Source organism: Haliotis rufescens, unplaced genomic scaffold (genome assembly GCF_023055435.1).
Source record: "Haliotis rufescens isolate VD_foot unplaced genomic scaffold, xgHalRufe1.0.p SCAF_14, whole genome shotgun sequence".
Taxonomy (NCBI): Eukaryota; Metazoa; Mollusca; class Gastropoda; order Lepetellida; family Haliotidae; genus Haliotis; species Haliotis rufescens.
The window spans coordinates 26,804,641-26,876,729 of NW_025963824.1; the positions used below are offsets into that span (position 1 = coordinate 26,804,641).

The 72,089-nt window shown below is 40.9% G+C and overlaps 1 protein-coding gene across 3 annotated transcripts; it reads left to right on the top strand.

Moving 5' to 3' along the window:
• The first annotated feature begins 3,335 nt into the window (after positions 1–3,335).
• On the top strand, positions 3,336–59,593 carry LOC124131270 (probable nuclear hormone receptor HR3). 3 transcript variants are annotated; one of them, XM_048395214.1, is made up of 11 exons: positions 3,336–3,475; positions 13,705–13,827; positions 35,450–35,535; positions 36,479–36,620; positions 38,215–38,383; positions 51,188–51,405; positions 53,175–53,296; positions 55,462–55,594; positions 56,198–56,305; positions 56,962–57,078; positions 58,464–59,593. In XM_048395214.1, exons 1-11 carry the CDS (start codon positions 3,457–3,459, stop codon positions 58,721–58,723), a joined length of 1,497 nt encoding a protein of 498 aa, XP_048251171.1. In that variant the 5' UTR covers positions 3,336–3,456; the 3' UTR covers positions 58,724–59,593. The 3 variants fall into 3 exon arrangements, with proteins under 3 accessions (XP_048251171.1, XP_048251172.1, XP_048251173.1); XM_048395215.1 differs by having other exon boundaries at positions 38,215–38,299; XM_048395216.1 differs by lacking the exon at positions 13,705–13,827.
• The last annotated feature ends 12,496 nt before the right edge of the window (positions 59,594–72,089 follow it).

Consider the following 72,089-nt stretch of genomic DNA (forward strand, 5'->3'; position numbering starts at 1 on the left):
TTTTACGCATCAATGGCTGTGTGATTATCGATCATTTTATTTGAACATACAGGGAAATAGAAGAAATGTGACAAAATAATCTAACACAGTCTCCAGACGAATATTACCATTCATCATTTATTTTTCAGCCATCCCGTAACTTAAGTACGTGTTCGCATGCACTAATTACGATCAATGATTAATGAGCGCAGATTAATTGAGCTGTGAATGTGCAGGGAGTGTTGGGCTGGCTCCGCAGCAGTAATAGATAAAACGACACAACTTCTCGCCAAGATCGAAGATGGCTGCAGCGGGATTCAATATTAACTGCCCAGAGAATGCACTGTAATGGTATTATATTCAGTCAGCTGACCACAGCCGTTTCTATGCGACCATATCATTTCGTCATGTGTGTTTGTTTGTTTATTTGTTGTTTAACGCCGCACTCAGCAATATTCCATCTATATGACGGCGGTCTGTAAATAATCGAGTCTGGACCAGACAATCCAGTGATTGACATCATGAGCATCGATCCAAGAAGTTGGGATCGATGACATGCATCAACCAAGTCAGCGAGCCTGACCACCCGATCCCGTTATATAGTCGCCTTTTACGACAAGCATAGTCACCCTTTTACGGCAAGCATGGGTTGCTGAAGACCTATTCTACCCCGGAATCTTCACGGGTCTCATCTCGTCGTGGGGTAGCCTAGTAGTTAAAGTGTTTGCTCGTCACGTCTAAGGCCCGGGATCGATGCCCAAGTGTGTGAAGCCCAGTGATGTCCCACGCCCTGATATTGCAGGAATATTGCCAAAAGCAATACTCACTTAATACTTCATGAGGTGGGGTTGCCCAGTGGTTAAAGGGCCCGTTCGTCACGCCGAAAGATCGGGATTGATTCCCCATAGGTAAATGTCTAAAGCCAATTTCTGGCGTCCCCGTGGTAATATTTTTGGAATATTGCTGAAAACGGTAAAAAAAAAACATCTCACTCACTCAATACGTGTCTTTCTTGATTAACAGGGTGTCCCTATAGGACAATAATGTTTTATTTGTTTATTTTAATGAATGAATGTATAGGTCATAAAAAATAAAAAATGCTAAACAAACTAGTTGATATTACAGTCTCTGCGATACACTGTACATATGACGGGTAATGTACTGCTACTTTTAAACCTCGTCAATCCGAATAGCACCACTTCAGGCAAAATGTCCAGATTAACAAGTGTCCCGTTTAACAAAACTTGTATGGAGCGTTAACCCTTTGCATATATGTTCCAAAAGTCATTTTCTTCGCCAGGCTGGCGAGTTTCCAGATAAACCGGTGCTCACTGTAGCTACTCAGAAACCGAAAGCAACGAAAGCGTGTCAATACACGATATAGATGATAACACGGCATCTAACTGCGAGTCCAATCGATGCTAGGTACACCAACCCCAAGACGACGAGTCAAGTCCTCAGACTTAAACATCTACACTTCCTTCTGTCCATATATGTACCAATAACACTCAGTAGACAATGACGTAACCACGCCCCCTCCCCCGCACTGCCGGCAAACATCAAAGGCTGTCATTGACATCAATAAACGCGAGGTCAGCTTGAGTCGTGTCTTTGGGTCAGTGGAACAAGCTAGCTCATTTTGGGGTCATCGACGGGGAATTCTCTCTCTAACTATTTTTGGGTCAGTTTGTGTGTTTCCTGGGATACTCAGTCACATGAAATGATTTGTTTACGAGATCGACGCCTATGTGTGATGCGGGACGAGTTGACTGGTTTAGGCACCCTGAGATGCGCAGCGTGCTACATGGGATTTATTTACTGTTGTGTCATTACGTAACCCAGTTAACCGATGAATGAAATCGCCACGCCTGCCAATATTTTCTCAGAGGCAGGGGAATTCCAGTCAAGAACAGGTGAGGGATATTCCGTAGACAAATATGATTCATGGCATGTTGCACGTGGCGTGTATTCATCATTCAGTGATATAAATATTATTAATAACATAAGATGTGATACCATGCATGGCATAAATTGCGTTATTAATATTGCGATATTTGAAGGTGTGATTTACAATATGTAAGGGGACTAGCTTTCAAATGTGAAAATCATTTTAGTCACACGTTTTTTGTACACAGGATATTCATAAATAAACAAGCTATGTCGTAGAAAATATTAAAAAGGCGCAGTGTTAAGCATATACACATTTTCTACCACTCTCTAGTTTTGAAAACCCATTTCGCTTAATTTAGTTAAACATTTATCATGAATCATACCTAGTTGCATTATGTTTACTAGTAGTTATAAACAGTTGTGAATTCATTGACTGTAATGAAAATAGGACACACATTATTAATAAAATATATGAGGTAAACAGTCGCGATCTCTGCTGCGCTTATTTGTAGCAGTTGCGACGACGCAGCCGGCTGTCACAGCTAGTCAAACTGTGCAACTGGGCAACATGGTTAGTTTCGAGAATGTGTGAATATCTTATCTTGTTATTCTTTCTGACAAACCTGCTGGCTATCTTTAATACCGATACTTCGCGGATATGAATACATCCTGTGCACTGCTGGTACAACTTTTCGAACCAAGAAAAAAACCCCTCTTATAGCGTATTGTACGACTCGATGAAAAGTTCGGGTTATGTGAAGACGAGTATTTTAAATATTATCGCTTGAAAATTAAATATTCCCAATACATTACATTCTCAGTGTTTTCTTATGACGAGAGAGAGAGAGAGAGAGAGAGAGAGAGAGAGAGAGAGAGAGAGAGAGAGAGAGCAAATATTTGAAAATGACACTGCGCAGGAAATATCAATAGTCTCAATATCACATCCTATAGATCTAATTTTACAATGCTTGCCACCGTTTTTCGTTTTATATGCATCTTATAATGGCTTCAAAATCCTGTTTGTAAGGTTTACCGTTAGGCCTCAACGCGACATGCATAAGATATGTCCAAATACATAGCACATGCTGATGTCTCAAATATCAATGTCCTAGCTGAAGAAACAAGAATGCAACTGCAGCCGTTGGGAGATCGGGTTTACATATTTTTTTTCAACTTCGTAAAAAATTAAATGCCTCACCATGCTAGGGGAAACCTCGCTGATCGCGCCCCCTAGCGAGTAAGACCTTAAAAGTAGGTCGGGCAACCCTGTGTTCTTACGCATATTTGACCTAATATAGTGCGTGGTATTTTCTTCACGACAACACTTTAATCAGCTACTGTGTATGAAAAGAATATCTCATGTACCACGTATTGATTATGTCCGATGTCGTTTCATGTTTTTAAGCGTTGTCATCCCCGAAACAAAAGATAAGCGTATGTACTTTTCGCTGTTGGAGTGAAGCGGTCTCCCAGCTAACAAGTAGTGCGAGTTATTTTTATCTTCAACCTGATGTTGGTGTTTTGACTCTAAATATTCCTTTAGTACGGGGAGATTCAAGAAAAATTTACGAATGCTGAGTTAAAAGAATGTCAACTAATATGAAAGGTAAGTTCTTTAAGCGATCGCCTAGATATTTGCAACTTTAGAAAGTCAACAAGTTGTCGTTTAGTCTGCCTACGTGTTGGGGAAAATGGCGCTAAAATGCATGCGATATTTCGAGCCACCGGCCAGTTTGCATTGCATTTTGACGACAACAGAGCAGTGCTTTTACGATGACAATATTGCGTATATCTCGAAGAATGACCACTGTTTGCAGATTTCATACATGCTGGTCCATATTGAGAATCAATCGGATTTATTTGCCTCAAAACGAGGAACTTGTGTCTTTAGCTCGGCAGTGGTTGTAGTATTTTTGACACACCCCCAATTCGCAACAAACGGCAAAATGAACGGCTCAAATATGACATTTATTCTGACGCTTATGTATTGAATCAGTCTTCAACATAAACCGCAGTTGTGTCCGTAACTTTCCAGCTCTTCACAGCACCCCTATACAGCTACATAATCTCTCACCTCGCTTTATTTACATAGATAGAAGTGGGGGTTTGAACTTTGATTTCAACCTCACTGGGCGATACCAAATTCATTCAAGGGGGAGGATGGATTGTGTTCATATCGGTTAGGCAGATTTCTTATGACATGTAAGGGTTGCTGTACATTTAGTCATATATTTGTTGCGAGTACAGGTTTCTACTAGGTGATCTGTCTATCTACGTTTGTGGAGATTAAACATGTGGTCGTCAGATAGTGGAGATACCACAAGCAATGAGGCAGCAGTCACGTGACCAGATAAGCCCTATAGTCTGTTTCAACAAATGAGGAATTGTGTTATAGGTCTGGAAACTTGTCACTTCTATAAATATATTGCTTAATACTGCAGATATTTTTGACAAAATTTGAAGTATGTTTCTGTTATTAATGAGTAGGATATGTAATCCAAGCATATGGCACATTGATTCATATTTCATTACAGAAACTGGTATTTAAATTTTGTGATATTATTACAACATTTGAAATAGACAGCTGGGGTTGCAGTTTTTCATCAACAGCTCTTTTTGATGTACCGTGCGAAACATTTAAATTGTTTGAGAATTAAACAATTGTGGATCATAATCATTCAGAATTATAATCGAAGATGATATATCAAATCTACTGGTATTTTTTTTAAAGATAAGTTTGAAAGATGGAAGTAATTCGAAAAATTATTACAATTACTTGCCATGCTTATAAGAAAAAAACCATGGGAAAGTGATGTCCGGTTTAAAGCTGTACTCTTATTTATTGTAAGGTGTAGATCTCTGATAATGGGGTTTTAAATAGCCTGTCATAGTAAACACACCTGCCATGTTTGTGTAGTGTATGTGCCCTTACTAAATCTAGGTGTGCTTGTAATGGAATATTTTGAACACTTGTGACTGCAACAAAGAGATGTAGGAATGCAGTTTCTGAAACCATGGATGATGTACGATTCATATCCTGATAGAGGACTTTTACTTCACAAGTTCTTTTTTTATGCAAGTGAATCATTACCCTTTTTAAATTTCAGACACTGAAGGTGGGATATTATAGGGCAGAAACATGTAGACTAGAGGGCAATATGAATGTGATACTATTTATAACCAACCGGTAAATCCTAGAGACTCTGTGTAAGCTGGTTGTTGAACAGTTACTGTTATTCTTAAAATGTTTACACTTACATGTATATAACCCGTAAGGTAATTTGTCTTATGTGTCTATACTGTATGCAGTATTGTTACGCCACTCAGTGCTGCAGATTGACAGGGGGACATTTAGTATAAAGTAACTGAACCACTTAGGAGACAAGCAATACATACTGGGTACCTGTTAGGCCTGGGAATTTCCATTAAGAGACAAGCATAGGTTACTGGGTACCCGTTGTGCCTGGAAATCCCGATTATGGGACAAGCATAGGGTACTGGAGACCTGTTATGCCTGGGAATCCCCATTGTGCCTGGAAATCCCCATTAATAGACAAGCATAGGGTACTGGGTACCTGTTATGCCTGGGAATCCCCATTAAGAGATAAGCATAGGGTACTGGAGACCTGTTATGCCTGGGAATCCCCATTAAGAGACAAGCATAGGGTACTGGATACCTGTTGTGCCTGGAAATCCCGATTAAGAGACAAGCATAGGGTACTGGAGACCTGTTATGCCTGGGAATCCCCATTAAGAGACAAGCATAGGGTACTGGGTACCTGTTGTGCCTGGAAATCCCCATTAATAGAAAAAGAGAGGGTACTGGAGACCTGTTATGCCTGGGAAACCACATTAAGAGACAAGCATAGGGTGCTGGAGACATGTTATGCCTGGGAATCCCCATTAAGAGACAAGCATAGGGTACTGGGGACCTGTTATGCCTCGGAATACCCATTAAGAGACAAGCATAGGGTACTGGAGACCTGTTATGCCTCGGAATACCCATTGGAATATCGTGGGTTCAAATCCTGGTTCGCTCCAATTATGTTTCTAGGTTTGTCAGCACCATACTCATGCCCGTGGGTTTCACCAAAGTGGTAAACACCTGAGACCTGCAACACTTCGGGCTTTCCTACCACATCAAGCTGACACGCCGTGATATAACTGGATGAACGTTCAAAGCGACGTTCAACCCAACTCACTCGTGTGGTACACATATGTCAGTGACATTCTCACTACTGGGGCTACAGAAAAGTCGGCCAATGTGCGCTGTAGGATTTACAGCACACTTCTACATCTCTGATTGGCTGCAAATCATGAAATATTTTGAAAATGTACAATCCAATCTCTTCCTTAATCGATTACGTGACAATATGTATTCTTTTTTTCATCATGATCAAATGTTAAATAAGGATTCCAGATTAAATAAAAAAACAGTTGTTAGTTTCCCACAAGTGTTTTAGTGCTGGGTACCCACACCCATATTACCCGACCCTACCCGCTGCTGGTGTCAAGAGATAGGTACACAATATCCGATTGGGAATAGTTTGACAGTAGCCCTGGCAAAATGCATTTAGATACACGTATACAACAATGTGGTCATGCATATGAAGTTGACTGAAGTTTTATCTTTGTTCAGACATTTAAGTCAGAAGGAATGCATTCATAGTCATGAAGAAATGTGAACATTATTGTCCCATCTCGTGTGTCGTCCCATCTCGTGTGTCGTCCCACTGCTAATATACGGGACGTCTAGTGGTAGAGTGTCTGCCCATAGAGCGGAAAGTTAGTGGTTCATGTCATGGTGCTTGTTGTTGCCCTGACCGGCACTCTACATTAAGGGACACAAGGTACTTGTTGTTGCCCTGACTGGCACTCTACATTAAGGGGCACAAGGTACTTGTTGTTGCCCTGACTGGCACTCTACATTAAGGGACACAAGGTACTTGTTGTTGCCCTGACTGGCACTCTACATTAAGGGACACAAGGTACTTGTTGTTGCCCTGACTGGCACTCTACATTAGGGGCACAAGGTACTTGTTGTTGCCCTGACTGGCACTCTACATTAAGGGGCACAAGGTACTTGGAGTCAGTATACTGAGTGGGGTATTTATGTTAAACTGTGGCATGGTATCACTGTGTGAAAGCCCTATAAAATTGGTATTAGTTCAGACTAGTACAAGCAAGCTCTCACCCAATACGGCAGCATATATATTAATACGCTGAATGGCGCCTCCGTGGTCTAGTGGTAGAGCGTCCGCCTGGAGAGCGGAAGGTCCACAGATGCGTCATAGCAAAAGACTTTAGAAGATGGCACTTGTTGTTACCCTGCCTGGCACTTGGCATTAAGGGGCTAAAACAAGGACTGTTCGGCTCAGCGTATGGTGTGTCTAAGTGGGGAATTCATGTTAAACTGTGGCATGGTATCTCAGTGGGCTAGGAATATGAAACCAGCTTTAGTCCGGACTAAACACACTCACTCACACTCTGTCTCGCTGTGAGTACAAGGTTAAATCCCAGTTTAAAGTTAATGATTATTTCCACGTGAGCAGCATCATGTGTCATGAAGTAGCATTAATGTATATCATATGTCATGAAGTAGCATTAATGTATATCATATGTCATGAAGTAGCATAACTGTATATCATATGTCATGAAGTAGCATTAGTGTATATCATATGTCATGAAGTAGCATTAATGTATATCATATGTCATGAAGTAGCATTAATGTATATCATATGTCATGAAGTAGCATAAATGTATATCATATGTCATGAAGTAGCATTAGTGTATATCATATGTCATGAAGTAGCATAAATGTATATCATATGTCATGAAGTAGCATAAATGTATATCATGTCATGAAGTAGCATTAATGTATATCATATGTCATGAAGTAGCATTAATATATATCATATGTCATGAAGTAGCATTAATGTATATCATATGTCATGAAGTAGCATTAATGTATATCATATGTCATGAAGTAGCATTAATGTATATCATATGTCATGAAGTAGCATTAATATATATCATATGTCATGAAGTAGCATTAATGTATATCATGTCATGAAGTAGCATTAATATATATCATATGTCATGAAGTAGCATTCTGTATGTCATATTTCATGATAGCAACAGAGAAAAATGGTGTAAAAACAAGATCATATTGAAAAATTCTTTTTAGTTCTTTATTCAAATTGAGACTATGGCTTGAATTTAATTTGTTTTTTTAAATGACAAGTTACCATGGTTACTTGTTTTTATATTTCTCTTGATGATAATGTTCCAACAGTCGATGCATAGGAAAGGAAGACCCTCTGTGATTCCGGGTTAGAATTGGTCTCTATCAACCTCTGCTGGTAGAGGCGACTTAATGGATTGGGTCTGTGATTTGTCATGATATCAATCACTGGATTGTTTGGGCCAGACTCCATTATTTACAGGCTTCCTTCACATAGCAGGAATATTGCTGAGTGCAGAATTAAACAAGAAACAAACACAGAGGCAAGAAGATCTCAAATCTGTAGCCCATAACAATGGAAACCCGGAGTGGATTCCTGGTAAGAACAGAGATCCCCAGCAACCTATGCTTCTTGTAAGCAGCAGCGATAGAAATTGTCACTAGTCCTTGCCAAGCTGCTTAATAGTTAAGGTATGATAAGGACTTGTAGAAATTTGCCTTTTTGAGGGTTTTGCTGTATGGTATCATTGTGAGGACTAGTGGACTAAAAATGTTAGTTTCTATCGCTGAAGAGATGACCAAATTGATTCGATAGTCAGGCCCACCCCACCCGATCCATTAAAAATCCTCATGCGACAAGCTGGGGACCACTTCTGGAATCTCCATCAGGGAAATTCACAGAAAAACGTGAAGATGCGGGGGAGAATAGGTCAGGAGTCCGAAGTCTTTGACCCAAGTGTGCTTAGACCTTTGTCATGCCCAGTTCATTCCTCAGGATGTTCTCAGCTCCCTCTAAGAGATGTCTTCTGTATTCTCTATGTGACTTGTGAGTCGTCAATAATCCATAATTATCGGATTATGACATACTCGGGCTGCGATGGGTAACTCGGGTCGGGTGGGTCCTGAGTAGGACTCGCATACCCACAGGACTATTCAGACCCATGGTTAGTCACGTGATCTTTGTGTAATGACACAATTAAAACTCTTTGGTTACACTATAAGTCACTAATGGTCCCATTTCTTTCTGACAATGCACCCATTCCTTCTGACTTTTATATGTTTGAATAAAGATAAAACTTCATGCAGTAAACTTCAGTGTATGCATGACCAGATCGTTTTACATGTGTATCTTATTACATTTTGCCAGGGCTACGGTCAAACTTTTCCAAATCGGACAGATTGTACCTATCTCTAAATATCTACACCGGGTACCCGGGTTGGGTCTGGTAATAGGGTGGTGGGTTCCTGGACTCGTCCCAGCCCTATAACATTCATGTATTTTATCATGTTGGTTGGTTTGTTGTTTTACGTCGCACTCAGCAATATTTCAGCTATATGACGACATTCTGTAAATAATCGAGTCTGCACCAGAAAATCCAGTGATTGATATCATGAGCATTGATCCAGGCAATTGGGATCGAAGACATGTTTCAACCAAGTCTGTGATCCGTCAAGCATGGTCGGCTTTTCGACAAGCATGGGTTGCTGAAGACCTATTCTACCCCGGATCTTCACGGGTCTGTATTTTATAAAAAAAAAAAATGTCTTTAGTGACAATAGCTGAAGGTCTTCCTTGTCTTGGCATATGTTTGAGGCCCTCTCTTCCCCTTTTTGAACTCTTCTGTCAACTTTTAGCAACAGGAAGGAGCACCATGCCCTAAAGTTGACACCACGACTGTCTTGTTGGGTTTTAGATTATCTCGAACTCTAGACTAGTAGGGCTATTTTCACTATTGCGATTGTTTGGCAATAGTAGCCAGCACTATTGAAATAGTGTTGCGATTGTTGTCAACTACCGTGGTAGTTTTGTGAAGGTAGTAACCCAGCTTACAGGCTTGAGTAATTAAGTCATCAATGTTATAGAAATCAATAAAGTATTGTCGACAATGTCAAGTTTGACCATTGTCCTCCCTGGCGCTTCTCAATGTAACTAAGGTGTCATCCTTGCTGATCAAGAAACTGCAGGTTTGAAATTAGACTGTCAAAAAACTTTCTTACCATTGTTTGTTATATTTATAACTAATTGCGAATATAGAAAATGTCAATTATTATGCATACTATCAAAAATACTATTAGCGGTTTTACATTCCTATCGATATAGTGCAGTCGATAGTTCGATATATCGTTACACTCCTAAAAAGTAACTTCCTCTGGTGCGCGTCACAAAGTCGCGTAACCATAGGTAACAAATATCATCAGCGTAAGAAATTGGCACTAGTCCTATAGTCCTGCCAAGCTGCCCAATAGTTAAGGCAGTGTTAGAAATTGGCACTGGTCCTGTAGTCTTTGCCAAACTGCCCAATAGTTGAGGTATCATAAGGACTAGTAGAAATCTGTCCTTTTTAAGGGTTTTGCGATATGTTATTATAAGGACCAGTGGGCTAAAACTGTTAGTTTCTATCATGTTTTTACCAAGAAACCTGTTCTATTATTTCTTAATATGGACAGAAAATTGATTGAAGCTAGGTGTGTCTGATAGTCCTCAAGCGGTAGAAATCACTTCCTGAATTCTCATCCGTATGAAATCAAAGTGAGGATGTTTTATCCACTGCGTGCAAACGAGCGTCACTGGTTACATCGAGTGTGTTGCACGGTGTTGTAGAACTCAGTTTAAGTTGAAGGTATTGATTTATTATCATGGTTAATTAATCCTGCAGAGAAAAAAAAATTAATTAGTTTCAATGGGATCAATTAGAGAGACAAGACACCTTATAATGAAGGTGTGTTGCCTTATAGCGAGGTTGTATTGATATGGAATTAACAAGAAAGAGACAAAAGTCTTTTGGATATTTTAATGAGATTTATCATCTTTGGCGTCATAAGGGATGTCATTGTTAATTGAGATATTGTTGTATTGGTATATTTATAATGTTGGTGCTGTATTGATACAAATTTATGACTATTGATACTAATTTGAAAATTCACTGCCTCAGAAATGTTTAGTTAATTACATCTATTAAGTTTACCTTGTGTGACGGGAATAACGAGGACGCAGAAAATTCAATTTAAAACATTTAATTGATCAGCTGAGTTAAAATTTAGAATTGAATTAATTAAATTCAGGGCTACATAGGTCTAAGTATTTGATACCATACACATGAAAAGGAATAATTATACTTTTTGGAGTTGTTATTGCAATGCTAAAAAATTCAATTCATGGCTACATGATATCCTTTTGTCTCTTTACCAAATTTTGAAAGAAATATCTAGGATGTCTTTGATGGCAGTCAGACCTAGAATTTAACAGATCTTGATATTCAGTCACCGATACAACTGTCCATGCCAAAACCTTATGAGGCTTCGACTGAATTTGGTTGTTCTAACACCACACTGAGCAATATTCCAGCTGTATGTCTGTAAATAATCCAGTCTGGACCAGACAATCCAGTGATTGATATCACACACACACCCCTCAATTGGGGTACAGACACAAGCAGTCTACCAAGTCTTGACCTCGGTCCACAAGATCCATTTAGTCGCTGCTTGTGGTTGATTAATTAATACCTTGGGCCACGGGTGGCCCAGTCATCTGAGGCGCCGTGTTTCGCTGTGCAGAGTTGCGTCCCTTGGGCACACCAGAAACCTATGATTGTGGGTTCAAATCCCAGTTCACCCTGATTATGTTTCTAGGTTTTTCAGAACCGTACCCGTGCTCGTGGGTTTCATTGAAGTGGTAAACGTCTGAGACCTGCATCACTTCGGGCTTTCCTCCCACATTAAGCTGACACACCATGATATAACTGGAATAATGTTACAAACTGTTACTCACTAAATTAATACCTCTGAAATAAAGAAAAATGGATCTGTATAACAAATCTTAATTTTGAACACAATAAGCCTATCACCTATTTTTCCCCATTGTGTACTAAGAGCACCTAGTTTGGATGTCTAAATGATCCCAGGTTGGTTGTCCAACACATACTGCACGGCCTTGTCATCAGTGAAATATCAGTCACTGTGCCCTGGGCTGAGTGATTAGGACACACACTGACTTAGTATCAGAGTTCTCCCATTTTGTTTTGCCTGGAACCTTTTCATCGGAAATGAGTTTTTTGTATAACATGATATATTCATTGTACTACATTTTCTCCAATACATCCCCCCAACCCACCTCAATCTTTACTTTAATTGGGATTTTCTTCTTCTTTTTGAACTGGGATTTTTTGATGTCGTTATCGCTGGTTCTTTACATGCAATTTTTGTCTCTAAAAGGAGAAGCATAAATGTTTTTAGGCACCTCGACACATTTTTTTCAGAACATCAAGCATATCCTGTGGACAGTCATTGTTGTAAATTTACCTCAAGGCCCAATCAGTGTTTGAATGAGTGAGTGAGTTGGGTTAAATGCCGCTTTTAACAGTATATCCAGTTATATCACGGCGTGTCAGCCTCCTAGTGTTTGAAATAAAAGAATATCCAGGCTGCTGTGAGGTCCCACAGCTTCTTGTGACAGATAACTCAAGGCCGTGAGGAATATGCAAATTTGAAACTTGTGTCCGATACGAAATCTACCTGCTACAAGCAGGCACTCACTTTGAACACTGGCCCAATTTTTTACATACATGTATACCGTCAGCAGTAGCAACTTCTTTGTTTTTGTTTTGTTTGTTGTTTTACACCACATTCAGCAATATTCCAGCTATAAGACGGCGGTCTGTAAATAATCGTGTCTGGACCAGATGATCCAGTGATTGACATCATGAGCATCAATCCACACAATTGGGATCGATGACATGCATCAACCAAGTCTACAAGTCTGACCACCCGATCAGATTTAGCAGGTCCCTTAAAAATGGCAAATTTTTACTATTCCTCATGATATCTTAACTATTTGACAGTTTGGCGAGGACTACATGACTAGTGCCAATTTCTAATGCTGTCTATCTGACACAAAACTACTATCAAAGACTTCTTTTGCCCAGATTAAAAAACTTAGGTTCCTGCGAATGTCAACATTGGTTAACTATTGTACTATGAGTGTTTAACAGTTCCAGTGTGCCTTTCTTTTGTCCGCAGGTATGACGACACTGCTGAGATCATCAGTACCATGATACTGTTTGGCACAAAACTGCTTTTAATGTTTTTCTGTTGCCCAGATTAAAAAGTAGTTAGATAAGACTTCTGTTTACCAAGTCCAGTATGACTTTTTGTCCCCAGATATTGAGACGATACTGACATTATCAATACCATTACTCGGTTCCAAGGTGAAATTTCATGAAAATGTGAAGCTTTTGGTGTTGATATGCCAAATACCTCCATTAGCAATACACGGATACTGTGTCACTGTGACATAAAACTGCTTTTAAGACCTTTATATATTGCCCAGATTAATAGTTAGCTTACTGTGCTCGTTAAAATTGATTACCCATTGTAAAACTAGTGTTTAACAATTCAAATGTGACCTTTTTGTGCTCTGATATTGAGACGATAGTGACACTATCAATACCGTTACTCTATTCCAAGTTAAATTTCATGAAAACATGAAGCTTTTGGTGTTGATATGCCAAATACCTCCATTAGCAATACACAATACTGTGTGCCATTACTGCTTTTAAAGACTTATATTGCCCAGATTAAAAGCGTTTTCTGTGAATGTTCACATTGGTTAATGCTTGTGTTTACCCATTCCAATGTTCCTTTTTTGCCCCCAGATATCGAGACAATACCGACTACAGTCCCAGAAGGCACCCCATTACCCATTGAAGCACAGTCAGTCGAAAACTTTGGTTCCTGGGTTCCCACTCCAAGTAAATCATCATCGTCAGGCCGATTTGGTAAGGGATGTTTATCAACTCTTATTGTAGGGAAGAGAATTAAAATCATATTACTTATTCTAGGTCCGTTTTTGTAAGTCCAACAATCGCTTAACGTTTCATTTGACCTTGAGATTCCTGGTACTTTGACCTTGACCTTGACACTTGACCTTGCCCCTTCTGTTGTTGGAAAAAGGGGTCCTTATGTTTTGCTGCTGTAGTATTTTAAAGTAGGGTCCCTATCAATCTGTAACTTTCATATATAGTCTTAACATTGAGATCATGACAAGGCCAGCTTGTGTTCCAACAATCGCTTAACTGAAGATCTGACCTTGAGATTCCTGGTACATTGACCTTGACATGCCTGTCACCCTGACCTTGACCTTGTCCCTTTGTTTTTGGAAAAAGAGGTCCTTGAAGTATTTTAAAGTAGGGACGCTCTGAATCTTTAGCTTTTTACATTGAGACCATGACAAGGACATCTAGTCTTCCATTCTTAGGGGGCACGGGTGGCCCAGTCGTCTAAGGCGCCGTGATTAGCTGTGCAGAGTTGCGTCCCTTGGGCACGCCAGAAACCCATGATCGTGGGTTCGAATCTCGGTTTGCCCCAATTATGTTTCTAGGTTTGTCAGCATCACTTCAGGCTTTCCTCCCACATTAAGCTGACACGCCGTGATATAACTGGAATACTGTTAAAAGCGGCGTTTAACCCAACTCACTCACTCACTCACATTCCATTCTTCAATTTGTATGATTTTGGAAATGTTAGGGAAGATATGTCCATTCCTTCACCAGTCCCCAGTGGGGTTTTCTTGGAAGAATATACCTAAAACTTGTCGTGAGGGTCGAGTAAGAGGATTGGGCAGTCATTGTTGTGACTTGGCTTGAGTGTGACCCATTTCCCCTGACAGTGTGGATCGTATGTCTTGTTTATCACTGGTTTGTCCTAGCTCTGACAGGATTGCTTATGTTGTGATGGTAGAGCTGGACTCGCTAACCGGGGTTAAAACAACATTCAGTCTCCGTTCGACTCGAAACCGTTTGATTGATCTCTGAAATGTCGTTGTATTTGACAGATACTTGAATTGTTTTGGGGAGGAACTCCCTCTTTATCTCCAAAGGCGTCATTTTGGTAAACTTACACAAACCCCTGGATCCATTCCTGTGGTTCTCGCAATCTCAAATTACCTGCTCTTCATTTCCATTAACATTTTACTGACCAATCAAACATTGAGATAGGGAAAAGGCAATGGGTAAGGGAGGTAACTCGTATTGCCTAGAAACCGAAGCCACAGCCAGTTTAATGGACATGAAGACATCCTTTTCATGAAAAATAAAGATTTTTGAAGGCTTTATTTGGTGAGTCAGGCAGTTCTTTAATGATGAATTTCTCACAATCAGCTGGCCGCCAACATTGAGGCATTGAGGCTGGTGTGTAGCTGGAGGCTGATTGGTCCTGAGTAGCCTAACAAATCAAACTGGCCAATGAAAATCAAGGACAGGTAATTTGGGATCGCAGGAACCATGGAACTAGTTTTTTTTGTAGGTTTACCAAAATGCAAACCCTTGAGATATAGAGGAAGTGTTGAAAATTTGAGTTGAAGAGGCTGGAAAGATGACCTCTTGTTTCAGAAGGCATAACATATAAACAAATCACATGGTTTGACAGATTGGATCCACTTGGCAAATGTTGGTAAATTACTAAATAGCGCTAATCAGGACAAGGATCAAATCGAAATGTCTTACTGACCAGCGGATAAAATGAAAAGTCGGTCTCCTAATTTTGTTTACCAGGCCTCCTTGGGGATTCCGGGTTAGAATAAGTTCCACGCAATCTATGCTTTGTGGCATATGACCTGTTTTAATTGATAAGGTGGTCAGACATGGGGCCGAGATCTATTGCGTCGTTAAACAACTAACAAAACGTGTCATGCAGAATGCTCCGTTGATATCATTAAAAGTCCGCAAATTTTGACAATTATTTGCACCTACGTGATTATAGAAATTATTTGTTTCGCAGTTTCGTTTTTGCGAGTTGATTTTTACTGTTCCTTATGAATGTCTTCCTAAAATTCATTTGTTCAAAGATGAAGGTTTTCCTTCTGGAAGGTTTGTTGTGTCAAGGATCATTTTTGTGATACTGTATTCGACGTAATAAGCGCCCACGGCGATATTTGTTAATATATTGGCTAGTGAACAAACCCAATTAGCACCCCTTCCGATTGATCAATGTACACAAGACTTATTTATTTGCGTATAATACGCACTCATGTGTTATAAGCACCCTTAATCATGGGCAATTAAATTCTGGAAAAATATATCATCGGATATAAACATTTCAGGCTGTCAGCATAAACCACGAAATTGATCTTTTAACTCTGTTTTTTTTTCACCAAAATAATTGTTAATAAGAGCCCCCTATTTCTAATTTTGAGAGTGCCCTGGGCGCTTATTACGTCGAATATGGTATATGCTATTACAATGTACACATATAGATCATAAAGTCCAACTGAACCAAGGCTGTCTCGCAGTGCTTTTTTAAACAAAAACATTGTCATCCCCGTTTCTTGAACCAAAAGTCTGCGGTGGGGTAGCCTAGTGGTTAAAGTGTTCGCTTGTCACGCCACTGACCCAGGTTCAATTCCCCACATGGGTACAATATGTGAAGCCCATTTCTGGTGTTCCTCTCCATGCTATCCCTTGAATATTGCTAATAGCAGCGTAAATCCATACTCACTCACTCTTGAACCCAAAGTGCATTCTGCAAAACTTTTAGCAAAACTTACATCTGAACAAATAGGTTTCCTTCTTAGGTATTAGGTGGAACATTTATAATTATTTATTGAGGGTATGTATGATTTCTCTCAATGTTTCCCTAGCCATTTAATACACTCCAAAGCAAGTCCAGTGAGAAATATTTTCTCAATCAGACACATTTACCCTGTCTTTTCATAGAAGTATGGAAAATGTCCAAATAATATGTTCCACAAATCTCTCCCATCATTGTGCCATTGGTGTTAAAAACACTAGGGGCAAAGGGAATTTAAATTCTGGGCTGTTTGTAGATAAAGAGCCAATTACAGCCCTTAAATAGGTGCATGAGCAAAAATGTGCATAATTGTTTTTAAAGGATGTTAATTGTGGAGGCTAAGAATACTGAAGTCCAATAGGCTGCTGTGCTGTGCGTTATTGTCAGAGCTCCCATTGCACACAGGACTGGCCGGCCCGTAAAACAATGGTTGCCGATTCCTCGGGTCTGCACAGTGACCATTCACCATTGGCATTGATTACTCATCAGCGTTGTCAGTCACACGAAATTACTACATTGATTCCAGTCCCGGGGAGAAGGAAGCATGCTGGCGTGGCGTTAGGCAGGAGGCACGCTATGACTGTACTCATCATTCACGTTCTGGCACTACTGTTTGGACCTCTGTAGGGAGGAGCTGTTGGGGTTCTCGGGGCCGCTTTTGGGGTCTCGGAGCCGCCGTTGGGGTCTAGGGTCTGCTGTTGGGGTGTCAGGGCCGCTGTTGGGGTGTCAGGGCATCTGCTTGGTTCCCTGTGAACTTGTTTGGGTCCCTGTAGACTGTTGTGTTGGTCCCTGTAGACTGTTGTTTTGGTCCCTGTAGACTGTTGTTTTGGTCTCTGTAGACTGTTGTTTTGGCCTCTGTAGTTTTGGTCTCTGTAGACTGTTGTTTTGGTCTCTGTAGACTGTTTAGACTAATTAATGAGTGATTTTGGTAATTTGTTGCAAATTAGGTGTGCCTGAGTCGGAGTGCAAGACCGTCGGATTAACAGGTCTAAACAGCAGAAACAGGAGAAAGCCGATTGTCAGATTAATGAGACTTGACTGTATATTTGTCATTAATGTACCACTTTCTCTAGTCACGATATGGTTGAAATATGTGACGTTAAGTTTTAACTCACTCACCCAGTCTAGATCAAACTAGACAGCATGAGCAATGATCCATCAGGGTCCAGTGCCACCCAGGTCACACAAGAGACAACACTGGACCTGGATCTCCCCTGCAGGTCCCAGGACCAAATGTTGATCAGGGATAGAAATGCCCACAGGATCCATCTTCAACATTGGTGAAGGACATGCCATCATGAACTAGTTTTCTGTCTTTCATTAAAATTAAGGGGCGGTCGGGTAGCCTAGTGGTTAAAGCGTTCGCTCGTCATCCGAACACCCAGGTTCGAATCCCGATATGGGTACAATGTGTGAAGCCCATTTCTGGTGTCCCCTGCCATGATATTGCTGGAATATTGCTAAAAGCGGCGTAAAACCATACTCACTCATTAAAATTTGAAAATATCGTTTTCAGTTTTGGAATCCAAGGATTATTTTGTGAAAATACTACGGCTGGCTAAAAAAGATTGATAAATGAAATTATCGTCAATGAGAAGAAATATTAACGATTATCAATATGAAATAGTTGTAATCAATAATAACTTACATAAACTAACGTGATGAAATAAAGTTAAGATTTACTGAAATAGACTTCATGTTGTCATAATGTAAATTGTTGAAGACGGAAAACAGCTGCTTTTGCTGTATCTCGAATGTCCACAAAGTAATCTACGCACAATGTGTCACTACTCACCAGTGGCATGAAATAGGTTGATTTTTTTACGGGACTTTCTTCCATATTTGCTTTAAAGTTTCTTCTCCAATATTTATGAAAAATTGATCAATATTTAATTAGCGATTATCAATATATATGATCTATATTGATAGCCAGCCCTAGAAAATACTGTCCATTAAGTATGTCCATATGTTTATTGTCCATGTCTCTGTCCAATTTCCGTTTTTGTGAATTGCCTACAAATATATTTTCTGTGACCTTCAAACACGATAATCTTATTATGTCTTAACGTCATCAGAGCGCGAGTAGTAGCTCCCTTGGCTAATTATCAGACTGCCACGAGAAGTTATTTTGTAGTGGTATACTGTCACACTGGGACATTATCAGTTGTTTTTCTTCGGTTGTGAGTTATTGTCGTTCATATTGGGACAGACTGGCACATGATGTTGTAGAATGACTGATCAATACGACAGCTCATGATAAAACAAGTACCTATGTTCATCAGGTACTGATTTCAAGGTGGCCTGAGTCTTATCTGGAGACAAATGGCTCTAGGACATTTTTCATGATTTTATTAACTTTTGATAGTACATTCTTCTATATCATTACCCAATTTGAGAAATACCTTAAGTTCATTTTAGATGACAATTCGTTAATGTCCTTAGAGAATGAACCGATCGGAGGGGCTGGAATTTGATGTGCAGAGTTGCGTCCCTTGGAAGTGTTAGGATCTGCTGGTAATGAGTTCATCCCAAACTATACAGGGTTCTACATCATTGATCAAATTTAGCTTGTCTGCCACTTAGATCGGACTAGTGGTGTATGTAAAATAACTTAAATGTTTGGAGATAAAGATCTAGTCCCTCACGATTTTAACTCATCTTGCCCTACTGGACTAGTGGCCGTGTCTGTCCTGCTAGCATCCTATGATCCTTACTCGTAGGTTGTTGAATAGTCAATGACGACTACATGCAGTAAGATGCTCTTGTTTGGCGATCAAGCTGACATTAAAGATGCCGCTGACCCCTTTTTGGTATGTGGGGATTTGTGAGTCCATAATAGAGGGTTTCACACCAAAAATGATACAAACTGGGTGATGCCTTATGTTTCTATTAGAATGGGTTTTCTTGTTTGAATCGAAACTTAATGAAGTCGGCCATGTTCGGGCTAGTCGACCAAGTTCGGGCTAGTTGATCAAGTTCGGGCTAGTCGGTCAGGTTTGGGTTAGTAGACCAAGTTCGGGCTATTCGGTCAGGTTCGAGCTAGTTGGTCAAGGTCGGGCTAGTCGACAATTTCGGGCTAGTTGGTCAAGTTCAGGCTAGCCGACCAAGTTCAGTGTGTTGAACCAAAGCAACATTAAGCCCCACTCCACTGACTCCGTACATAATTTTCCTTTTAAAGTCCTTCATCAAGGATTAAGCATGTTAAGACTTCTTATTGTTTGTTGGTTGATTGATCTATCTGTTTAATTGTTAATGCAAGTCCCAATGATTATCGGCAGTTCACTAGATGCATTGAAAAGCAAGGCCATTGAACATGATAAAAACTGTAGAAGGACATTGTGTCAGAATTTCCTGACGATCTTTTGAACTTACAATATGGTAATATATCCTGTTAGTGCCAATTCACCCTTTACACCTGCACAAACTACAACTGATGAATCTGTTCATGCATCCCTTTTTACACAGGCGTCCTCATTATAACGCAACCTGCTCAGCGAGGCATTAAAAACCTGTAGTTGTATGCCCATTCAGACCAGAATACATACCTCATTATAAAGCAAGAGTGGTTATAGGAGGGTTGACAATGAATGTTCTTTAGAGTTAAGACATGAGTACCTTCACTATTTATCGTAGCTGTGCAGGCTTACATTGTTCGAAACGTTGGTATGCTGTGTAGTTATTACCGCAAGTCCTCATTATACCACTAAGATGGTATACAGTCGATTCAGGCCTGCACAGTCACTTATCTTGTGTCCGGGTTTCTGAAACAACCCTCAATGTAAGAGGGAAGTTCTCATATGTAATGCGTGATGGTGTCCTTATAACATGTATTCTCATTAATATGCGCGTGTATTGTTTATTGTCATGTCAGTGGTAAACAGTCAGTTCTGAAATAAATATCGGCAGTGCTCGAAACTAAAGAGGGGCTCGGGGTAATTGACATCTTCTATAATATTTCAAGGAGAGGTCATTTGTCGTGTCAAACTAGTCGACAGTCGACTAGTGGCTGAAGTACTGATTTCAGGATGAAACAATTGGTCCTAGATTTTTACTAGTTCTTGAATAATGGACTAGTCTCGGAATAATGGACTAGTCTAACTCTGTATTTTAATGTGGGACCCCTAAATCGCTGACGTTTAACATAAGGGTTATGACAAGCATGCCTTTAGTCTGCTGCCTCGTTTTGAACACTGCAAGACAGGGGACTGTTTATGGCAGGACATTTCTATTTGCCCGATGGATACCTACATCATGGGCATATTGCTTCAACAGGACATATTGCCTCAGTAGGACATATTGCTTCAGTGGGACATATTGCTTCAACAGGACATATTGCTTCAGTGGGACATATTGCCTCAGTAGGACATATTGCTTCAGTGGGACATATTGCTTCAGTGGGACATATTGCTTCAACAGGACATATTGCCTCAGTAGGACATATTGCTTCAGTGGGACACATTGCTTCAGTGGGACATTGCTTCAGTGGGACATATTGCTTCAGTGGGACATTGCTTCAGTGGGACATGTTGCTTCAATGTGGCATATTGCTTCAGTGGGACATATTGCTTCAGTAGGACATATTGCTTCATTGGGATATATTGCTTCAGTGGGACATGTTGCTTCAATGTGGCATATTGCTTCAGTGGGACATATTGCTTCCACGTGTGCCTAATGTTCCTTTCAGTGTTACAGGCTCAGAAATTTGTCCTTTGTAAACCTTTCTTCACTAGTCCTCCAAATTTGTATCTGGTCCTACTTTAACTAGATGAAGCTGTTTACTAATACTATATGTTCATTTTCTGTCAGGGGCGGTCGGGTAGCCTAGTGGTTAAAGCGTTCGCTCGTCACGCCGAAGACCCGGGTTCCATTCCCGACATGGGTACAATGTGTGAAGCCTATTTCTGGTGTCCCCCGCCGTGATATTGCTGGAATATTGCTAAAAGCGGCGTAAAACCTCACTCACTCACTCATTTTCTGTCAGTATTTCAGTTCCAATTTGCAGCAAAATTGAAGTTCAAAACTAGTTCAGAATTATGGACTCAAATGCTACTGGTCACTGACGACTACAATCATTTGTCTTCTGCTTTCTTCAATCTAGTAGCTTTGGGATAGTTGCCTTTTTGAAGTCTGGTGTTAATAATTAAGGGATCCTATGGCCCTTGAGGTTTGATCCTATTTGATTTGAATCTAGGGACCCCTCTAATCTGAGGTCTTAACATAAGGGCTATGACAAGGACACCTTCACTTCAATACTGAATTTCAAACACTAAAAAATAGGCATTCTGGTTGAAAAAAGTAACTTGTTCAAAGGACAATTTTTAATGGGCAAAGTTTTGAGGAAATGCTTATAAGTGATCAACGTTATGAATTAAAGCCTAGGGAACCATCAGTGTTTAAAGGTCAAGATTTTGAGTTCTCCAGGTTCATATGCAATAAAGAAGGACCTCCCTTATTTCAAACACTGCTTAATGCATGTGATGTTTACTGCAGTGTTTTATATTGAAAGGGGTTTCGGTGTCCTTGAGAGTTTCTGCGGTATAGTTATCTATGCACTCACTAGATCATGTGGGATAACATGAGCATAAGGACATGGAACTATTGACTTGGCTCGCCATGTACAATCTCACAACATATTTGTATCACTGTACCCGATGACTTAACGAACTACCCACTACCTGTCCACCGCAGGTAGTAAGTCTACCTGTCAGCACCAGGGACGACCCAGGCGTGATGATGTTGACACTCTACCTGTTTTCTTTACTTAGTAACACAATCAGCCAGCGAGTCGTGGGGACATGGCCACTGGCGGTCCCCTCTTGTCAAACCTGGCTGACTCTATTCATGCCAGCAACCAAGTACAGTGTCTTGCTATAGTGAACAGGGGTGTAGATATAGTTGACAACTATTTTTTAATGAGTTTTTGAGTGTGCACAAGAGGTGTTGAGCATAACATCCAAACAAATATTTACAGTTTCAAAAAGTGTACTGGTATCTTACGACTAAGGCATTGATCATTCGATATTCATTTTCTTGGAGAAGATATTATTTCGGCTACAGCTGCAAAACCAGATATATATTTTTTATAAAAACTATGAGTCTGAATATTTTTTTAAGAAAAATATTGCAACAATGTCATTTTTTTATGTCAGACAGCTTCTTGTATTTTTCAACAGTCCGAGGCATTTCTTTGTCAAGTTTTTTCTTGGACGATTTTTTTTTTTTTAATAAAATCCCCGGCCTGTCCAGAATATCAGTGGATAGTCCCTCATATCTGTTTCAGCGTGTACAAAAGGTGTTGGACTTTGTGATGCAGGTGTTTGTATCATATTACAAGGTTTAAGGGTTCAGCTGTAAATATATGCAGGGATTTTTGCAGTGTTGGAGAAAAAGTTGGGTAATAAACCTTTGCTTCCATGTGTTTTGATCCAGGTTAGAATTCTTCGCCTGTAAACATTGCTAGTCGTACAAGACTACTAAATGGATTCAATTATCAGGTTTGATAAACCCGCGAAGATCCGGAGTAGAATAGGTCTTCAGCAACCCATGCTTGCCATAAAAGGTGACTATGCTTGTCGTAAGAGGCAACTAACAGGATCGGGTGGTCAGGCTCTCTGACTTGGTTGATGCATGTCATCTTATCCCAATTGCGTGGATCGATGCTCATGATGTCAATCACTGGATTATCTGGTCCAGACTTGATTATTTACGGCGAGTGTGGCGTTAAACAACAAACAAACAAAGCAACAAATCAGGTTGGTAACTTTCATGTCATGTTACCTGGGCACTTGGGTGGTTGCTCTTATCAATCACTGGTTTAATCTGGTTCAAACTCTATTATTTACAGGCCATGCTGTGTTATAGCTGGAATATTGCAGTTGAACAAATTAAATGAGCTTTAAGTTTTCTTGATAACAAATATTTCAGAAATGATGGTTCAGTTTCATTACTTACCAGTATGTATCAGTGCTCCTGATAATGTGGGGGTAAGGGGTGGCCCAGTCGTCTAAGGCTCCGGAATTCACTGCGCAGAGTTGCGTCCCTTAGGCACGCCAGAAACCTATGATTATGGGTTCAAATCCCGGTTCGCCCCGATTATGTTTCCAGTTTTGTCAGCACCATACCCGTGCTCGTGGGTTTAATTGAAGTGGTAAACGTCTGAGACCTGCATCACTTCTGGCTTTCCTCCCACATTAAGCTGACATGCTGTGATATAACTGGAATAATGTCAAAAGCGGGGTTAAACCAAACTCACTCACTCACTCCTGATAATGTGTTGAGTCATTGAATATTTTGGACCAAACAATCCAGTGACTGACTTCATGAGCATCAATGAACGCCATTGGGATATGATGACATGCATCAACCAAGTCAGCGAGCCTGACCACCCGATCCTGTTAGTCGCCATTAGTGGCAAGCATGGCTTTCTGAAGACCTATTCTACTCTGAATCTTCACGGTTGGAGTATCTGCTCACATGTTGTCATTCACTTTGGGTATTGATGACTGTCTGTGAAGCCCATTTCTGGTGTCTCCTGCCATGATATTGCTGGAATATGGCTGAAAGATGTGCAAAACCACACTCACTCACTAGGGCTGGGACGATACCAACTGTCCGATCCAATACGTATCACGATACCTTGCTCATGATCCGATATGTGTCACGATACTTGCATGGGCTCTTATCTGTGGTATGAAAGCCATCTTTTTCATAGATAGGAAAAACTGACGATTTACAGTTGGCAGTGTCAAGTATGGAGCAATGGATGAAAATATTTACGTTTTCCCCACTCATTTTCCCCAGTAATAAGGGTTTGGTGTAACATTTATGAAAGAATACATTTAAGGTAAGAATCGATCCTTTTTACTTGGTGTGAAATTGTGATAAACACTTGGATCGAGTAGTAAAACATCGCGATCCACAGATGCATCAGTGTATCGTCCCACTATCACTTTGGGTATTGAATGTATTTTTACTCCATAGGACTCAATCTACTGGTATTTTTTAACCAAGACCTTTCAGGGGTATATATATAGTTATACCAAGTTTCCGTCTGTCCGTCCGTCCGTCCGAAAACTTTGTCCGCGCGATTTCTCTTAAACTATTCAGTGGATTCATCTCAAACTTAGTACATATAATCTTTGTCATATGGAGGGGTGCACCGGTGCAGTCAAAAGAATAGTTTTTAAATAGTTTTTATTAATTTTCCATTTTTTTAATGAATTTTTCAAACCCTAACCCTATCCATTATTTAATTTGAAACTACTGACACACTCGGCGGGTCGGGGTTATTAGTGAGCCATGCTCACTTTTGCCCTTGTTTAATAATAGTATTGTGTTCCATCTGTTCATGTGCTGCGCCAAGTGTGCCACATATCGACATGACTTAGTTGCACGAAGCGAGACTATGCACTTTTGTGCATTATTCACTGCAGTAGAGTTCATGTTTGTGATATCTGCTTTCGATCAGAAAAGCAAGAAAAGTACATGAGTTGTAATGGCTACACTGGGTAGCTACTGACGGTGTTTTTATGATTTGGGAATTTTATATTGCTTGTGAAGAGGCGACTAACAGGATTGGTTGGTCAGACTCGCTGACTTGGTTGATGCATGTCATCGATCCAAATTGCGTCAAATGATGCTCATGATGTCAATCACTGGATTGTCTGGTCCAGACTCCATTATTTACAGACCGCCGCCATATAGCTGGAATATTGCTGTGTGCGGCGTTAAACAACAAACAAATGTTATTTTGCCTGTTTATATATATAGCAAGCAACTCAAAATTAATTGTGTAACAGTGATTTATTATGCATATTTTACACAAATTGGCTGCTTCTTTACAGCAGCTAAACAAAACATGTACAGCTGAGTTGTATCTCCATGCGATCGACATAACTATAACTGTACTTTTAACTGTACCAATGACGCCTGCACCCCTTTGTTAGAATGGACTGGTCCATAATTCTGCCAGGTGGTCTGTGTATGCCAAGCCCCCTCATAAATAACTTGTAACTTTATATAAGATTCTCCGTTTTTTCAAAACACAACCTATTATGATTGTTTCACCTGTGTTCTTAATGTGAGGAAATATAGAAAATGTTATATTATATTTTGTATATTTATTTTTTTCAACCTACCAACCTAACTCCTTTGGATTTTTCAGGGTTTTTTTGGTAGTTTTTCGTTTAAAGAATTTTGGCACTTTAAACACTTTTAGACCTATGTTTCAAACACTGTCAAGGCTATGTTTCAAACACTGTTAGACCTATGTTTCAAACACTGTTAGACCTATGTTTCAAACACTGTTAGACCTATGTTTCAAACACTGTTAGACCTATGTTTCAAACACTTTTAGACCTATGTTTCAAACACTGTTAGAGCTATGTTTCAAACACTTTTTGACCTTTGTTTCAAACACTGTTAGACCTTTGTTTCTCCTTCAGGATTATCCACTATTATCCTGATTTGTTAAAAGGAATTCCTGTGTTATTCCTGTCCAGATCTGTGACAGCTGTTTGGACTGACCGCTGCGTACTTACGCCAGATTTAATCATTGCTGAGAATAACATCCACTACATATTGGTAGACAAGGAGGCCATCTTGTGTCTTTTCATTACTAATCTTCACTGCACTGCAGAGAACTAGTTTTGTGAATGTGGTTGGTTTTGGTTTTTGACATACCGTATTCGACGTAATAAGCGCTCCGCTCTAATAAGCACCCACGGCGATATTTGCTAATATATTGGCTAGTGAACAATCCAAATTAGCACCCCTTCCGATTGATCAATGTACACAAGACTTATTTATTCGTGTATAATACGCACTCGTGTGTAGTATGCACCCTTTATTATGGGAAATTAAATTCTGGAAAATATATCTGTCGTGTATGATACGCACATACTTTTCTTTTGTATCATTTCAGGCTGTCAGCATAAACTACGAAATTTACAATCTTTTAACTCTTTTTTTATTTTCTCACCAAAATTATATTCAAATAAGAGCCCCCTATTTCAAATTTTTAGAGCGCCCCGGGTGCTTATTACGTCGACTACGGTAATCATCATCCGAGAACTATTCTCTGAAACAAGCATGGATGGCCCACTACTCCAAGTTGCTGCAATTTTCTGTGCAGTTGTGTTTGTTTGCTAGGTGGGTTTGAATCTCGATTCACCCCTGATTATGTTTCTAGGTTTGTCAGCAGTTTATTGTGAAGATCCGGGGTAGAATAGGTCTTCAGCAATCCATGCTTGCCGTAACAGACAAGAGGCAACTAAAGGGATCGGGTGGTCAGGCTCACTGACTTGGTTTCATTGTATCCCAATTGCATAGATCAATGCTCAGTCGATTAAGACTCGGATTAATTACAGACATCTGAATATTGCTGTGTGCAGCGTTAAACAACAAACATTTGTTTCGCCAAAGTGATAAATGTCTGAGACCTGCATCACTTTCATGCCAACACACTATGACTTACCTCAAATACTGTTCAAAGCAGCGTCAAACCAAATCCTACCACAAATTTTGAAAGAACATGATTTTGATCTAACTGCGCTAAATCTAACATTTGAAACCTCACCCTAGTGACGCTACGAGTTAGGTTCCAAATTCAATTTAGCATGCTTAAATCTACTGGTGACCCCACTCTCTATTTAAAAGACGGTTTGTTCATCTCCGAGGAAACCTGTTATGTAACTATGAAAACATCCACAAAAATTAGATTCTTATAGACAAATTCACCGGCAAAGCATCTCCATACGCATATCTGCTCATGCTGACCATTTATCCTTCCTCCCAACACTAATGGACAAAGCTGACCGCACGATGACCCATCGTTGCTATTATTGGCTAGTTTGTATAGCTGCCTCGACCACTTGCTGCCAGGCAGTATAGCTCAATATTACGCTGTCATGCAGCGTGATAAATTTGTTATCGCAATAGTGCCAGTATTGAATGCTTCCTCTTTCGCTTTAATGGTTCTCTGGGTTCTAATAATGAAATAACCATAATCACCATTATCATCAGTTACATGGAATATTCTGTGGACGTGATTGTTTCTGTTGTTTCAACATCGTGTGCTTGTTCGTGACAGGATTTATTGAATGCGAGTAAGAACAGCACTTGGCTAGTCATCTGGGGGTTCGGTCACAAGTCAGAACCTTGTTTCTGGTAAAATTATTTGTTGTTTAGTATGCTTAGAAATGAACATGTTTACTCCACTAGTCCTTATAATGAAAACATTTAACAAAACCCTAAAAATGGCAAATTTCTACTTGTCCTTATGATACCTTTACTACTGGGCAGTTTGGCAAGGACTACAGGACTAGTGCCAATTTCTGACGCTGACCCCCTTCACCACACCACACCACACCACACCACACCACACCACACCCCCTTCACCACACCACATCACACCACCACACCCCCTTCACCACACCACACCACACCACACCACACCACACCACACCCCCTTCACCACACCACACCACACCACACCACACCACACCACACCCCCTTCACCCCACCACACCACACCACACCACACACCCTTCACCACACCACACCACACCACACCCCCTTCACCACACCACACCACACCACACCACACCACACCACACCACACCCCCTTCACCACACCACACCACACCTCACCACATCACCGCCACATAACATCACACCCCCTTCACCCCACCTCATCACACCACCGCCACATTTCACCTCACCACACCCCACCTCACCACACCCCCTTCACCCCACCCCACCACACCACACCACACCACACCACACCACACCACACTACCACCCCACCCCACCCCACCCCACCCCACCACACCACACCACACCACACCCCCTTCACCACACCACATCACACCACCACACCCCCTTCACCACACCACACCACACCACACCCCCTTCACCACACCACACCACACCTCACCACACCGCCGCCACATTTCATCACAACCCCTTCACCCCACCTCATCACACCACCACCACATTTCACCACACCACACCCCCTTCACCACACCCCCTTCACCCCACCACACCACACCACACCACACACCGCACCACACCACACCACACCACACCACACCACACCACACCACACCACACCACACCACACCACACCTACAGTATACAGGAGGATGTTTTTCGTGGTGGTCACTGCGTGGCCTTCACTACTGATTGGAATTGACTGATGGGGAAGGTTGTTTGTCGGGGATGTTGGCAAGGATGTAGCCTATGCTGTTACTGTCGAAGCTGGCTTGATGTATGTGCTGTAATTAGATCATGTTACAAACACCACGTGGTACGACTGCCGCACAAAGTGTGTTCTGAAAAACAGGCTGGATGTATGGTTACTTGTGTCAGAGTTCGGATTGTAGTTGGCGAAACAAGTTGTCATCAACATTTTTGTACAGAATGATCATAATAGCTACAATACAGCGTTAGACATTGGCACTTGTCCTGTAGTCCTTGCCGATCTGCCCAATAGTTAAGGTATCATAAGGACTAGTAGACATTTGCCATTTTTAAGGGTTTTGTTATATGTTACGATTATAAGGACTAGCAGCGTTTGATATTGGCACCAGTCCTGTAGACCTTGCCAACTGCCATGTTATCATTATGAGGACTAGTGGACTAAAAATCTTAGTTGCTACCGATACAATAGAGGAAATTTCTTTTTGACCCAGAACTCATCATGTGCCAAACATCATGTGCCAACAAATCCTGTCTGGTAGCCTGAGCTTGTTACTTGACATCACAGTGGTAGAAACTAACATTTTTAGTCCACTAGTCCTATAACATATAGCAAAACCCATATAAATGGCAAATTTCTACTAGCACCCGTGAAGATTCCGGGGTAGAATAGGTCTTCAGCAACCCATGCTTGCCGTAAAAGGCGACTATGCTTGTCGTAAAAGGCGACTAACGGGATCGGGTGGTCAGGCTCGCTGACTTGGTTGATGCATGTCATCGATCCCAATTGCGTTGAACGATGCTCATGATGTCAATCACTGGATTGTCTGGTCCAGACTCAATTATTTTACAGACCGCCGTCATATAGCTGGAATATTGCTGAGTGCAGCGTTAAACAACAAACAAACAAACAAACAAACAATACTAGGCCTTATGGTACCTTAACTATTTGGCAGTTTGGCGAGGACTACAGGACTAGTGCCAGTTTCTATCGCTGCATCATTACAGTTGATTGTTACTGATGATGTGTGGATAAGCTGACTTTTAGTGGACCGGCTTCTGGCCAATGGCTGCATATGTAAAGGGGAAATATACGAAGAAATTTCTCTTTACCAGACAGATTAAGTTAATTCTTTTTGGTGGCGAGTGGCAACTATTTTCCCCGGGGCAGATCAGGTTGGTGATGTGTCAGTTGATTTTGTTAAGATGGATAATACATGCCAATAATTATTGAAATGACCCATTAGGGTTCAATTAAACTGGTGCCCCTCTCGAGCTCACCTGGCTCTGTGAGCTGTTGGGACTCGGTAATCTGTGGGGGTGCCAGGCATGAAGATGGCAGTGCCGTAGAGACCACAGTAGAGACCTCCACGTAAGCTAAGTACAGTGGACTATGTTTAAAACGAACATGCTTTTAACGAACTGACAGGTGTAAGATATTTTTCATCCTTGCCATTTGTTGTATACATGCTGCAGGGATAATTCTAGGTGGGGCCTTGTGCTTTTAGCCCCTAAACTCTCTCTCTCTCTCTCTCTCTCTCTCTCTCTCTCTCTCTCTCTCTCTCTCTCTCTCTCTCTTTTTGATACTTTGGGTCAATGAATATAAATTTGCAAACAACACCTTTCATGGAAGGTATTTAATAATCTATTTCTACTACTTCTAGTCCACAAAAGTGATCTGAGTTGCCATCTACCTTGGCTTCAGCCACTACTCCGAAGCCTGAGTCTAGTAAGATTTGTTCTGGTCCAGAAAGACAATCACAATACTAGTTCATAAACTAAAACTGAAATAATCTGAAAATAATGCCAAAATACTTTTTTGGGCACAGACTGTAGTCCACAAGGAAATACCACTGGTCACTATCTTCAGACCAGCGGACAGTTTTCAACCTGTGGGTCGCGGGGTCAGGCTGATTGTCTACAGGTGGCCATGGTATTGATGAAATATTGCTGATTAGCGTGTATAACAGTTGCTCCATTGATTCAATTTCATATTTAATAATCAGAACTATGCAATTATGATTTATATTTCGGTTAGGCTATACACATAGAATTATATGCTGTGTTTGTCGGATTTGCTGTTTTTGTCAGTGAACTCTAATGGCATGGACGCTGTGATATAACTGGAATACTGTTAAAAGCGGCGTAAAACCCAACTCACTCACTCTAATGGCATGGCATGTGCAGCTTGGAATAACATGCATCTCAGACATGGAATTGGAATTCATTATCAACAAGAAATGCATTTTTTTTCAAAACACAACATTGCTTTTTAAGGGAGGGAATATACATCAGCTACAATATTTGTGGGGGAACATATTTCTCTGTGTAGAGTTGTATCCCTTAGTCTGGGCAGGATCAGATGATTGTGGTGATGATCAGATGATGATTGTCACGGATTCCCGCTGGTTTGTCAGGACTATTAGCGATAGAAACTTAACAGTTTTAGACCACTAGTCCTTATAATTATAACATATAGCAAAACCCTTGAAAAGGGCAAATTTCTATAAGTCCTCGGACACCTTAACTATTGGGCAGTTTGGCAAGGACATTAGGATTAGTGTCAAGTTCTAACACTGACTATACCTGTATTCAGTTGTGTCATCAAAGTGGTAAATGTCTTAACATCTTCATCCCTCCACGGGAGGCTGACAAGCCATGCTATAAATGTAGCACTATCCAGTCAGCCAATGTATACGACTAAGGGACACAGCTCTCTCACTGACTGATTAGGGATAATTAAAATGTCGAATGAAAAATGTGTGTTGGCGATAACTGGACCAGGTCCCTCTGACACAAAATAATATGTGAAGATCGTGACTCCCATACTTCAATAGTTATTTCCTTGGACAAAGGGAAAATGTTGCATGTAATTTAGGAAATGTTATGTGTATGTGTGTGCAAAATATGATACAGTCCTGAGGCCAATCTCACGTATAATAAATCACCAGTGCGTTGTAACACAGGGTTAGAAACTAACAGTTTTTGTCCACCACTCCTTATAATGGTCACATATAGCAAAACCCTTAAAATTGACCAATTCTAGTCCTTAGGATACCTTTACTATTGGGCAGTTTGGTAAGGACGACAGGACTAGTGCCAATTTTCTAACACTGTAACATCACTGGAAAAAAGTGATTCAGTAAAGCAACTTATCAACTTATCATGGCCTTAATTTTCTGTCCGTGTTTATCACAAACCAGGATCTCGTACCTTGCGAGGAAATTAAATAATGCCGGACTGACACATGTGGCTGGTTGTCTGTCATCGGCCATATGTGACCACACTGTGGTGTTGTGACAGTTTGTACATTTCCTGGGTTCGTACATACACTGTTGGTTGCAGGCTGTAACAATGGGGGTCAGGGTATACGTACATTCCTCACAGATGGTCCTCCTGGGCGTTTGGTTATAGATTGATATATATTATATAACAAATTCTTTATTAAATATCCCAGTTCAGCAATAGAAATAATAATTTTAGTCCACTAGTTCTTACATAGATAACAGCAAGCAAAACATTTAATAATGGCAAATTTGTACTACCGTATTCGACGTAATAAGCGCCCCGCTCTAATAAGCGCCCACGGCGATATTTGCTAATATATTGGCTAGTAAACAATCCCAATCAGCACCCCTTCCGATTGATCAATGTACACAAGACTTATTTATTCGTGTATAATACGCACTCATGTGTTATATCACCCTTAATTATGGGCAATCAAATTCTTGAAAAATATATCTGTCGTATGTAAACATTTCAGGCTGTTTGCATAAACCACGAAATTTACGATCTTTCAACTCAAAATAATATTCTAATAAGCGCCCCCTATTTCTAATTTTGAGAGCGCCCTGGGCGCTTATTACGTTGAATACGGTAGCTCTTATTTTACAGTCAGTGTTATTAGAGGTGAGGTGAGATAAAATGGGGTTTAACATTGTGTCCAAGATTATTGCACTTATATAGCAATGAGTGTGTCTGTCTGTCTGTCTGTCTGTCTGTGTGTACTAGTCCGGACTGATGCCGATTTATAGAGCTAGCTCACTGAGATACCGTGCTTCAGTTTAACATAAATACCCCACTCAGACACAGTATACTGACTCCGAGCTGACCAGTCCTTGTTTTTAGGCCCTTAATGCCGAGTGCCAGACAGGGTAACAGCAAGTACTACCTTTTAACATCTTTTGGTATGACGCGGCCGGGGATCAAACCCCAGAACTTTCGCTCTCCGGGCGGACACTCAACAACTAGACCACGGAGGGTTGTCATACAGAAATTGGCACTAGCCCTATTGTCCTTCCAAACTGCCCAATAGTTAAGGTATCATAGGGACACCTTTGTCCACAACAAAAGGTGTCACAATCATCTATTTGAGGCTAAGAACTTACCAATAAACCCTCCTATGTCGCTATGTCGCTATGTCGCTAGTCAAGCAGTCCTCTAACTCGCAATAACCCTTGTGGCAAGTGCAACTAGATTCTACTTTGGGCGTTGAGGGTTTATAATACAGTTTCTGGAAGTTGCCTGGTATCAAAACGCTTGATGTTTTCAAGTACCTTTCCTATTTCTATATCTTTGGATTTTGGTTCTCAAAATCTGCTTACAAGATACTATGCTTTGATGTCATAATTTAATAGTGGTACTTAGTTTGTCAACAATTTAAGTTTAGTTATGTAAACCACTGGTTGGAAATTATCAGATGACCATTTGATTTTAACTCCTTCAATCCTTGTTGTGGTTAGTTGTCTATTGTCTTCAATACAGATATGTCATTCTCATCCATCTCAGTGTCTTATGCTACCGATGCATGTCATCGTATCCCAATTGCGTGGATCGATGCTCATAACGTCAATCACTGGATTGTCTGTTCGAGACTTCCTATTTACAGACCGCGGTCATATAGCTGGAATATTGCTGAGTAAGGCATTAAACAACAACAAACAAACAAACAAACCAAACAAACAAACAAACAACCCTCAATGAGCCTCCTGTTTCTTTCAGGACATTTAACTTGAAAATTCATTTGATTTTGAAAAGAGGAATTTAAAAAAAATGTTTTATGAGAAAGCTGAAATTTGTGTACATGATAATCGCTATGAGTGAGTGAGTGAGTGAGTTTGGTTTTACGTCGCTTTTAGCAATATTCCAGCAATTTCACGGCGGGGGACACCAGAAATGGGCTTCACACATTGTACCCATGTCGGGATTCGAACCAGGGTCTTCGGCGTGACAAGCAAACGCTTAACCACTAGGCTACCCGACCGCCCCAATCGCTATGAGCAGTTGGAGGTTTGATTGATGTGTCATGAACGGCACAACACTCTGGCAGTTGTAGATGTTGCTCTCGAAAACACATTTTTCCTTGAAGTTCCTTTTAATATGAAGATAAATGTGTCATACTTGCTCAGTATAATTGACGCTAGTCATGTGGTCCTTGCCAAACTGCCCAATAGTTAAGGTATCATAAAGACTAGTACTAGGCCTGACGTGACCCGTAATGGGCCGTCCTCAGATCTTTGTTTACCCGTAATGGGCTGTCCTCAGATCTTTGTTTAGCCGTAATGGTATGTCCTCAGATCTTTGTTTACCCGTAATGGTATGTCCTCAGATCTCTGTTTACCCGCAATTGGATGTCCTCAGATCTCTGTTTACCCGTAATGGTATGTCCTCAGATCTTTGTTTACCCGTAATGGTATGTCCTCAGATCTTTGTTTACCCGTAATGGTATGTCCTCAGATCTCTGTTTACCCGTAATGGTATGTCCTCAGATCTTTGTTTACCCGTAATGGTATGTCCTCAGATCTGTTTACCCGCAATTGGATGTCCTCAGATCTCTGTTTACCCGTAATGGTATGTCCTCAGATCTTTGTTTACCCGTAATGGTATGTCCTCAGATCTCTGTTTACCCGTAATTGGATGTCCTCAGATCTCTGTTTACCCGTAATGGGCTGTCCTCAGATCTCTGTTTCCCCGAAATGGTATGTCCTCAGATCTTTGTTTACCCATAATGGGATGTCCTCAGATCTCTGTTTACCCGCTATGGTATGTCCCCAAATCTTTGTTTACCCGTAATGGGCTATCCTCAGATCTCTGTTTACCCGTAATGGTATGTCCTCAGATATTTGTTTACCCGTAATGGTATGTCCTCAGATCTCTGTTTACCCGTAATGGTATGTCCTCAGATCTTTGTTTACCCGTAATGGTATGTCCTCAGATCTCTGTTTACCCGTAATGGTATGTCCTCAGATCTTTGTTTACCCGTAATGGTATGTCCTCAGATCTTTGTTTACCCGTAATGGTCTGTCCTCAGATCTTTGTTTACCCGTAATGGGATGTCCTCAGATCTTTGTTTGGCGATAGCGAGAACTAGGATCTGAATTATATGAGATTGCAGCAGATGTAGACGGACACATCAGGCATAGACCAACATGGCAGATGTAGACGGACACATCAGGCATAGACCGACACGGCAGACGTAGACGGACACGGCAGACATAGATGGACACAGCAGACATAGACGGACATGGCAGACAGAAAAAATACAAAGGGAGGATTTTTATATCTGTGCTTTGTGTTCCAGTTCCATTTCACAATTACAAAGTCTTGCCGAACTAATTATTTTATTTTATTTTGCAGCCCAGATTGAAGTCATCCCGTGCAAAGTGTGCGGGGACAAGTCATCGGGCGTTCATTATGGCGTTATCACATGTGAAGGCTGCAAGGTAAGTCCAAACAGACCCATTGCAAAAACTGGGGTTCCCCAACCGTATATTACTGACCTCCAGAGCCCTTCATTGTTACAGGTGATGGATCAATTATCCCTTTGGGAAGAAATCATATAAAAGATGTCAATTGTTTCATCACCCATGAGGATCTAATAAATTGTATTGATTAGTCACCTGAGACAACCAGAAATTGATTTCCGCTTTTGGGAAGATAAAGATTACTGTGTAAGTGAACACATTTCTTGATATCCAGATTAATTCTTAAGTCTTCCTCCCAAGGCAAGGGAGATAACTGACTATAAAAGTCCAGTTTCCACCCTTGCTGAACTAGGCTGGAAATTCTTGGCTCAATTGTAGCGCCACAAGTGTTTATTAGGAGTTATGTCCCTTCTGTGCCCCTCCTACTGACCAATCAGAATCCACCTCTGATATCACTTGCATTTGCTTCAAACAAAATGGCGGCGCCCAGTCAAGACGATCTGATCGATGATCAAAATATATGTTGTAATGAAACAGGTCTTACCTTGTGAAGTGCATCAAATCATGTGAGCACCTTGATTGAAAACGTGAATAGATTAGTGAAATCCATGTTGTTTACGAACAGGATGTCAATTTCGGTACGCGATTTTGAATGGACTATGCATAGACTCATTAGTCCAGCCAAAATATGACTCCATAATTGCAGCCTAGTTTGGCAAGGGTGGAAACTGCGCTTTTAGAGTTAGTTAGCTCCCTTTGCCACGGGAAGATGTTCTTAAGTTGGATTCAGAGATTGGATCCTGAGTCTTGAGTTTGGACCTTGAGTGTAGACCGAGAGATTTGATTCAAAAATTGCATCTTGATTAGATCTTGAGTGTCAGATGGGGTCCTGCCATGAACACATCAAACAGGTTATAATGAATGATTTAGTATGTGTCAGTTTCTTTAATATATTTTCCAGGGTTTCTTCCGGAGGAGTCAGTCCGGCCCAGTTAACTACCAATGTCCTCGAAACAAGAACTGTGTAATAGACAGAGTCAACAGGAATCGGTGTCAGTACTGTCGACTACAAAAGTGTATAGCACTTGGCATGTCCAGAGATGGTGAGTTGCTATAGCAATGAAGATGCTGCAAAGGCAATAACTTGGCAACAACTTTGGGCACAATAATACATAACCAATACTATTGGGCACTGATAGACAACCAACTAACATGCTGCAATTCTGAAGAGTTGTCTCCCTTAGGAGTGCCAGGATCCTAAGGTCTTGTGTTCGAATCCCAAGTCTCATTGATCATGATTAGGAGTGTTACAATATATTAAACTACGGATCCATTGCAATTGTTTGCTTTACAATCGTACTATTTTGATAGGAATTTGAAAATGCCAATAGTAATGTCGATAGTGTGCATAACAATAGATAGTTTCAATAGTTGCAATTAGTTATAAATAAAACCTAAATTATGCAAATTCAAAACCTGCCTGTGTCCACACAGTTGGTTACCAAGAATTAGGACAACTTGATATTTAGAGTTACTTCCCTTTGGTTTGAGTAGCAATGGGGGCAAGTGGCCATCTTTGAGATTACATTACATTGATTAATAGTTAAAAGTTTACCACTATTGCAATACTATTGCAGTAGTGTGGCTACTATTGCCGTACAATCTTAGTTGTAAAAGTAGCCCCAATAGTCACCCCCAATTATCATTGTAGGTTTGCCACCGCCATACCAATGCTTGTGAGTTTACCAATAGTCAGCCCCAATTATCATCGTAGGTTTGCCACCGCCATACCAATGCTTGTGAGTTTACCAATAGTCACCCCCAATTATCATCGTAGGTTTGCCACCACCATACCAATGCTTGTGAGTTTACCAAGTGTTCAGATCTGCATCACTTTGGCAGCGATAGAAATTGGCACTAGTCCTTTAGTCCTTACCAAACTGTCCAATAGTTAAGGTGTCATATGGACTAGTAGAAATTTGCCCATGTTTAAGGGTTTTGGTATATACAGTAAACTACGGTTATAACGAACACGATTATAACGAACTAATGGATATAACGAACTAACTTTTTAGTCCCGACTATATGCTGTAGTTAAGCTGTACATATGCTTATAACGAATTACGGTTATAACAAACTAAAATTAGTAGTCCCTTTGAGTTCGTTTACTGTATTATAAGGACCAGTGGACTGAGAATGTTAGTTTCTATCGCTGGCTTTTGGTGTCCCCCCACATTAAGCTGATACACTGTATTGCAACAGAAACACTATGTGGCCATTTAGGAGAGTAATATTTTATTATTTCTTTATTTTAATAAAATAAATATTACTCAAGGATGTTTATGTTAATTTGTCATTTTCAAATGAATATACTGATCAATTATAAATGTTTTCTTTAATCATGTTAATAATTCAAAAACGCATGAAGATTTGGGGTAAGATTATAGGTTCCCAGGAACTTTAAGCCTGTCACTAAAGGTCACTAAATGGATTGAGAGATGAGGCTTTCTGTCTTGATTGATGCATGTCATTGTATCCCAAGTGCATGGATCGATGCTCATGATGTCAATCATTGGATTGTCTGGTACAGACTCAAATATGTGTCATTTAGGTGAAATATTCCTGAGTACAGCATTAAACAACAAACAAACATCAAATGAATCACGACAATATTCAAGCTGACCGTATCAATTCCAGCTGTGAAGTTTGGTCGAATGTCCAAGAAACAAAGAGAGAAAGTTGAAGACGAAGCCAACATGGTGAAACAAGGGCGCCTCAACGGGTATGATGGTCTTCAAACCCCATTTCCAACAAACAACAACATTAACAACATCAACAACAACAACAACAATCATCAGTTTGTAACGTAAGCTTCTTGAGTTCGTTTGCCGCAGTTAACAATTGGTCAAAAAAAGAATTCTGCATTTTCTGTCAGCTGTGAATTTAAAGAGGCTCTCTTGGCAGGGAATAATGCTTGTGTAGGCAGTGTATAAACATCTGTATCACGCTAGCTGAGACACTTGGTTGAAAGAATGCACGGATCCTTCATGTTAGTCTTGTTAAGTACAGCACAGGAGACCTCTTTATTTCATAGTAGACCTATGATAAGCTGGGTATTTTATTATATATGGATGTTAGAAAAATAAGACGGTGAAAAGAGACAGTGCATTTAGTGCTGCTTAAAGTGGACGACTTGTTTTTGCAAAATCATTGTAGCAGGTGCAAAGTTCCTATTTTTGGTCATTTAACAAAATTTCTCATCTTACTGAGACTAATTTCCCTCTTGTCTAAGGAAACTATTTACCTTACAAGACATTAGAAAAAGACAAAAATGAGAATCCAGACATAAAAACATACCTAGTTTATTATTGGTATTGTCTCAAGGTACCGTATTCGACGTAATATGCGCCCGGGGGGCTCTCAAAATTAGAAATATTAAAATATAATTTTGGTTGAAAGATCGTAAATTTTGTAGTTTATGCTGACAGCCTGAAATGATACAAAAGAAAAGTATGTGCATATCATACACGACAGATATATTTTCCAGAATTTATTGGCCATAATTAAGGGTGCATGTAACATGAATGCGTGTTATACACGAAAATATAAGTATTGTGTACATTGATCACTTGAAAGGGGTGCTAATTTGGATTGTTCACTAGCCGTGGGTGCTTATTAGAGCTGGGCACTTATTACGTCGAATACAGTATTAATATCTTGATAAACCCAGCATAAATATATTTTATTTTGAACATGAAAATGCAGAACTCTTATGAATGCCAATGAGTCAGCCACTGTTGACAAGACATGTTGTGTTGCTAATAGTATCAGATATTGTTCCGGACAGGAGTAAATCGGCTGTAATCTCTCATGTGCTAAAGGAATGGCCATTGACAGGGCTACCATTGGGATGGTTGCCTTTAACCTCTTGCACAGCGCAGTGAGTCGGGGCTTATTGAGAGATTACAGTGTCTTTTACGACCTCTTGTCTGACAATCAGTGGCAGATCTCATTGATGCTTGTGAGGTAGATCGTAATGCATATCGACAAAAGTACCTGTATAGTCAGACTTGATGTCATGTTGTTTGGAACATTTCTTACTTTGATTTTTGTGGAAATTCTTTTGCATACTCTAGATAGATGGAAAATGGACCCAAATGACAAACGTCATTATTTGACTTTTTTTATATTTAATGTAATGGAAAAAAACCTTGAACAGACCGACGAAAAATGATAGTTGGTTCTGAGGCAATGATCCAGAGAGCCTAGTGTGAGGGGACTTTTGAAGCGAAAAAATTAGCACCAGATGTCAGAAGTTGTATTTTATTATGTTTGAGCCTGATGTTCATCTGTTGTATTTTACTGAGGATTTGGGCTGGGACGAGTCCAAGTTTACTATACGGGTACCAACCCCGTATTACCCGACCCTACCCGGGGACCCACCCCCCTATTACCCGACCCTACCTGGGGACCCAACCCCCTATTACCTGACCCTACCCGGAGACCCACCCCCTATTACCCGACCCTACCCGGGTACCCACCCCCCTATTACCCGACCCTACCCAGGTACCCACCCTGTATTACCCGACCCTACCCGGGGACCCACCTCCCTATTACCCGACCCTACCTTGGGACCCAGCCCCCTATTACCTGCCCTACCCGGGGACCCACCCCCTATTACCCGACCCTACCCGGGGACCCACCCCTATTACCCGACCCTACCCGGGTACTCACTGTAGGTCTCAGGAGATGTCTCAACATGTCCGATTGGGAACATTTTTATCATAGTCCTGGCAAAACATATTTAGATACATGTATTAAACAATCTGGTCATTCATACACTGAAGTTGAATTAAGTTATATCTTTATTCAACCATATGAAAAATCAGAAGGAATGGGTTCATAGTCAGAAAGAAATGTGAACAGTAGTGACTTGTAGTGTAACCCTAGAGTTCTAGATAATTTTTGTCATTAAACAATAAATCACATGACTAACCATGGGTCCGGGTAGTCCTGTAGGTACCCGGGTCCTACTCAGTACCCACCCGACCTGGGTACCCGAGTTACCCGTCCCAGCCCTGTGTGTGATCAGGCTATGATCCTCGGTAGGGCTGGGACGGGTAACTCGGGTACCCAGGTCGGGTGGGTACTGAGTAGGACCTCGGCACACAGGGCACCTGCCTGGTGGCCCAAGACATGTTGTCAGATTCCCTGTGGGACTCTGGGTTACAATAGGTCCCCAACCCCCCCCCCCCCCCCCCCCCCTTGAAAACCCAATGTGGTATGTTGTAGACAATTCCTCCCCCTCCCCCTCCCCCTCCCCCCACCCCCCACCCCCCACTGAGGGAGGATTTTGATATTTTGGACCCCTGTTTTGAAAATGCTGGATCTGCCCTTGTTTATAGTATGTCCTCGTACTCTGATGTTGGGATCCAGGGATAATACAAGGGTGGGGCCTTGTGCTTTTAGCCCCTAAATTTGAAAAAAGGCCCACATTTTCAAATACAATGGGGCATTTTAACATTGTGCTGTATGGGCGTACCTCTGGAATATTTAAAATTTTCACAAAAAGGGCCCATGTCTGAAAATTCCTAGTGTGAACCAGGGGGATCGTTGCTCATTATATGTATACTGTCACTGGATTGTCTGGTCCAGATTCGATTATATACAGGCTGCTGTCATATAGCTGGAATATTGCTGAGTGTTAAACAAAATCAACAGACATTAGGCTGAGAGACAGGTTGGAAGTCATCTGGTCTGAAGTTATTATTTCCTGTGATATAACTGTTAGGGCAGTGCCTCAAGCACACAACACAGTCATTGTTTAGTATTTGGATGACAACGAAAGGTATGCATTATGGTGTGCTTCATGCTTCTTATATCTTAGTTTGCTGGTTCCACTGATTCCTTGATGTGTGTTTCATGTAGAATATAGACGCTGAGCTCTCCAGGCACTGGTGCTGTGTCCAAAACAGAATTCACAATAGTTAGATATCCATGATGCTACAAGAAACTCTCTGGTGATTCCGGGGTAGAATCGGTCCATAGTATGCCATGATTATCATACGACCCAACTAGAATGAGGATCATGTGTCACAATAATGGCACTGGTCAGTTCCCAAACTGAATTACAATAGTTAGGTATCCATGATGCTACAAGAAACTCTGTGGTGATTCCGGGGTAGAATCGTTCCTTAGCATGCCATGATTGTCATACGACCCAACTAGAATGAGGATCATGTGTCACAATAATGGCACTGGACGTGTGCACCAAAGTAAATTACAAAGCTCCATCTGTGATTCCAGTGCAGAATCTGTCCTTAGTATGCCATGATTTTCATACATCCTGACCAAAATGAGGATCAGGTGTCACAATAATGGCACTGACAGTTCCCAAACTGAATTACAATGATAAGATATCCATGTTGCTTGGAGGAATGCCCTGGGTGATTCTGGGGCAGAATCGGTCCTCGGTACGCCATTATTGTCCTACTAAAGTTAGGATCAAGTGTCACAGTGCAGGTGTTAGTTCCGTGTTCCCCATCGTCAATACTTCACTGGTTCTGTACGCCATTATTGTCCTACTAAAGTTAGGATCAAGTGTCACAGTGCAGGTGCTAGTTCCGTGTTCCCCATCGTCAATACTTCACTGGTTCTGTACGCCATTATTGTCCTTCTAAAGTTAGGATCAAGTGTCACACTGCAGGTGCTAGTTCCGTGTTCCCCATCGTCAATACTTCACTGGTTCTGTACGCCATTATTGTCCTACTAAAGTTAGGATCAAGTGTCACAGTGCAGGTGCTAGTTCCGTGTTCCCCATCGTCAATACTTCACTGGTTCTGTACGCCATTATTGTCCTTCTAAAGTTAGGATCAAGTGTCACACTGCAGGTGCTAGTTCCGTGTTCCCCATCATCAATACTTGACTGGTTCTGTACGCCATTATTGTCCTACTAAAGTTAGGATCAAGTGTCACAGTGCAGGTGCTAGTTCCGTGTTCCCCATCGTCAATACTTCACTGGTTCTTTACGCCATTATTGTCCTACTAAAGTTAGGATCAAGTGTCACACTGCAGGTGCTAGTTCCGTGTTCCCCATCGTCAATACTTCACTGGTTCTGTACGCCATTATTGTCCTACTAAAGTTAGGATCAAGTGTGACACTGCAGGTGCTAGTTCCGTGTTCCCATCATCAATACTTGACTGGTTCTGTACGCCATTATTGTCCTACTAAAGTTAGGATCAAGTGTCACACTGCAGGTGCTAGTTCCGTGTTCCCCATCGTCAATACTTCACTGGTTCTGTACGCCATTATTGTCCTACTAAAGTTAGGATCAAGTGTCACAGTACAGGTGCTAGTTCCGTGTTCCCCATCGTCAATACTTCACTGGTTCTTTACGCCATTATTGTCCTACTAAAGTTAGGATCAAGTGTCACAGTACAGGTGCTAGTTCCGTGTTCCCCATCATCAATACTTCACTGGTTCTGTACTCCCTGTATCCCACCATCACTGAATAGGTCTTCATTTGATGTCATTTAATAATTTATTTTGACCTGTGAAGATCCGGGGTAGAATAGGTCTTCAGCAACCACTCTCGCCGTAATAGGTGACTATGCTTGTCGTAAAAGGCGACTAACGGGATTGGGTGGTCAGGCTCGCTGACTTGGTTGATACATGTCATCGATCCCAATTGCGTGGATCGATGCTCATGATGTCAATCACTGGATTGTCTGGTCCAGACTTGATTATTTACAGACTGCCGTCATATACCTGGAATATTGCAAAGTGCGGCGTTAAAAAACAGACAAACAAACAAAAGAATACATCAGGGTTTTACGCAATGCACTAATGTAGAGAATGGACGCAGAAAAAAATTAAACTGCATCCTGAGGTTCGCACAATAATATCCACTGTACCTACAGCACATCAAGAGCAGTTACAGGTGTCTGTCATTTCATGCATCAGTCACGACCACTGTCCACATGATCACTGATTCATCCAGGCTCTAAAGTAATTATCAAACTGTACAGCACACTACACCATTTCATTACTTTCAGGACCCTCATACTGCCTGCTAGACCCTTAAAACTAATCATTGGGGTCCCTTGAACCCCCACTTTTGTAAGTCAAGGTAAAACCCTGATACATGCTGCGGCTTTGCAGTGTAGTCGTGAAGTGTGTCTATTCTTAGTCATCTAATAAGATGAAGCCATTTATAACTCTCGGCAGTCAAATGAGCCCTACTCCATACAGTGACTATCCAAAGCCTACCACTACCTGATATTGAGGCAATGTGTGGAGCTGAGGGCTGAAAGGCTGTTACCATGTTGCAATAGAAATATTTGTGCGATGTCATCTGACCACTCACATTTATTCATGGGTGATGGAGGAACATGTATAACTCAACCGGGAAGTATTAACGGTGTATATTCCCAAACTAAATTCACAATGTTATAATACACATGACACTTGAAGAAATGACCAAGGGTTTGGGGGCAGAATAGGTCCACAGTATGCCATGGTATTTAGGACTGCACAGAATTCATTATTATTTGTATTGATAAATCTATAGACTTGACAGAAATCCATTCACAAATGATTTTTCCTTTAAAATTGATTAACAAAACAGCAGAAACATGGAAGTGATTTTTCTTTTGCATTGTTATCTCCCCTGTATCCATGGCTACAACATGGTGGCGACTGACCATGCTGAGTAATGTTTAATTTGCCATTACTTGAGGGGGGATTTTGAGTAAAGCAAGTAGTTTTGACTGAATAAAAAAAGATTATCCAGGTCATCGTATCCTGAATCTCTGCTGAATCTGTTGTCCCTCATGGAGTTTTGATTAACTACCGGGTAAATCTTGATGTTTGTATGATTCAATATCCTTTCCATAGCCAAAACATATTGAAAATTAATGATGTTTTGGTTTCAAATCGTCAGTGTTAGTTGGGGAGAACAACCAATCCGGGATTAAACGTAACGAAATATGATCTTTTAAGATGCCGAACTTTTCCTCCTCTGGGCACAGTCATTTAGTCATGTTTATAGATAAACATCTTCAAAAGTTACATATGTAACTAAGACAGAATTGGGTGTAATTAAACCATGGAAAGTTGTACCTTATAAATTGCAGCCTTTCCTTGTGTTGGCCGAAACGTATGAGAGATGTTTATAAAGCATGATAGGGAACTCATCACGAAAAATAGGAACCAGCAAAAAACATACAGTAAATCAAGGTTATAACGAACTCAAAGGGACCACTAATTTTAGTTTGTTATAACCGATGTTCATTATGAGCATATATACAGCATATACTGTATTCAACACAATAAGCACCCAGGGCGCTCTCAAAATTAAAAATAGTGTTCTCTTATTAGAATATTATTTTGGTGAAAAAAACAACGTCGAAAGATAAGTTTCATGTTTTATGCTGACAGCCTGAAATGTTTATATATGACAGATATATTTTTCCAGAATTTAATTACCCATAATTAAGGGTGCATATAACACACGAGTGTGTATTATATGTGATTAAATAAGTCTTTTGTACATTGATCCATCAGATGGGGTGATATTTGGAATTTTTCACCAGCCTTATTAGAGCGGGGCACTTATTACATCGAATACGGTATGCAGCATATATACAAATAGTGGACAGGACCAGAAAAACAGTTCATTTTATCCGTCAATTTGTGTTCATTATAAACATAGTTTACTGTAATGTAAATTTGTTATAATGTTTATGATTGGTTGCTCTCTTGAAAATACATACGAGCATGTTGCAAGCAAAATTTTCATTACGTTTAAGTACAATCTGTTTAGGATGTGCTAAGCATATGACTCCTCATCTTGTATGTACCTCCGCACACAGACACAAACACCATCAAAGTCAGCTGAACTGAACATCCCTTCTCTGTTTGTTTTGCCATGAAGGGGTAACTTGGAACACCATCATCCTGGAATTTTTATTTTTTTTTGAAATTGTGAGTGATGTACTAACTTGATATTCGGTAACTTGCAGCTCTTGGGGAATTTTACGATTTTTTTATTACAATTGATTTGATTGTATGTTCTTGCTGTTTTGCTAATCACCTCAGTGCCAGGCATTGGTGAGCCATCATGGTTAGAATAACTTGGTACTAGAGTGGTGGCACAGGGAAGTTGCAATGGCTCCAGAAGACATGAAATTTGACAAACATGGTTTGACAAAATGAAATACCTGGTAATGTGAGATGATATTATGTAGCATAAAACTGATACCTATTTTGATTGATGAATTGTGCAGACTTGAATATTTTATGAGTGTATTTGGGTGTGCAAATGGAATTATCCTGACAATAGAATGAGGTAAAATAGAAACTAATGTATTATAAATGTGTTTGAAAGCACACTGGGGTTTTACTGTAAAATGTATAATCATTGCCGTGTCCCTTAAGAGGCCTTAAATTTGGTGGTTCAAGATTTGTAGCATCGCCTCAATACTTCACAGATTTGTAGCATCGCCTCAATACTTCACAGATTTGTAGCATCGCCTCAATACTTCACAGAATTGTAGCATCGCCTCAATATTTAACCGATTTGTAGCATCGTCCCAATACTTCACAGATTTGTAGCTTCGCCTCAATACTTCACAGATTTGTAGCATCGTCCCAATACTTCACAGATTTGTAGCATCGCCTCAATACTTCACGGATTTGTAGTATCTCCACAATACTTCACAGATTTGTAGCATCGTCTCAATACATCACAGATTTGTAGCATCGCCTCAATACTTCACGGATATGTAGCATCGCCTCAATACTTCACAAATTTGTAGCATCGCCTCAATACTTCACCGATTTGTAGCATCGCCTCAATACTTCACCGATTTGTAGCATCGCCTCAATACTTCACCGATTTGTAGCATCGCCTCAATACTTCACCGATTTGTAGCATCACCTCAATACTTCACAGATGTTTAACATCGCCTCAATACTTCACAAATTTGTAGCATCGCCTCAATACTTCACAAATTTGTAGCATCGCCTCAATACTTCACAGATGTTTAGCATCGCCTCAATACTTCACAGATTTGTAGCATCGCCTCAATACTTCACAGATGTTTAGCATCGCCTCAATACTTCACAAATTTGTAGCATCGCCTCAATACTTCACAGATGTTTAGCATCGCCTCAATACTTCACAGATTTGTAGCATCGCCTCAATACTTCACCGATTTGTAGCATCGCCTCAATACTTCACAGATTTGTAGCATTGCCTCAATACTTCACAGATGTTTAGCATCGCCTCAATACTTCACAAATTTGTAGCATCGCCTCAATACTTCACAGATTTGTAGCATTGTCCCAATCCTTGTCAGATGTTTAGCATCGTCTCAATACTTCATGGATTTTGAGCATTGTCTCAATACTTTTCACATTTGTAAACACTACCATCCTCCATCTCCTGTGAATACGTACAGTGAAATCCCTATTTTTTACCAAAGGTAAGCGGTTTACAAGTGAGTTGTCAGACCAATGAATGCTCAGATTTGGTTGAGCGTCTGCCCGGAGAGTGGAAGGTCGCTGGTTAGATCCCACCTGTGTCATACAAGAAGACATTAAAGACATTAATAGATGGTACTTCTGGTAACCCTGCCTGGTACTTGGCTTTAAGGGGCCCAAGCAAGGACTGGTCGGCTCGGTGTCAGTATACTGTGCCTGAGTTAAACTGCGGCATTGTATCTCAGTGGGCTATCACTATAAAATCGGCATTAGTCCGGCCTGGTACAACCACACACGCATGCACGTCGCTACATAAATGCTATGATCTTGAACATGACGTTAAACCCTATTTCACCTCACCTTAGATTAAATCCACAATATTTGTTGTGCAATATGTATCACAGCCTTGCAGCCATCCAATCTACACTTTGCTTCAATATCAGGCAATGGTAGTTTTCTACAAAGTCCATGCATCTATGGACTTGTGTGAGTTTTACTCAACATCATTTCATTAATTACCTAACCCCCTTTGAAGATCTGGGTTAGAATTTGCCTTTAGCAACCCATGCTTGTTGTAAGAGGCGACTAACTGCATTGGGTTGTCAGACTCACTAACTTGGTCATCGTATCCAAATTCTGTAGACCCAGCAACCCATGCTTGCCGTAAAAGGCGACTATGCTTGTCGTAAAAGGCGACTAATGGGATCGGGTGGTCAGGCTCGCTGACTTGGTTGATGCATGTCATCGATCCCAATTAGGTGGATCGATGCTCATGATATCAATCACTGGATTGTCTGGTCCAGACTCGATTATTTACAGACTGCCGTCATATAGCTTGAATATTGCAAAGTGCGGCGTTAAACAACAAACCAACCAATGCGCAAATCTTGAAGACCCCAAGATCCCAAGACCCCTTTAATTTCGAACACCTGCGTAACATCCATATATATGTATATATATTCATGTGGATGGTTTTAGTATACGAATCCGTGAAGTATTGACGTTGGTTTTGTTTGAGCCTCGATCATACGCTATGTGTGTACGTCAGCCACTAACAGTGTACAACGCAAAGCTTTGTAGTTAGTTATATGGCTTGATATCATGTGATCGCTGGTAGCATGGGAGGTTGGTTGTAACCTGCTTTGTCATCACCATTAACACCTCATCTGCAACATCCTTCATCAGAGTGCAGGTCATGTCGTTGTTGACTCTTGTATTTATGGATTCTTTGATCAGGCACATCATCCCCAAAGATCTGGGGTAGAATAGGTCTTCTGCAACCCATGCTTGCCTTAAGAGGCGACTAACAGATTCGGGTGGGCAGGTTCACTAACTAGGTTGATGCATGTAATTGTATCCCAATTGCGTGGATTGATGCTCATGATGTCAATCACTGGATTGTCTAGTCCAGACTCGATTATTTACAGACTGCCGTCATATGGCTGGAATATTGCTGTTTGCAGCGTTAAACAACAAACAAACAAACAAAACAGTTACAAAAATATTTTTAAAATTCTCTTATGAATATGCCTCATGGGACCACGGTTAGCATAGGCCCTAAGAACATAGTGAGTGAGTGAGTGAGTTTAGTTTAACGCCGCTTTTAGCAATATTCCAGCAATATCACGGCGGTTAAGAACATAGTACTTGGTGTAAGAGACTGCTGTTAGGATTCTGGGCAAGAATGGATCCCCCCTGCATATGCTCTGTGTATGTGGCAGGATGGGTGACTTCATTGATTCTGTGGGGGGCACGGGTGGCCCAGTCGTCGAAGGCGCCGTGATTCGCTGTGCAGAGTTGCATCCCTTGGGCACGCCAGAAACCTATGATTGTGGGTTCGAATCCCGGTTTGCCCCGATTATGTTTCTAGGTTTGTCAGCACCATACCCGTGCTCGTGGGTTTCACCGAAGTGGTAAACGTCTGAGACCTGCATCACTTCGGGCTTTCCTCCCACATTAAGCTGACACACCGTGATGTAACTGGAATACTGTTAAAAGCGGCGTTAAACCCAACTCACTCACACTCACTCATTGATACTGTGTCAATGTACCTGATGATGTGGGATGCTGCTCATGATATCAATCGCGGGATCGTCTGACCCGTCGAATTGAATGGGATGCTGTGATGTAGCTGGAATGTTGCTGAGAACAGCGTTACCGAGAACAGCGTTACCGACATTCATTCACTCCCACTAATGGTTGGTGTTCCTCCCTTCAGTAGTGCCAACTGGCCTGTCCAGATTGTGGAACCACAGCATTTATTTTGAGTTCAATTGAAATTCATTTGAGCTTATGTCATATTTCTGCTGAATATACTTGTACTTTTTTTTCACTTTTCTTATCATGATGTCAGTGTCTTGTCCATCACAGTTGACCTACACTGTTGGCATAAAAGGCAACCATGCTTGCCTTAAGAGGCGGCTCTGCTTGTTGTAAGAGGCGACCATGCTTGCCTTAAGAGGCGACTCTGCTTGTTGTAAAAGACGACCATGCTTGCCTTAAGAGGCGACTCTGCTTGTTGTAAAAGGCGACCATGCTTGCCTTAAGAGGCGACTCTGCTTGTTGTAAAAGGCGACCATACTTGCCTTAAGAGGCGACTCTGCTTGTTGTAAAAGGCCACCATGCTTGCCTTAAGAGGCGACTCTGCTTGTTGTAAAAGGCCACCATGCTTGGGTTAAGAGGCGACTCTGCTTGTTGTAAGAGGCGACAAACTGAATTGGGTGGTCAGGCTCGCTGACTTGGTTTATGCATGTCATCGTATACTAATTGCGTGGATTGATGCTCATGATATCAATCACTGGATTGTCTGGTCCAGACTCGATTATTTACAGACCGCCGTCATATAGTTGGAATATTGCTGAGTGCGGTGTGGTTAGAGTGATATGTTACAGTTATATCACCAGGTAGAGACAGTTAATCGTTGCAGAATTATCACCTGGTAGAGACAGTTACATCGTTACAGCTATATCACCAGGTAGAGACAGTTACATCGTTACAGCATTATCACCAGGTAGAGACAGTTACATCGTTACAGCTATATCACCAGGTAGAGACAGTTACATCGTTACAGCATTATCACCAGGTAGAGAAAGTTACATCGTTACAGCTATATCGCCAGGTAGAGACAGTTACATCGTTGCAGAATTATCACCAGGAAGAGACAGTTACATCGTTACAGCATTATAACCAGGTAGAGACAGTTACATCGTTACAGCTATATCACCAGGTAGAGACAGTTACATCGTTACAGCTATATCACCAGGTAGAGACAGTTACATCGTTACAGCCTTATCACCAGGAAGAGACAGTTAGTTACATCGTTACAGCATTATAACCAGGTAGACAGGTGGTTAGTGTAATATGTTTCGTCATTACAGCCTTATCACCAGGTAGACAGGTGGTTCGTTACAGCCTTATCACCAGGTAGACAGGTGGTTCGTTACAGCATTATCACCAGGTAGAGACAGGTGGTTTGTTACAGCTTTATCACCAGGCAGACAGGTGGTTTGTTACAGCCTTATAACCAGGTAGAGACAGGTGGTTCGTTACAGCTTTATCACCAGGTAGACAGGTGGTTTGTTACAGCCTTATCACCAGGTAGACAGGTGGTTTGTTACAGCCTTATCACCAGGCAGACAGGTGGTTTGTTACAGCATTATCACCAGGTAGAGACAGGTGGTTCGTTACAGCCTTATCACCAGGTAGACAGGTGGTTCGTTACAGCTTTATCACCAGGTAGACAGGTGGTTTATAACAGCCTAATCACCAGGTAGACAGGTGGTTCGCTACAGCCTTATCACAGGTAGAGACAGGTGGTTCGTTACATCCTTATCACCAGGTAGACAGGTGGTTCGTTACAGCTTTATCACAGTTAGAGACAGGTGGTTCGTTTCAGCCTTATCACCAGGTAGACAGGTGGTTCGTTACAGCCTTATCACCAGGTAGACAGGTGGTTCGTTACATCCTTATCACCAGGTAGACAGGTGGTTCGTTACAGCCTTATCACCAGGTAGACAGGTGGTTCGTTACAGCCTTATCACCAGGTAGACAGGTGGTTTGTTACCGCCTCGTCACCAGGTAGACAGGTGGTTCGTTACAGCCTCGTCACCAGGTAGACAGGTGGTTTGTTACAGCCTTATCACCACGGAGACAGGTGGTTAGTGTGACATGTTGGTTGTGTTGCAGGTTATCGAGTCCCCAGTACGGGTATCAGAGCAACGGCTACACATACACAATATCCAACACACAGCCCGCACAGCCCGCACAGCCCGCACAGCAGGAGTTCCCCACATCAACAGACAACGGCAGCTTTACTCCCACAACCACTACCACCACCACTACCACCACGCCACCACACCCACATCCAGTCACTCTGCTCCGAGCCATCGACCTCATGGACCCCGGTGAGTACCCGGTATTGTTTGTAACTCAGCTTAAATTCATGGACCCTGGCGGGTACCCAGTCTAGTCATGGACCCTGGCGGGTACCCAGTCTGGGACCCTGGCAAGTACCCAGTCTAGTCATGGACCCTGGCAAGTACCCAGTCTAGTCATGGACCCTGGCAAGTACCCAGTCTAGTCATGGACCCTGGCAAGTACCCAGTCTAGTCATGGACCCTGGCGGATACCCAGTCTTGTCATGGACCCTGGCAGTACCCAGTCTAGTCATGGACCCTGGCAAGTACCAAGTCTAGTCATGGACCCTGGCAAGTACCCAGTCTAGTCATGGACCCTGGTGAGTACCCGGTATTGTTTGTAACTCAGCTTAAATTCATGGACCCTGGTGGGTACCCAGTCTTGTCATGGACCCTGGCGAGTACCCAGTCTTGTCATGGACCCTGGCAGTACCCAGTCTAGTCATGGACCCTGGCAAGTACCCAGTCTAGTCATGGACCCTGGCAAGTACCCAGTCTAGTCATGGACTCTGCAAGTACCCAGTCTAGTCATGGACCCTGGCAAGTACCCAGTCTAGTCATGGACCCTGGCGGGTACCCAGTCTGGGACCCTGGCAAGTACCCAGTCTAGTCATGGACCCTGGCGAGTACCCAGTCTTGTCATGGACCCTGGCAGTACCCAGTCTAGTCATGGACCCTGGCAAGTACCCAGTCTAGTCATGGACCCTGGCGGATACCCAGTCTGGTCATGGACCCTGGCAAGTACCCAGTCTAGTCATGGACCCTGGCAAGTACCCAGTCTAGTCATGGACCCTGGCAAGTACCCAGTCTAGTCATGGACCCTGGCGGATACCCAGTCTGGTCATGGACCCTGGCAAGAACCCAGTTTAGTCATGGACCCTGGCAAGTCCCCAGTCAAGTCATGAACCCTGGCAAGTACCCAGTCTAGTCATGGACCCTGGCAAGTACCCAATGTAGTCATGGGCCCTGGCAAGTACCCAGTCTAGTCATGGACCCTGGCAAGTACCCAGTGTAGTCATGGACCCTGGCAAGTACCCAGACTAGTCATGGACCCTGGCAAGTACCCAGTCTAGTCATGGACCCTGGCAAGTACCCAGTCTGGTCATGGACCCTGGCAAGTACCCAGTCTAGTCATGGACCCTGGCAAGTACCCAGTCTAGTCATGGACCCTGGCGGGTACCCAGTCTAGTCATGGACCCTGGTAAGTACCCAGTCTAGTCAGGGACCCTGGCAAGTACCCAGTCTAGTCATGGACCCTTGCGGGTACCCAGTCTAGTCATGGACCCTGGCAAGTACCCAGTCTAGTCATGGACCCTGGCAAGTACCCAGTTTAGTCATGGACCCTGGCAAGTACCCAGTCTGGTCATGGACCCTGGCAAGTACCCAGTCTAGTCATGGACCCTGGCAAGTACCCAGTCTAGTCATGGACCCTGGCAAGTACCCAGTCTGGTCATGGACCCTGGCAAGTACCCAGTCTAGTCATGGACCCAGAATTGAATTGAAATAAAAATATTAAAAAAACAAACAAAAAGCCCCTTCTTTATTTACTCATATATCGCCATGAAATGAGGCAAATGGAAGCTGAAATGTAATCTATGAGTGAAGGCAGCCTCCACCATTTAGTTTTGGAAAAGGGCCAGTAACTTTTAAAAGGCGAAAGACCTGCTGGCTACATACAAAGTTGTTGTTAATTCTACCCCTGTTAGCATCAATATCCTAGGCCTTGTGTGTAATATGTGTATGTGTGTGTGTTACAGTATCATTCGGCAAGGCAGTGATGGAGGCCCACATGAGGACGTGTTTATACAACAATGACCAAATAGAGACCCTTAAACAGAGACCAGCTACAGCAGAGCAGGTGATCACCTACCAGAGTATGGTGAGTAGATGCAGTGATCTGCCAAGGCAGCGGCCTTGCGGGATTCCCGAAATACTTTGTTGATTGGCAGTTTATAGTGAGACGTGTGAAGCCCATTTCTGGTGTCCCCCGCCGTGATATTGCTGGAATATTGCTAAAAGCGGTGTAAAACCAAACTCACTCACCTACTTACAATGGACGTGTTCATTTAGCTTCGTTTATATGATATAATTATTGGGGCCACTGACTCACTCCAAAAATATTTTACATCTCGCTCAGCTGTTTCAATTATTGAATGTAAACTTCCCCTTTTTCGTGTCTCATATTGCTATCTGCACCTTTCATTGTCTGAAAGTCCCAAATGGTCCAATCACAATCACGCCTACACATTTGTACAAATATAGTAGTCATATAGACGATTTTCATTGGTTCTTTACCGTAACTAATAAACAATGACCGAACAGCAAAATCCGAGAGCAGACTGTCGGAAAAATGTTCAGAGATAGATCTATTTTTAATTTCTTTACGTCGTCGAGACAGTCAAATCCATCTTCTAATAATGGCAAAGTTGTTTCTGCTTTGAGTGACAATAGTATCTCAGAATCGCCAACCACATGTAACGTTAGCAAAAAACAGAAAGTTTTGCATGGCACCTGACAGATTGGTTGGTTGGTTGGTTTGATGTTTTCCGCCGCACTCAGCAATATTCCAGCTATATGAAGGCGGTCTGTAAATAATCGAGTCTGGACCAGACAATCCAGTGATTGACATCATGTACATCGATCCACGCAACTGGGATCGATGACATGTATCAACCACGTCAGCGAGTCTGACCACCCAATCCCGTTAGTCGCCTTTTATGACAAGCATACTCATCTTTTATGGCAAGCATGGGTTGCTGAAGACCTATTCTACCCCGGATCTTCATGGTTCACCTGACAGAAAGGTAGACAATTTTAATGAACCTGACTTCGCGACTACATGTGGTTACAACTTAACTCAGCAAGAAATTCTATGACATGGCAGCTTTGCATAAATCATGTGAAATCTAATTCAATGACAACGCTGAATGATTAATTTGGAAGGAGAATCTTGAAGAGACATGCTAAAGGTGACACAAACAAGCTGTTGAGACTAAATATATATCATTGGACGCTGTTAGCAGCAAAACATAACGTATCTGAGAAAGAAGCCATGGAAAACATTCTATGTATTGCTACTTTTACCTGTGGATGGGGAGTCTGCATCAATAACATGCATATCTTATTTTTATGGGGTATTTTTATGATCGTTCAGAGTGTGGCCCCATACATTTTGAAAATGACCACTGACTAGCCACTGATCCTTCTGTTCTACAGACAGAAGGATCAGTGGCTAGTCAGGGTAGACGAGACCCTGTCTGTAGAACAGAAGGATCAGTGGCTAGTCAGTGTAGACGAGACCCTGCCCGTAGAACAGAAGGATCACTGGCTAGTCAGGGTAGACGAGACCCTGTCTGTAGAACAGAAGGATCAGTTGCTAGTCAGGGTAGACGAGACCCTGTCTGTAGAACAGAAGGATCAGTTGCTAGTCAGGGTAGACGAGACCCTGTCTGTAGAACAGAAGGATCAGTGGCTAGTCAGGGTAGACGAGTCCCTGTCTGTAGAACAGAAGGATCAGTGGCTAGTCAGTGTAGACGAGTCCCTGTCTGTAGAACAGAAGGATCAGTGGCTAGTCAGGGTAGACGAGACCCTGTCTGTAGAACAGAAGGATCAGTGGCTAGTCAGGGTAGACGAGACCCTGTCTGTAGAACAGAAGGATCAGTGGCTAGTCAGGGTAGACGAGACCCTGTCTGTAGAACAGAAGGATCAGTGGCTAGTCAGGGTAGACGAGACCCTGTCTGTAGAACAGAAGGATCAGTGGCTAGTCAGGGTAGATGAGACTCTGTAGAACAGAAGGATCAGTGGCTAGTCAGGGTAGACGAGACCCTGTCTGTAGAACAGAAGGATCAGTGGCTAGTCAGGGTAGACGAGACCCTGTCTGTAGAACAGAAGGATCAGTGGCTAGTCAGTGTAGACTGTTCACTTTTCAGAAACATTTGCTTGACGACCCACAATGATATCCAGTCAGAAAACACTGATCAGTTCATGTCGCGAAAGGAATCTCTCTGTAACCTATGGTCAGTTTTTTAACCATCACTGTTTTAGACTCACCGCCAGCTGTGGATCGAGATGGCAGAGAAGATCACGCTTGCGGTACAACAGATTATTGAGTTTGCCAAGATGGTGCCTGGATTCATGGACCTGTCCCAGGACGACCAGATCATGCTATTGAAAGCAGGTGAGTAGTCTTTGACTTTTAGCCCCATTGACCGAAGACCCGTGAAGATCGGGATAGAACAGATCTTCAGCAACCCATGCTTGCCGTAAAAGGCGACTATGCTTGTCGTAAGAGGCGACTAACAGGATCAGGTGGTCAGGCTCGCTGACTTGGTTGATGCATGTCATCGATCCCAATAGCTGGAATATTGCTGAGTGCGGGGTTTAACAACAAACCAACCAACCAACCATTGGCTGAAGTTCGTGTCTAGTCAATTTCTATTTCGTCTAGTAAGCTCGGCCATATACTAACAGCCAACATGGGGATTCTGGGTTAGAATTTGTATCCAGCAACCTATGCTGGTCGTAAGAGGCAACTTATGTACCAGACTGATTGTGAGTCATTGTACCCCAACCACATGGGTCGTTGCTCATGCTGTCAACCAATGGTGTACCATGCCCAGTTTTAGTTCCAGTCTCATAAGTAATATGGAGAGCTTAGAAAATAAAAAAATGATTCCAAAAATTATTTCCATAGAGGGTATACTGTTTTGGGATATGTGCATATAAAGGCTTTTGTGTGGTTAATGTGTGAACATGTCTGAATTTCTGTTTTTGTTTTCAGGGAGTTTTGAGCTGGCTCTGATGCAAGTGTGTCGTGTGTACGATAGTGCATCCGATAGTGTTATATTCGGCAATAACTACGTACCTTTAGATGCCTTTTCAGTTCTCAGTAAGTACATGTTCATGATCACCACAGGCCTTCAAAAGGCCCAGAATTGTAGGTGTGCCTTGAAAAGTTCTTTAATTGGTTATGGGCTTAAAAAGGCCTAGAATTCAGAAAAATGGAATGGAATTTAACTCATATTTCATCTTGGTAAATTTTCAGTGAATAATGTGTCCACTTCTTCTTTATTGTTCAATTTGTCCTATTGTTCTGTTTATGTGATTACTTTGGCCTTGAAAATATGGAAATAGGTTGAAAAGGGCCTTAAAAAGGCCTTAAATTTGATGACTTGAACTCTGTTTGAAACCTGGTATTAAAGATAAAGTCAAATAAAGATTACATCCTTGGCTCTGCCTGCCACGGTTCAAATTTTTTTTTAATCTGTTTGTTGGAGACTCGTTACAACAAGGACTGTTGCCATTCCCTTGTGGACTACAGCTTTTAGTATCATGGCAATTCATTTTAGTGGACGGGTAAAACTTGAATGACCCTGTCAGTTACGTTTATAGTTGTCTAGCTAGACCATATAACCTCACTTTAGTTGTGTGAGATTTACCAACCAAACTCGGCGTCAGTGCCTCCATCACTGCCTCCGATGCATTGGTGTAACGTCCTACCACTAAACAATGGTCAGGTATTTTTAAATGATTTGTTTGTTGCAGATGACGAAGAATCAATTCTGATGAGGAGCATCTTTGAATTTGTAAAGATTATTCAAAACTTGAAAATAACGGACAGTGAGCTGGCTCTCCTCAGTGCTCTGATTCTTATAAGTTCAGGTGAGCTTCAGCTGGAACACTCTGCTTCAGTATGGGGGAGGGGGGGAACAGGAGCATTATTGCCAACCCAAATCTCATACACCCAGGCGATTCTGGGTCAGAATTGGTCCCCAGCCACCTGTGCTGGTCGTATGGGGTGACGTAATGGATCGGTAGTCAGGCTCGGTAACTTGGTGCATAGCATTTCAATGTATCACCAGGATGGATCGTTGTTCATACTATGAATCACTGGTTTGTCTGGTCCAGATTCTATTGTTAACAGGTGCTGCATTAAACAACAAAGACTATTTTACAGACCACTGTTATATAGCTGCAAGATTGCTGAGTTGAGCATTCCACAACAAACACTTGTTTACACTCCGCTGCTGTACAGCTGGAATATTGCTGAGTGCGGTGTTGATTCACAAACAAAACACTCAGTCCATTCTTTGCGGTGCAATTTTGTACATTCTTCGTCGTTTTTATCCCCCCATTTGCATGTCAATCCGTCAGCTGTCCATCTAGTGGACCAATATCCTAGTGTCCCCCGCCTTGATATTGCTGGAAAATTGCTTAAAGTGGCGTAAAACCATACTCACTCTAGTGGTGAACTTTTGATGATTTGGGAGTTTTATTTATTTTAAAAATATTTTTTTATGTTTTCATGACAACGAGTTAGACTTATACTGAAAATGAGGGTAGTGCTCATTTTCAGAGCATCACTCCAAAAGTGGTGAATATTTCTAGATGAAACTTGCTATACGGATCAGTCTGGTGGGGAACTGGTGCCATGATTTGGGATGTTGAAAAATACTAACCAGCATTATTTTTTCTTCATTGAACTGCACGCATCTTGTGGCAATGAACCAACAGTGGGTAGAGCAGACAAAGTCAACTGCTGAGTTGCGCCAGAACAGGGAATATGTCATCTCCTGTTGACTCTTCGTTCATTTTTCTTTGCACTGTTTTTACCAGGAATATATTTGTTATGTCCATAATGCATTGAGAATCTGTCCTTTCATCTGGCAATTGTTTTATTTATTTATTTTTTTGGAAAATGATGGATTACCCTGATTCTCTGACATTTTCAACGTCTGCCCATTAATGCTCTTTTCTTAAAAGGGGTGGTCAGGTAGCCTAGTTGTTAAAGCGTTCGCTCGCCACGCCGAAGATGTACATGGGTATAATGTGTGAAGCCCATTTCTGGTGTCCCCCGCTGGAATATTGCTGGAATATTACTTAAAGCGGCATAAAACCATACTCGCTTACTTTTTTCTTAAAAGAAAAATTTGAAACATTTCTGAAGTTTTCTTTTTAGTTTGTTATTGTCAATTTAAACTGATTGGTTGTCAGTCTGGTGTTTTGTTGGACGTTTTCTATCCTATATGTTTTGTTCCTTTTTTCAGATCGACCAGGTTTGAAAGACACAACTGATATCCAAAAACTACATGAAAAAATTTTGACAGCTCTGAAATTAGAAATTGGCGCCAATCACCACGACGATCATGAATTGCTTTCGAAGGTGTTAACACAAACCCCAATATTGCGGACATTTTCTCTCCATCATATTCGTGCTCTCAATCGGTTTCGAGAGACTGCTGCTGATGTAGAGTTCCCTGCCCTTCACAAAGAACTCTTCTCTGTGGAGACCGTAGAATCATCATGAGAGAATTTCAGATTCTAGGGATGTGTTAATTTTTCAAAGATTCTGATTGGATAATTTGTGTGACCTGACACTCCCTCTTCCATTAATGGGATCTGCCAAAGCTGAGGCTGGAAGAGTTCATCCATGATTTCAAGGGGTGTTGGATAGAACATAATGAAATACATTTGATTGTTCCAGAATTCTGGGAATGGAAGAGAATGTTCCGCATGTGCTTTGACAGAGGTCAGAGGTTGTTGCAATGTGATTATTCAAAGTTGTTTTTCTTCCTTTTTTTTTTCAAATTGATAGCCTTTTACCACCATCATAGTGTAAATTACATAATTCCTCCATGCATGTTCTGAGTGTGCTGTACCCATCACACGTTTCACATATATCGCCACCGTATCTCACGTGTGACTGGACAATACGAGCAGCACGGAGTCCTATAGAAATAGAATTTGTATAACCGGGTTATATATACTGTATAGTACTATATTCATGCATTATCATCCTATGAGAGTTACCATTATGTAGGTTAGTGTCATGAGCTGATTCTGGAACATTTGAATGTGGGTCAAGTTCTAGAATCTCTTGTTATGATTGAGAAATGTTGAGAAATCACCTGCGACTTCTTGTATTCGCTATGTCGAATTATTCCTTACCTCAAATAATGAATGGATCCGTTTACCAAATATGTTCATTTCATTGTGAACTTTTTTCACACGTCAGTGTAATATCTTATTTTCTTGCGCTGTTAAAAGCATTGTCAGTAGGTTTTGGCATGGTTGTAACTCAGCCATTGAGAATTTTTGTCAACAACAAAAAAATCAAATTTCTGTCAAATATGTGCTTTAGAAATAGTAACATTAAATATTTCTTCAGCTAAAAATTTGATTTGGTCGGAATTTACTAATGATTTACAACGTTTGACATGAAGTGCCCAAGCCTTGAAGAAACGAGTGTCCTATTTTAGCCCATCCAAAATAGTTATGTTATTATATTTAGAGGGGAGTTCATTTTTTTTCTTTGAAAAAATTTACATGAATTAAAAGCTTTTTTTCAGTGACATTCAAGTGCCCCCATATTAAAGATGACAAATTGAAAACATGGAAATACTAGTGTGCATCTTAAGAGAAACGTGCAAAACATTTATGCAGTGTGTGTGTGACTTTAGCCGCTAGTCCGAAGCCTGAGTCTAGTAAAACTGAGTTTGGTCTAGTAAGCTCAGTTAAAAAAAGTCTACTAAAATATACATGAAATTATGCTAAGAGCCAAGTTTGGGCTTCAGATTAGCATTGGTCAGGAGCCCAGACACACATATTTTCTCTTTTCACCCCAGAGCCATAAAATGTTCTGTGATTAGGATGTTATTAAATAAGTCCCACCTCTCTTTGTAATGGGGGGCACAGGTGGCCCAGTCATCTAAGGCACTGTGTTTAGCTGTGCAGAGTTACGTTCCTTGAGCACACCAGAAACCTATGATTGTGGGTTCGAATCCCGGTTCCCCCCAGATTATGTTTCTAGGTTTGTCAGCACCATACTCGTAGTTTCACCGAAGTGGTAAACATCTGAGACCTGCATCACTTCAGGCTTTCCTCCCACATTAAGCTGACACGCCGTGATATAACTGGAATACTGTTAAAAGCGGCGTTAAACCCAACTCACTCACTCACTCTTTGTAATGACTAGTTAAGGAGGCTTGTTGAGCCTGTTGACACTCCATTACAACATGGGTTCCCAGGTAGCCTAGCGGTAAAGGCGCTTCATCGTCACGCCGGTGACCCGGGTTCGATTCACCACATGGATGCAGTATGTGAAGCCAATTTCTGGTGACCCCCCTCGCCATGATATTGCTGAAATATTGCTAAAAGCGGTGTAAAACCACATTCACTCACGTCAAAGGAAATGCATGTTCTCTTGATAGGTGGCATATGGAACTTAATGTGTCGAACACAGTAGTACATTTAAAACATAGGCTATACTGTATGTTTTTAGAGTATCTAATGCTTGTGGTATCTGATTGATTATTTGCCCAGCTCTTGCTGAGAAATATAGATAGGCCTTTTATATTTTGTTAGTTGGTTTTCCAAACATTTGGCCTAAAATTCCATGTAGGTGGTTGGGATAAAGGAAATAATAATTTTTTATAGTAATGCTACTAATGAATGAAAAACAAACAAGTTTTAACATGGCAAGTTAACGAAAGATAAATGTTTGGTTGTTTTTGTGTGTGTTCGATTTAAGATTATTATTCTTACAGTGGTGAGAAAATCACATAGTTTTTTCATCCCACGTTATTGTAAATCACTCTGACAAATATTTTGCGTCAAAAGTCTTTTTCTTTTTTTTTCTAATTTCAGTTGTTTTATGTCACAATGACTCATAAACCAACTAAAGAAATATATAAGGCCTACCAGCAAAATACACTGGACGGGTCAATTCTTGTCAAGTTTTAAGTGTGTGTTGTCGTTCATACAGTTCTGTTGCAGTTTTGGAGTACACAATCTTGAAGGCAGGCATTTTGAAGGCAGCAAAATCCTCAGTGTTATATTACCGGAACTGTCAGGAACGAGCACAAAAACCCATAATGCCTTACAGTCGAAAAAACATACATTGCTGTGTTTTGTCGTGTTTTTTTCCTTCATTAGAATATACATAACCAATTTTCGGATCAATGGAATAAATATGTATAAGAATATAATAATGTTCTGTTAATGACTATTTCCGAAAATCACTATCCCTAAATTTCAGTATAGAGGAGGACGTTTCCGACAATTTGATTGGTTGATTTGTTTGGTTGATATCCCACAATGCAGTGCATATTTACGTTAGGGGAATGATAAACCAAATCTTGATCCTGAGGAATAAAAAAAATCTTGATATGACCATTATGCATTTACATTTGAATATTTCCCAAATTATGATAAACTTAACAAGCCCGTGATCTCAAATAGTGTTGATTACAGTGAGTTTGAGATGGAATTTTGAATTTATATGATGAGACATGATTAATTCACAGTTGAAGTTGTTGTGTTGATGTAAAATAGCTGGAACTGACAGTAACATTTTCCGTGCCATTTTATTGTCATGTATAATATGTTTGTATTTCTCACCCTGTTTCATAGGCATTTACAGTTTCTTTGACCTACGAAGTTGATCTTCACAAAAAGAGTATTTTATTATCAGTTTTAATATGTACAGTTTACTGTAAAACGTCAAAGCTTTTTGACCTCCTTGTTTCATACAAGTTACACCAAGTGTCTCAGAAAGTTACCTCCCTTTGTTTATCAATTTTTACTTTTTGTAATTTTTTCCTCAAGATGTTTACCTCACTCATATTTACTGGTTTTGTGTATAATTCTCTGAAAATGAGCTAAAACGTAAAATTAGGTATTCAGACAGTGTATTTACGAACCAGGGGAGGTAACTCTTATAAAATAATCAACCTTGTGGTGTCTTAAATAGGGTGGTAATCCATCCGATCGTGCATTTGTTGAATATGGAAACTAACCCAAGCTTGATTATGTTATAAGACACTTTTATTGTTTCTAAATATGGCAGTTAAACAGATATATTGAAGTTTGTATTGTACATTGTACTCGTCTATACAAGAGCTGTTCAACTCGCTGTACATAGCTCACCTGTACAGACAGTCTACCTGAAATCTGTTATCCAATGTAAGGTTTGCCAAGTGGTTGGAATAAGCATCACTGTTGTCGCCATGGAGACGTCTCATGGGTCGTTAACGTGTTATGAATTTGTGACGAAGAGAAGTCGTAGAATCATTTTTATGGCAGCATGCAATGGTGACATGTCATTTTGTCATCAGACGACTCGCAGAACTTGTTGGTTTGAAATTTCCCTTTTTCATCACAATGACAATGTAAGGCCAGATCAGTTTCATCTCTTTTTTAAAACAGATTTTGCTTTATGCAACATCAACAAAATTGTTGCTAATTATCGTGGCAGTATACAGAGAATCGGATAAAATGACGATGTTATTTGGTGTAAATTTCTTTTCATAAAATATCATATTTCTGGTGGCCATCACTGAAATATATTGCCAAAATACCTAAAAATCTTTATTTAAATCATGTTTTCAAACACATCATAATTTGATATACATTTTTAAAACTTTTGTATATCTTTTAAAATGTTTTGTAGGCTCAGCTTTAGTCCCCAATAGACTGTTCTGGCCTTATAGGCACAAGTCAAGTCATGTCATGAAAATGAATCTTTTTCACATTTTGTCAATCATAAGAAATGTAAAAGCAGGTACTTCATTTCTATGCCCTGGCAAGAATGAAACGGTCATGTTTGAGATGATCTGATTGGCTGGCAGCTAGCTTGGGAGAGTCCATCCAGAAGTGTGAGTGGTGACACCTCCTTATCCAATTTGTATATAATCCTTTGATTAAGCAGTTATATCAGGGAATACAATGTAGACCTCAGGGTGGCTACATCGTCTTTAGCTGGTGCAAACTAGCTTTCCATACATTATCAGACTGGTCCTTTATCAACAGTGGTGGGGCTCTTGCATTTAAGTCACCATAGATGTGGACATCCACAATAATCTCATCTTTGACTCTGATAAAATTCCTCTCTGTCTGAACATCTGATCACTCCTCCAGGCGACTATGCTTGTCATAATAGGCGACTATGCTTGCCATAAAAGGCGACTATGCTTGTCATAAAAGGCGACTAACGGGATCGGGTGAACAATTGCGTGGATCGATGCTCATGATGTCAATCACTGGATTGTCTGGTCCAGACTTGATTATTTACAGACAGCCGTCACATAGCTGGAATATTGCTGAGTGCGGCGTAAAACAACCAACCAACCAACCAACCAACCAAGACACAGCAATTTTCTGTGCAAAGTTGCATCCCCAGAGCATGGGTTTTAAATCCTGGTTTTCCCTGCTAATATTTGTAGGTATGCCAGTTGTGAATTTCGAAGACCTGCATCACTTCGGGCTTTCCTTCCACATTGAGCTGACGCGCCATGACATAACTTGAGTACTGCTCAACGAGGCCTTAACCCATCTAGCTCACTCACTCACTCACTTGAATTTGTAAATTCCATTTTAACAAAAGAAAACACACACAATGCAAATATGCCCTCAATGGTACTGCGTTTTGAGTGTAGATTCCGTGACCTTAAATGTGTTCAAAACCACAACAAGGTAATGGTGTGGACTTTATTTACATTTGGAACAGGCCATTACTATGCTTGTCATAAGAGGCGACCCATGAAGATCCAGGGTAGAATAGGTCTTCAGCAACCCATGCTTGCCTAAGAGGCGACTATGGTTGTCGTAAGAGGCGACTAACAGGATAGGTGGTCAGACTCGCTGACTTGCTTGAAACATGTCATCGATCCCAATTGCGTGGATCGATGCTCATGATGTTAATCACTGGATTGCCTGGCCCAGACTCCATTATTTACAGACCATATAACCGAAATATTTCTGAGTGTGGTAAAAACAAACAACAAATAAGCAAACAAAAGTAGATCTTCATGAGGAGAGGAATATTGCTGAGTGAAAGGTCTGATTTTCATGAGATTGCATCACGATGTCATATTTTCACTACTCTCACCATTAGTTGTTTCTACTTACGGGAAATCAAGCTGGGTGCCCCACCCCAAGGTATTATAAGAGACCAGTCAAAAAGGGTCTCTTTCAGCCGAATCAAGGTAGGGGATATAGCCAGATATCACTGCAATGTATTTGTTAGAACACTGTTGTCAGACCAAGCAGGTATTTGTAGTGACTTCATCTTTGATAGCTCCTTTAAATAATACAGGAGAATACATGGCTATGGCATTATGAGGCTGTGCTGAAAGAGTCCCTTTAAATTTGGCCATGGGAAGTGATGTTGTATTGAGTATGGTACAGACTTGATGGAGATGGGTTGTCATGGTTACCTTTATTTTTATTTTATTTTTTTGATAATAGTAAGACCTTGTGGTGACTTTTGAATGAATTTCCAGTTTGGTTTTTTTTTCTGATTTTTGTTGGGGTTAGTTTGAGAATGTTGTAAAGCAAACTTCATCAGTCTGGACCTGTTCTTTGGATAGCAAGAACAGCATTCCCATGGCAATGACCCTTGCCCTTTCAAGAACTGGAACATCAGGCACAGTTTGATTTAAGGCTCCACAGGATAACATGAACTTGTGTGTTTTGCTTCCAGTCAAGGCAGAGGTATTATGCACACCCAAACATTTTACCTGCTCAGTTTTCACACTCTTAGCTTGCAGGTCATTTGAATTAATAAAGAACTCTCTTGAATTTTGTGAACATGTTTCTAGCATATCAATCAGATTTGTTTCTTCAGAGAATTACCTTATTCGATGTAATAAGCGCCCAGGGCACTCTCAAAATATTAGAATAGGGGCAGTCGGTAGCCTGGTGGTTAAAGTTTTCACTTGTCACGCCGAAGACCCGGGTTTGATTCCCGACATGGGTACAATGTGTGAAGCCCATTTCTGGTGTCTCCTGCCGTGATATTGCTGGAATATTGCTAAAAGCGGCGATAAACCATACTTGGTCACTTTTATTAGAATATTTTTTTGGTGAAAAAAAAACAGTTAAAAGATTGTACATTTCGTGGTTTATGCTGATAGCCTGAAATGTTTATATACGACAGATATATTTTTCCAGAATTTAAATGCGTATAATTAAGGGTGCATATAACACACGAGTGCGTATTATACGCGAATAAATAAGTCTTGTGTACATTGATCAATCGTAAGGGGTGCCAATTGAGATTGTTCACTAGACAATATATTAGCAAATATAGCCGTTGGCACTAATTAGAGGGGGGCACTTATTACGTCGAATATGGTAAGGCAGATTGTCCGGTAAGAGATAACCAAAAGATGTAGTCCATGAAACAGCAGACTAATTCCTCCAGTTTCTATTACACACTATGGGGGCGGTCGGGTAGCCTAGTGGTTAAAGCGTTCGCTCGTCACGCCGAAGACCCGGGTTCGATTCCCGACATGGGTACAATGTGTGAAGCCCATTTCTGGTGTCCCCCGCCGTGATATTGCTTGAATATTGCTAAAAGCGGCGTAAAACTATACTCACTCACTCACTCACTATTACACACTATGTATATTTGTATGTGCTATGTACTATGTATATGCTACACACCATGTATACATTAGAGTTCAGGGCTTTGCAGAATACTTGTTATTTTCCGAACGTCTTGTCAGTGCAAGGGTCATAGTTAGGCAACTATTGCAGACTTTTTTTCTCATGTAGCTGATAATTCCGTCAGCTTCTCGTCCTCCAGCAAACGCTGCTGTTTGGTAGTCTGGTGAAAACTTCTGTCAACACGTTGCAGCTGATGTTCACATGACCTTCATACACTCAGCATTAGTGGCAAGTGTTAACTGCCCTGCCTTATTCAAAAATTGGTTTAGGTTGGACTTAGGGTTACCTGCCCTTGTCTTATTTGAAAATTGGTTTTAGTGGGATTTTTTAAGAATGTGACTGCCTGGAGACAAAAACCATTCAGAATATAAAATAATAATAGTTTGTGGTTTTTTTTGTGCCTGACCACTGTTTTTAATGGGTTATAAAAATAAATACAGAAACATACAAAATTAACAAACTATTAACATTTTATGTAATAATTCATCAAATGAATTGCATGTAGTTGCTGTATAGTGAATACAGATACGAGTAATTATAAAAATTCTTAACTTTCTTTATACGTTGGCATTTGTTCTTCCCATTCTGTTCAGAGTTATGTCCCTTGGGCACGCCAGAAATCTATGATCGTTGGTTCATATCTGGGTTCGCCCTGATTGTTTCTAGGTTTGTCAACACCATATTCATGCTCATGGGTTTCACCAAAGTGTTAAACGTGTAAGATTTGAAACACTTTGTCATCCTCTCCAGTAAGATGAATGGTCTTACTTGTCATAAGAGACGACTAATGGGATCGGGTGGTCAGGCTCACTGACTTGGTTGATACATCGAATCCCAATTGCATGGATCGAGCTCATGATGTCAGTTACTGAATTGTCTGGTCCGGACTCGATTATTTACAGACCACCATCATATAGCTGGAATATTGCTGAGTGCAGCATTAACAAACAAACATTAAGCTGACACACTGTGATATAACTGGAATATTGTCCAAAGCAGTGTTAAACCCATCTAACTCCTCCCACTCAACCAACTGATGCAACAACTTCATGCACAATAAAATAAGTAGATATTGAGCTCTAGAAATTTAGTTTATTATGATGATTTTGACAGATCCAAAATAATTTGTAAACAAAAAATCCAAAGTAATTGATTTGCAAAATAATCTGAAACAATTATTTATTAGGTTTATTTTTGTTGCTGAACCAGGTTTTTTGGTTATCCAAAAAAGTGTGATCAATAGAAAATTGAAAGTAAGGCTTTAGTTTCACTTGACTTTCCCCCCTGCTTGTATAACTGAGGGTGATACAGTGTCCCATGTAAAGGAGTTGTAGACTAGCGGTGTTTGGCATGGAGGACGAACATCATCATCATCATCATCATCATCATCATCATCCACATCATAATCATCATACCTGCCTATCTCATTGTTGTCATGTGACAGTGTTCAGAGAATCACTTCCGCCTCGTGAGACAAGTTCAACTCCAAGTGCTCAAAAGTTAAATTGTGATTATATTTAGAGATAGCTTGTTACAAATCGTTCCAAATTAATTTTAGTTCTTAAACAGCACTGCTTTACGAAAGATTTTTTAAATATTTGTTCTACAGTGCATTTCCAACAAGGAGTATATATTTTGCACCCCTATTGTCGTAATGGCACGGTCTGTTATTAGTTTGGCCGTCTACAATATGGTGCAGCATTCATGTACACTTAGACTTCATAACCAGAGTTAGCGTTGTACATACAGGAGCTTATTATTGTACAAAATTAGCCTTACTTAATCACCAACGTAATTCTGTCTTTGATAACCCTAACCCTCTCAACTGGCCAGTTCAACAATGACCGAGTCCAGATGTTCCCGTCGGGAAAGAAATATTACCTGGTTCCATTTATGTTACAGTTTTGTTGATTTGTTTGATAAAAAACTGTAAAACCTGATCTCAATTTCATATGTATAATCCCCTACCCAGATCATCCTCAACAGTCTAGGGAATATTCATTTGCAGTAACCTAGCTACCCTGGATGCAATGTACTGTTTTATGGTGACTCACTGTTTTGACTTTTGTTTAAATTCAAAATTCATTTTGACATAGATGAGTTTGTAATGAATTTACCTAACATGAGAACTTTGGGAACAATCACCACATTAATTACATTGTAATTTTTTCCTCATTTAGATTACATAAAAGATTACTCATTTTTAACCCCCAAATCTTGAACTTTTTAAAATCTGATGTTGCTAAATGGACAAAATGTGGCCAATTAATGTTAAATTCTAATTCATTTAAATTTAAATTTGAAAGTTAAATAAAATGAACGGGTACCTTTTCACACAACGTTAATTGTCTTAATTTCTTGTATTTCCCCAAACACAGATTACAGTGAGTATTGTATCAAGGGTTGTAGTTACCATGGAAATGGTTCCTGGATTTTGAGGACATTACACAGATGGCCATTCTGTTTCCGAATTCTTTTACTGCCATAAATGTTGTTTTGGTTATTTTAGCGGATTTCTGTGACGGTGGTTCCGTATCATTACGAAGAGCAAGGCCTCATTCATCGTGATGTCTTATCACCTAAATATATATATAGATATACAATATATATATACGTACAGTGTACAGTGGTTGATATATACCTGTATATCTTGTTGTGTACAGATGCGGACAGACGAAACGGACACAGCATTTGTCCGTTGCTGTCGCTCCACTTTCATGTTTTAGGAGTCAATAAATTTTGTCTATGCAGATTCAAGCTTTGTTGTTCTTGGATAACTGTGAACTATGGGGGTACAGTATTCTGCAGCCACCGGTGCTGGTCGTAAGAGGCGACTTCATGGATGGGGTTGATGGGCTTGGTGACTTAGTAGATTGCATGGCATCGTATCCCAACTCGTGGATCACTGGATTGTCAGCATCTTCCTGAGGCAAGAGAGGTAACTGACTGTAAAAGTCAAGTTTCCACCTTAACCGAACTAGGCTGGAATTATGGAGGTACATTTTGGCTGGACTGACGAGTCTATGCATAGTCCAAACAAAACTCAAGATCCAGTTTGTAAATAATATGGATTTCTACATGCAGACATCAATTGACGGCAGGATTTGCAAAGGATGTCTACCGTCAACTTGGCGTTGACAGATATTCTAAATCTTTTTATCTTTTCAATCAAGGTGCTCATGTGATTTGATGCATTTTGTGAAGTAAAACCTGTTTTATGACACTGTTGATCTTTATCATCGATCAGATCGTCTGAACTGGGACAGCCATTTTCTTTTAACTTAATGCAAGTGATCTGAGAAGTGGAATCTGATTGGTCAGTAGGAGGGGTATGGAAGGGACATAACTCGTAATAGCCACTGGTAGCCCTATGATCGAGCCCAGAAATTTCAGTCTAGTTCGGCAAGGGTGGAAACTGGACTTTTAGATGGAAAGATGGATTGTCAGTTCACGTTCAGTGATGATGACGCAAGTCACATCCTAACGACTAATTTAGTCAGATTTAGTTTGTTTTTTGTTTGACACTGCACTCGGCAATATTCCATCTTTACCCCTAAAATTAAAGAAAAAAGGCCACCCAATTCTTTCATATTTCTATAGTTAATCTGTCATGCTATAGTACGAGTATTATGAAAGAATGGGGTGGTCCTTTTTCTTTAGTAGTATATATGACAGAAACCTATAAATAATCAAATCGGCACCAGACAATCTAGTAACTGACATCATGAGCAATGCCTCGTTCTTCTGGGGTGTGATGACACCCACCCAACCAAGTCCCCTTGTCCGACCATCCGATTGATTTAGTTGCCTCACAAACTGTTGATTTGGACGTTATGTTTTCGGGCTGGGACGAGTCCAAATTTACTACCCGGGTACCTACCTCCTATTTCCCAACCCTACCAGGGTACCCACTGTAGATCTCAAGAGATAGGTACAAAATGTTCGATTGGGAATTTAATATACTTGAGCTAATTTCTTTTGCAATATCACTTTGTGAAACAGGGTCTGGAAGACAACAAACAAGGAGTCATATAGAACTATTTATTGTGGAAGAATGGAAGCAAACATTTCAGTAGAGACGTAAACCTGGAGTGAGTGAGTGAGTATGGTTTTACGCCGATTTTAGCAATATTCCAGCAATATCACGACGGGGACACCAGAAATGGGCTTCACACCTTTCACCCATGTCGGGAATCGAACCCGGATCTTCGGCGTGACGAGGGAACGCTTTAACCACTAGGCTACCCGACCGCCCCTACATAAACCTGGAAATCTCAGTAGAAATGACATGGTGTGAAGGCACTCTCTTATGATGACTTCCAATGACTGCTGAGTGAGTGAGTGAGTGAGTGAGTTGGTAAGGTTTTCCAATGCTTTTAGCAATATTCAAACAATATCACGGCGGGGACACCAGAAATGGGCTTCACACATTGTACCCATGTGGGAGACTACTAAGTCTACGAACAGTGGAGATGTACATCTACAAGTCCACGGTACACCTCCTGTATATATATACTACTCAAAAATGGAAAGGATCACCTGATTCCTTCATATTACTATTGTTAATCTGTCATGCCATGCCTGATTCTTTTATATAACAATAGTTTATCAGTCAGGGCCTGACAGATTAGCTACAGTGATATGAAAGAATCGGGTGATACTTAACTTTTCTGAGTAGAATATATGGACCAAAAGAATAAAATCAAGTTGTTTTTTCACATTTTGATAGTTCTTATTGACATTTCATCTTGTATTTGGTCAGTATTAAAGTTTGGTGTAACAATTTTCAGTGAGTGAGAATGATTTTACGCCGCATTTAGCAATATTCCAGCAGGGGACACCAGAAATGGGCTTCTCACATTGTACCCATATGGGGAATCGAACCCGGACCTTCGGCTTGAGGAGCGAACGCTTTAACCACTAGGCTACCTCACTGCCTCTGTAACAACTGTGAAAGGTCACTGGATTGTGTGGTCCAGACTTTTTATTACAGGCCACTAGCTGGAATATTGTTGGGTGCGGCATTAAACAACAAACAAACAAACAATTCTTTGCATAACTGCATTTTTTAAGAATTCTAGGTATTGCCCTTCAACATGTGAAAGAAAAATTCTCTTTTTCCCTCAAGGCTTTTCAAAAACAATTTTTCCATAAAACAAGTAATTAATTTGGTCTGCCCTTAATACATGTTCATCTCCACAGTTTACTTTTATTTAAACATTGTTTCAATGAAAATTCAAGAAAATGTTTCTGTAATTACTCCTGCAAATACAGGCCATGGTGATGTGCATATGTTATTTAACTAGTGAAAAAAACCCATCATTTCACTCAATATTCTCAGTTTTCATGGCCAAGATTACAATAAAAAATGGGTATGACAAATGCACATCGTCCAATATATTTATATACAATAATAGAGTTGATGTAGCAGGAATGTCTGTGGACGATGCCAGCTGACTTCAGTGGTGAGATCTCGAAGAACTGACTCACGACAGTCTAACAATACATTCAGACACTGCGTGAATTGACATTAATGCCACCCGAAGTGATGCAAGTCATAGGTGTCTACCTATGATTATACAATCCAGGCACATCTAAGGGATGCAACTCTCCACAGAAAATTCCAGGGGCTTTGATGACTGTGTCCAGTTTTAGATAATAAATACCAGCATATTTGACAAATGAACGTGGCTCAACAAGATGTTCGTGCTACGACTATCACAAACCTATGTTTAAGTATGGGAGTTACGATCATCTTAGCGCGACTACCACAAACCTATGTTTAAGTATGGGAGTTACAATCATCTTAGCGCGACTACCACAAACCTATGTTTAAGTATGGGAGTTACAATCATCTTAGCACAACTATCACAAACCTATGTTAAAGTATGGGAGTTACAATCATCTTAGCGCGACTATCACAAACCTATGTTAAAGTATGGGAGTTACAATCATCTTAGCGCGACTATCACGAACCTATGTTAAAGTATGGGAGTTACGATCATCTTAGCGCTACGACTATCACAAACCTACATTAAAGTATGGGAGTTACAATCATCTTAGTGCTACAACTATCACAAACCTATCTAACTAGTGATGTTCTGATTATAAATATTATTTATGAAAAATACCAAGAAGTCTTTCATTTGTTCAATAGTTTATTAAACATAAAAATATTCCATTGAGTTAAATGTGTAATTATTTCAAAATACGATAAAGTATAG

Excerpts from the sequence above, each read along its gene's own strand:
- LOC124131270 (XM_048395214.1), top strand. Across the intron at positions 38,384-51,187 it reads AACAATCATCAGTTTGTAAC|GTTATCGAGTCCCCAGTACG; the intron begins GTAAGCTTCTTG and ends GTTGTGTTGCAG. Across the intron at positions 55,595-56,197 it reads GATCATGCTATTGAAAGCAG|GGAGTTTTGAGCTGGCTCTG; the intron begins GTGAGTAGTCTT and ends TTTTGTTTTCAG.